General features: G+C 39.5%; 6 non-coding genes and 1 pseudogene across 6 annotated transcripts; 1 reads left to right on the top strand and 6 right to left on the bottom strand.

Moving 5' to 3' along the window:
* Positions 1-4,418: 4,418 nt before the first annotated feature.
* LOC134997051 (U1 spliceosomal RNA) lies at positions 4,419-4,582 on the bottom strand. Its single transcript, XR_010199606.1, has one exon. It is a non-coding gene; the product is annotated as a U1 spliceosomal RNA (small nuclear RNA).
* Positions 4,583-5,237: 655 nt separating this feature from the next.
* On the bottom strand, positions 5,238-5,400 carry LOC134997241 (U1 spliceosomal RNA). Its single transcript, XR_010199786.1, has one exon. It is a non-coding gene; the product is annotated as a U1 spliceosomal RNA (small nuclear RNA).
* A 152-nt stretch (positions 5,401-5,552) lies between these two features.
* Positions 5,553-5,716, bottom strand: LOC134997122 (U1 spliceosomal RNA). Its single transcript, XR_010199675.1, has one exon. It is a non-coding gene; the product is annotated as a U1 spliceosomal RNA (small nuclear RNA).
* A 37,659-nt stretch (positions 5,717-43,375) lies between these two features.
* Positions 43,376-43,538, top strand: LOC134997273 (U1 spliceosomal RNA). The gene has a single exon (XR_010199819.1). It is a non-coding gene; the product is annotated as a U1 spliceosomal RNA (small nuclear RNA).
* A 3,252-nt stretch (positions 43,539-46,790) lies between these two features.
* Positions 46,791-46,969, bottom strand: LOC134997457 (U1 spliceosomal RNA; annotated as a pseudogene).
* Positions 46,970-67,183: 20,214 nt separating this feature from the next.
* LOC134997345 (U1 spliceosomal RNA) lies at positions 67,184-67,346 on the bottom strand. Its single transcript, XR_010199877.1, has one exon. It is a non-coding gene; the product is annotated as a U1 spliceosomal RNA (small nuclear RNA).
* A 153-nt stretch (positions 67,347-67,499) lies between these two features.
* LOC134997020 (U1 spliceosomal RNA) lies at positions 67,500-67,663 on the bottom strand. Its single transcript, XR_010199575.1, has one exon. It is a non-coding gene; the product is annotated as a U1 spliceosomal RNA (small nuclear RNA).
* Between the last annotated feature and the right edge of the window lie 4,426 nt (positions 67,664-72,089).

Here is a 72,089-nt window from a genome sequence, read left to right as displayed (position 1 = left end):
TTTTACTACTTCCACCAAGCAATTGACTGTCCAACAGTCTTTTGCAAGGAAGATGAAATATCACAGCAGTCATCCTGCTGCAAAGCGGATAACTGAGGCCTTGGCATCCTGGGCAGTGAGAAACGTGGTTCCGGTATCCATCATTACTTCAGAGCCAACTATAGACTTGATTGAGGTACTGTGTCCCCGGTACCAAATACCATCTAGGTTCCATTTCTCTAGGCAGGCGATACCGAAAATGTACACAGACCTCAGAAAAAGACTCACCAGTGTCCTAAAAAATGCAGTTGTACCCAATGTCCACTTAACCACGGACATGTGGACAAGTGGAGCAGGGCAGACTCAGGACTATATGACTGTGACAGCCCACTGGGTAGATGTATTGACTCCCGCCGCAAGAACAGCAGCGGCGGCACCAGTAGCAGCATCTCGCAAACGCCAACTCTTTCCTAGGCAGGCTACGCTTTGTATCACCGCTTTCCAGAATACGCACACAGCTGAAAACCTCTTACGGCAACTAAGGAAGATCATCACAGAATGGCTTACCCCAATTGGACTCTCCTGTGGATTTGTGGCATCGGACAACGCCAGCAATATTGTGCGTGCATTATATCTGGGCAAATTCCAGCACGTCCCATGTTTTGCACATACCTTGAATTTGGTGGTGCAGAATTATTTAAAAAACGACAGGGGCGTGCAAGAGATGCTGTCGGTGGCCACAAGAATTGCGGGACACTTTCGGCGTACAGGCACCACGTACAGAAGACTGGAGCAACACCAAAAACGCCTGAACCTGCCCTGCCATCATCTGAAGCAAGAAGTGGTAACGAGGTGGAATTCAACCCTCTATATGCTTCAGAGGATGGAGGAGCAGCAAAAGGCCATTCAAGCCTATACATCTGACCACGATATAGGAGGTGGAATGCACCTGTCTAAAGCGCAGTGGAGAATGATTTCAACGTTGTGCAAGGTTCTGCAACCTTTTGAACTTGCCACACGTGAAGTCAGTTCAGACACTGCCAGCCTGAGTCAGGTCATTCCCGTCATCAGGCTTTTGCAGAAGAAGCTGGAGACATTGAAGGAGGAGCTAAGACAGAGCGATTCCGATAGGCATGTGGGACTTGTGGATGGAGCCCTTCATTCGCTTAACCAGGATTCACGGGTGGTCAATCTGTTGAAATCAGAGCACTACATTTTGGCCACCGTGCTCGATCCTAGATTTAAAACCTACGTTGTATCTCTCTTTCCGGCAGACACAAGTCTGCAGGGGTTCAAAGACCTGCTGGTGAGAAAATTATCAAGTCAAGCGGAACTTGATCGGTCAACAGCTCCTCCTTCACATTCTCCCGCAATTGGGGGTGCGAGGAAAAGGCTCAGAATTCCGAGCCCACCCGCTGGCGGTGATGCAGGGCAGTCTGGAGCGACTGCTGATGCTGACATCTGGTCCGGACTGAAGGACCTGCCAACGATTACGGACATGTCGTCTACTGTCACTGCATATGATTCTCTCACCATTGAAAGAATGGTGGAGGATTATATGAGTGACCGCATCCAAGTAGGCACGTCAGACAGTCCGTACGTATACTGGCAGGAAAAAGAGGCAATTTGGAGGCCCTTGCACAAACTGGCTTTATTCTACCTAAGTTGCCCTCCCACAAGTGTGTACTCCGAAAGAGTGTTTAGTGCCGCCGCTCACCTTGTCAGCAATCGGCGTACGAGGTTACTTCCAGAAAATGTGGAGAAGATGATGTTCATTAAAATGAATTATAATCAATTTCTCCGTGGAGACATTGACCAGCAGCAATTGCCTCCACAAAGTATACAGGGAGCTGAGATGGTGGATTCCAGTGGGGACGAATTGATAATCTGTGAGGAGGGGGATGTACACGGTGATGAATCGGAGGATGATGAGGTGGACATCTTGCCTCTATAGAGCCAGTTTGTGCAAGGAGAGATTAATTGCTTCTTTTTTGGTGGGGGTCCAAACCAACCCGTCATTTCAGTCACAGTCGTGTGGCAGACCCTGTCACTGAAATGATGGGTTGGTTAAAGTGTGCATGTCCTGTTTATACAACATAAGGGTGGGTGGGAGGGCCCAAGGCAATTCCACCTTGCACCTCTTTTTTCTTTTATTTTTCTTTGCGTCATGTGCTGTTTGGGGAGTGTTTTTTGGAAGGGCCATCCTGCGTGACACTGCAGTGCCACTCCTAGATGGGCCAGGTGTTTGTGTCGGCCACTTGGGTCGCTGAGCTTAGTCACACAGCTACCTCATTGCGCCTCTTTTTTTCTTTGCGTCATGTGCTGTTTGGGGAGTGTTTTTTGGAAGGGCCATCCTGCGTGACACTGCAGTGACACTCCTAGATGGGCCAGGTGTTTGTGTCGTCCACTTGGGTCGCTGAGCTTAGTCACACAGCTACCTCATTGCGCCTCTTTTTTTCTTTGCGTCATGTGCTGTTTGGGGAGTGTTTTTTGGAAGGGCCATCCTGCGTGACACTGCAGTGCCACTCCTAGATGGGCCAGGTGTTTGTGTCGGCCACTTGGGTCGCTGAGCTTAGTCACACAGCTACCTCATTGCGCCTCTTTTTTTCTTTGCGTCATGTGCTGTTTGGGGAGTGTTTTTTGGAAGGGCCATCATGCGTGACACTGCAGTGCCACTCCTAGATGGGCCAGGTGTTTGTGTCGGCCACTTGGGTCACTGAGCTTAGTCATCCAGCGACCTCGGTGCAAATTTTAGGACTAAAAATAATATTGTGAGGTGTGAGGTGTTAAGAATAGACTGAAAATGAGTGGAAATTATGGTTATTGAGGTTAATAATACTTTGGGATCAAAATGACTCCCAAATTCTATGATTTGAGCTGTTTTTTAGGGTTTTTTGAAAAAAACACCCGAATCCAAAACACACCCGAATCCGACAAAAAAAATTCGGTGAGGTTTAGCCAAAACGCGTTCGAACCCAAAACACGGCCGCGGAACCGAACCCAAAACCAAAACACAAAACCCGAAAAATTTCCGGTGCACATCTCTAGTGGCCATGCCATGTCACTGTGCAGGAGCCAGCACCGCTCACACACTAGTCCCCGGTGCAGCCCCCAACCCCCGGGACACCCGGAGCAACAAAATGTAGATTCAGGCCACCAGGCCACGCCCCTACCTATGAAACCATGCCTCCTTTTTACCATTGCGCTGCTTATCTGCGCGCACTGCATTACAATCTCCCTCGCCACCTCTCTGGGTGTCACCAGTGATAGTGACACCTCTGCCATGCTTGTAGCAGCTGGTCCTAAGATCTACGCCTCAAGCCCTGAGTGTTTGCCCTTGTGACTTGTTGATCATCATAGCAAAGCAGATGCTTACAGAAAACTGCAGGGGCTTAGATTGAAAATAAAAAAAATTGATGGGTATAAGGTAGAGAGGAGCGGGTTCGGTTCTCCGAGAACCGAATTCCCCACGAACTCCACGTGGTTTACACTGGTACGAGGCAGGCTCGGTTGTTCCCGCCTGACTCGGAAAACCTGAACAAGGGAAAATGTCATCATCCCGCTGTCGGATTCTCGCGAGATTCGGATTTCATATAAAGAGCTGCGCATTGCCGCCATTTTTACTCGTGCATTGAAGAGAGAGCGGAGAGGACGTGGCTATGTTCTCTCAGTGGAAATCTCAATATCAGTGCTCAGTATCAGTGGATACTTATTGCTGCTCAGTAATACTAGTAGTGTGTCTCTCCTGCTCAGTGTCAGTTCTCAGTAGTATCCTCATCAGTGCTCAGTATCACTGCTCATTGTCTTGTGCTGCATTGTTGTGCTCAGCATACTACAGTACATTACTAATAGTCCAGTGCTGCATCTTGCTGCTCAGTGTCAGTTCTAGTATCCTCATCAGTGCTCACTATCACTGCTCATTGCATTGTGGTGTTCTGTATACTACAGTAACATAGTAATATAGTAACATATAGTAACATAGTTTTTGAGGTTGAATAGAGGCAAATTGCCCATCGTGTTCAACCTGTTTTAAGTTGTGATGATTCTACATACTTGCTGAATAATGTTTTATGACTAGTTAGCTACTACAACTCATGTTACCCCCGGATTAACCATGTTGATATTTTAAGTATTATAACCTTGGATAGCTTTTTCATTCAGAAATGTATCCATTCCTTTTTTAAATCCAATTACAGAGTCCGCCATTACCACCTTCCCTGGCAGGGAATTCCACATCCTGATTGCCCTAACAGTGAAGATCATAGTATCTCTCCTGGCAGGTAAGTAGGAGTTGGGCCAGAGCTGTGGAGGATTGCTGCTCGGGCACCCCCTGTCAAGTGAAGGAGATCCAACTGAGGCAGCACAAGGGAACTCTCGAAAGAAGAACAAGGCTAGAGGAAGATCTGAGACAAAGAAATCTGACTTTTACCAGAGCTGACCAGAGGAAAGCACAAACACAGTCCCCCACTACCACAAATAATGCAGTCGAGTTTCCCACATTTGGGGAAATCACAGGGGTCAGCATACCCAGAATGCAATGAATGAACCTCACCCTGGGAGAACAATCTTCATGACCATGGTATCGCCTATGCAAAATAAGTATGATTTGGGATAGGGCTGGGGAGGGCCGCTGCTCAGGCACATCTCTGTCAAGTAAAGGAGATTCAACTGAGGCAGCACAAGGGAACTCTCATCTGGAGACAACAACTGCAGGGAGAACACATATTTTCAGATGAACATGGGAGGGCAGAAGGCTGCCTAATACTGAAGCACCCCCAAACAACAAACCAAATGCAACAACTAGTACAAGCATTCCTGGGGGAAGTTCTGCAGAAGATGGATTTGCATACGGTGATGTCATCCAAGCAGTGGGCCAAAGTTGGCTGGAACCCTCATCTGCATATGAAAAGAGAAAAGGGGTGTGCAGGGCATGGCGGCCTTTTGCGGCGCTTGGATGACCCTTAGTTCGCATTAAACACCCAAACCCTCCTTCGGTGTGGGGCTCATGTTGACAATGCCCCAGCCCCTGAAGCATTCAAGCTGATTTCTTACAGCAGCTTGGCACTGTAACAGCTCCAGAGCTGCTCTGTAAGGCAAGTAAAAGGGTGTGTAGTTTGCATTGTGCATTGGAAGGCACAAAGTAAGCAGACAGGAGGAGAAGTCAGGATAGTGCACAAGGGTATAAAAGGGAGGGGCTCAAGAAAAAAGAAGTGGAAACAGACAGCAAACTAGGCTGGAGAGAGACCTGAGACAAAGAGATCTGAATTATACGAGAGCCGACCAGGGGAAACACAAATTATGCAGTCAAGTTTCCCACATTTGGGGAAATCGCAGGGGCAGCACACCCAGAGTGCAATGGGTGAGCCTTGCCCTGGGAGAAGCACCTTCATGATCATAGTATCTCACCTGGCAGGTAAGTAGGAGTTGGGCTTGAGCTGGGGAGGGTCGCTGCTCGGGCACCCCCCTGTCAAGTGAAGGAGATCCAACTGAGGCAGCACAAGGGAACTCTTGAAAGAAGAACAAGGCTAGAGGAAGATCTGAAACAAAGAAATCTGACTTTTACCAGAGCTGACCAGAGGAAAACACAAACACAGTCCCCCACTACCACAAATAATGCAGTCGAGTTACCCACATTTGGGGAAATCACAGGGGTCAGCATACCCAGAATGCAATGAATGAACCTCACCCTGGGAGAATAATCTTCATGACCATGGTATCTCCTATGCAAAATAAGTATGATTTGGGATAGGGCTGGGGAGGGCCGCTGCTCAGGCACATCTCTGTCAAGTAAAGGAGATTCAACTGAGGCAGCACAAGGGAACTCCAGCATCCTCTACAGACTAAGAGAAAAGGATTTACCGGTAGGTATTAAAATCCTATTTTCTCATACGACCTAGAGGATGCTGGGGTCACATTAAGAACCATGGGGTTATACCAAAGCTCTTGAACGGGTGGAAGAGTGCGTACGACTCTGCAGCACCGAATGACCCAACTTGAGGTTATCATCGGCAAGGATGCAGTGGCGTTAATGTTTCCTGGTGTCAACCTGTATTATTTCAGTAGATATTGAAATGAGGATGCATCTTGCTGCCTTTCCAATGAAGCAAGTTTAATTTAGTAATAGGTGAAAAACCATCCCTACAAAGATGTTAATCAGATACTTGGCTTTGTGGACACTTTTCAGAGAACAAATTTGTTAGCATAAAAATAAAGCCAGAAAATGAAGAGCTGTTTAATCACTCAATTGGATTTTTTTGCCAGCATATTTCTTTTTCTCTGCAAACCACTGCTAAATTGTGCTTCCTAGCTATTTTTATAAAATCACTGAATCAAATCTAACTCTGATTACATCAGAGAAGGCCAGGTACCCTACACCATAACAGGGGTTTTTGAAATTTTGACTTGTCTACTTAAAGATCACCAAAATCTGATAACAAGGTCAATTACATCCCTGGGTGGGATTGAACCACCAACCCTTTGGTTAATAACCAATCACACTAACCAATTGCGCCACAGAGACACTTTGCAAAAGTCCATACTGACAAAGGCTAATAAGCATTCATCTAGAACGTTTCCTAGAAAAACTTTAAAAAGTCAATAATCTGGAGAGTTTTTGTAAGATGTTTCTTCCATCAACCAACGAAGAAACACATTGTTACTTTCCCATGATGAGTGAGTGCTTCAAGATCTCTTGCACTTACATGTGCAGCAGAGTACTGTAATGAAAGCATGCTGGGTTCATAACCCAGAGGTAGGCAGATTGAAACTATCCTCTGCTATATGCATTTTTTTTTTGTTAATTAAAGTAATCCAAAACTGGGATTGATTTTTTTTCTCTTTTATTTTTACTTAAAGTACAATAACTTTTACCATTTTAATATGTTTTAATAGTATATTGACAGTATTGTTTTCTTTCAAAAATCCACTTAATTTTCTTTACCCGATTATTAAAATGGTAATTGACAAAAACAAACTACATTGTCACCAGAAGAGCAATACAAAATGTACAAGTGATATATTAAAATCATCTTTCCAGCTTGAATTTCAATGATGCATTGGGGCAACGATTTTGTGAGAAACATCTTCACCCTTAAATAAAGATTTTCTTAATTCCTTACCTGTGTGCTAATTAGATATCACCTTGTTTTCACATTAAACAGACTTCCACATGAGAAAGCAGCAAGGATGCAGTGGCGTTAATGTTTCCTGGTGTCAACCTGTATTATTTCAGTAGATATTGAAATGAGGATGCATCTTGCTGCCTTTCCAATGAAGCAAGTTTAATTTAGTAATAGGTGAAAAACCATCCCTACAAAGATGTTAATCCGATACTTGGCTTTGTGGACACTTTTCAGAGAACAAATTTGTTAGCAAAAAAATAAAGCCAGAAAATGAAGAGCTGTTTAATCACTCAATTGGATTTTTCTGCCAGCATATTTCATTTTCTCTGCAACCCACTGCTAAATTGTGCTTCCTAGCTGTTTTTTGATAAAATCACTTAATCAAATCTAACTCTGATTACATCAGAGTAGGCCAGGTACCCTACACCATAAGAGGGGGTTTGAAATTTTGACTTGTCTACTTAAAGATCACCAAAATCTGATGACAAGGTCAATAACATCCCTGGGGGGATTGAACCACCAACCCTTTGGTTAATAACCAAACACACTAACCGATTGCACCACAGAGACACTTTGCAAAAGTACATACTGACAAAGGCTAATAAGCATTCATCTAGAACGTTTCCTAGAAAACTTTAAAAAGTCAATAATCTGGAGAGATTTTGTAAGATGTTTCTTCCATCAACCAATGAAGAAACGCATTGGTACTTTCCCATGATGAGTGAGTGCTTCAGGATCTCTTGCACTTACATGTGCAGCAGAGTACTGCAATGGAAGCATGCTGGGCCCATAACCCAGAGGTAGGCAGATTGAAACTATCCTCTGCTATATGCATTTTTTTTTGTTAATTAAAGTAATCCAAAACTGGGATTGATATTTTTGCTCTTTTATTTTTACTTAAAGTACAATAACTTTTACCATTTTAATTTGTTTTAATAGTATATTGACAGTATTGTTTTCTTTCAAAAATCCACTTAATTTTCTTTACCCTATTATTAAAATGGTAATTGACAAAAACAAACTACATTGTCACCAGAAGAGCAATACAAAATGTACAAGTGATATATTAAAATCATCTTTCCAGCTTGAATTTCAATGATGCATTGGGGCAACGATTTTGTGAGAAACATCTTCACCCTTAAATAAAGATTTTCTTAATTCCTTACCTGTGTGCTAATTAGATATCACCTTGTTTTCACATTAAACAGACTTCCACATGAGAAAGCAGCAAGGATGCAGTGGCGTTAATGTTTCCTGGTGTCAACCTGTATTATTTCAGTAGATATTGAAATGAGGATGCATCTTGCTGCCTTTCCAATGAAGCAAGTTTAATTTAGTAATAGGTGAAAAACCATCCCTACAAAGATGTTAATCCGATACTTGGCTTTGTGGACACTTTTCAGAGAACAAATTTGTTAGCATAAAAATAAAGCCAGAAAATGAAGAGCTGTTTAATCACTCAATTGGATTTTTCTGCCAGCATATTTCATTTTCTCTGCAACCCACTGCTAAATTGTGCTTCCTAGCTGTTTTTTGATAAAATCACTTAATCAAATCTAACTCTGATTACATCAGAGTAGGCCAGGTACCCTACACCATAAGAGGGGGTTTGAAATTTTGACTTGTCTACTTAAAGATCACCAAAATCTGATGACAAGGTCAATAACATCCCTGGGTGGGATTGAACCACCAACCCTTTGGTTAATAACCAAACACACTAAACGATTGCACCACAGAGACACTTTGCAAAAGTACATACTGACAAAGGCTAATAAGCATTCATCTAGAACGTTTCCTAGAAAACTTTAAAAAGTCAATAATCTGGAGAGATTTTGTAAGATGTTTCTTCCATCAACCAATGAAGAAACGCATTGGTACTTTCCCATGATGAGTGAGTGCTTCAGGATCTCTTGCACTTACATGTGCAGCAGAGTACTGCAATGGAAGCATGCTGGGCCCATAACCCAGAGGTAGGCAGATTGAAACTATCCTCTGCTATATGCATTTTTTTTTGTTAATTAAAGTAATCCAAAACTGGGATTGATATTTTTGCTCTTTTATTTTTACTTAAAGTACAATAACTTTTACCATTTTAATTTGTTTTAATAGTATATTGACAGTATTGTTTTCTTTCAAAAATCCACTTAATTTTCTTTACCCTATTATTAAAATGGTAATTGACAAAAACAAACTACATTGTCACCAGAAGAGCAATACAAAATGTACAAGTGATATATTAAAATCATCTTTCCAGCTTGAATTTCAATGATGCATTGGGGCAACGATTTTGTGAGAAACATCTTCACCCTTAAATAAAGATTTTCTTAATTCCTTACCTGTGTGCTAATTAGATATCACCTTGTTTTCACATTAAACAGACTTCCACATGAGAAAGCAGCAAGGATGCAGTGGCGTTAATGTTTCCTGGTGTCAACCTGTATTATTTCAGTAGATATTGAAATGAGGATGCATCTTGCTGCCTTTCCAATGAAGCAAGTTTAATTTAGTAATAGGTGAAAAACCATCCCTACAAAGATGTTAATCAGATACTTGGCTTTGTGGACACTTTTCAGAGAACAAATTTTTTAGCATAAAAATAAAGCCAGAAAATGAAGAGCTGTTTAATCACTCAATTGGATTTTTTTGCCAACATATTTCTTTTTCTCTGCAAACCACTGCTAAATTGTGCTTCCTAGCTGTTTTTATAAAATCACTGAATCAAATCTAACTCTGATTACATCAGAGAAGGCCAGGTACCCTACACCATAACAGGGGTTTTTGAAATTTTGACTTGTCTACTTAAAGATCACCAAAATCTGATAACAAGGTCAATTACGTCCCTGGGTGGGATTGAACCACCAACCTTTTGGTTAATAGCCGTACACACTAACTGATTGCGCCACAGCGACACTTTGCAAAAGTACATACTGACAAAGGCTAATAAGCATTCATCTAGAACGTTTCCTAGAAAAACATTAAATAGTCAATAATCTGGAGAGTTTTTGTAAGATGTTTCTTCCATCAACCAATGAAGAAACACATTGGTACTTTCCCATGATGAGTGAGTGCTTCAGGATCTCTTGCAATTACATGTGCAGCAGAGTACTGTAATGGAAGCTCGCTGGGTCCATAACCCAGAGGTAGGCAGATTGAAACTATCCTCTGCTATATGCATTTTTTTTTGTTAATTAAAGTAAACCAAAACTGGGATTGATATTTTTGCTCTTTTATTTTTACTTAAAGTACAATAACTTTTACCATTTTAATTTGTTTTAATAGTATATTGACAGTATTGTTTTCTTTCAAAAATCCACTTAATTTTCTTTACCCGATTATTAAAATGGTAATTGACAAAAACAAACTACATTGTCACCAGAAGAGCAATACAAAATGTACAAGTGATATATTAAAATCATCTTTCCAGCTTGGATTTCAATGATGCATTGGGGCAACGATTTTGTGAGAAACATCTTCACCCTTAAATAAAGATTTTCTTAATTCCTTACCTGTGTGCTAATTAGATATCACCTTGTTTTCACATTAAACAGACTTCCACATGAGAAAACAGCAAAGATGCAGTGGCGTTAATGTTTCATGGTGTCAACCTGTATTATTTCCGTAGATATTGAAATGAGGATGCATCTTGCTGCCTTTCCAATGAAGCAAGTTTAATTTAGTAATAGGTGAAAAACCATCCCTACAAAGATGTTAATCAGATACTTGGCTTTGTGGACACTTTTCAGAGAACAAATTTGTTATCATAAAAATAAAGCCAGAAAATGAAGAGCTGTTTAATCACTTAATTGTATTTTTCTGCCAGCATTTTTCTTTTTCTCTGCAACCCACTGCTAAATTGTGCTTCCTAGCTGTTTTTTTATAAAATCACTTAATCAAATCTAACTCTGATTACATCAGAGAAGGCCAGGTACCCTACACCATAAGAGGGGGTTTGCAATTTTGACTTGTCTACTTAAATATCACCAAAATCTGATCACAAGGTCAATTACGTCCCTGGGTGGGATTGAACCACCAACCTTTTGATTAATAGCTGAACACACTAACCGATTGCGCCACAGAGACACTTTGCAAAAAGAATATACTGACAAAGACTAATAAGCATTCATCTAGAACGTTTCCTAGAAAAACTTTAAAAAGTCAATAATCTGGAGAGTTTTTGTAAGATGTTTCTTCCAGCAACCAATGAAGAAACACATTGGTACTTTCGCATGATGAGTGAGTGCTTCAGGATCTCTTGCACTTACATGTGCAGCAGAGTACTGCAATGGAAGCATGCTGGGCCCATAACCCAGAGGTAGGCAGATTGAAACTATCCTTTGCTATATGCATTTTTTTTTTGTTCATTAAAGTAATCCAAAACTGGGATTGATATTTTAGCTTTTATTTTTACTTAAAGTACAATAACTTTTACCATTTTAATTTGTTTTAATAGTATATTGACAGTATTGTTTTCTTTCAAAAATCCACTTAATTTTCTTTACCCTATTATTAAAATGGTAATTGACAAAAACAAACTACATTGTCACCAGAAGAGCAATACAAAATGTACAAGTGATATATTAAAATCATCTTTCCAGCTTGAATTTCAATGATGCATTGGGGCAATGATTTTGTGAGAAACATCTTTACCCTTAAATAAAGATTTTCTTAATTCCTTACCTGTGTGCTAATTAGATATCACCTTGTTTTCACATTAAACAGACTTCCACATGAGAAAGCAGCAAGGATGCAGTGGCGTTAATGTTTCCTGGTGTCAACCTGTATTATTTCAGTAGATATTGAAATGAGGATGCATCTTGCTGCCTTTCCAATGAAGCAAGTTTAATTTAGTAATAGGTGAAAAACCATCCCTACAAATATGTTAATCAGATACTTGGCTTTGTGGACACTTTTCAGAGAACAAATTTGTTATCATAAAAATAAAGCCAGAAAATGAAGAGCTGTTTAATCACTCAATTGTATTTTTCTGCCAGCATTTTTCTTTTTCTCTGCAACCCACTGCTAAATTGTGCTTCCTAGCTGTTTTTTTATAAAATCACTTAATCAAATCTAACTCTGATTACATCAGAGAAGGCCAGGTACCCTACACCATAAGAGGGGGTTTGCAATTTTGACTTGTCTACTTAAATATCACCAAAATCTGATCACAAGGTCAATTACGTCCCTGGGTGGGATTGAACCACCAACCTTTTGATTAATAGCTGAACACACTAACCGATTGCGCCACAGAGACACTTTGCAAAAAGAATATACTGACAAAGACTAATAAGCATTCATCTAGAACGTTTCCTAGAAAAACTTTAAAAAGTCAATAATCTGGAGAGTTTTTGTAAGATGTTTCTTCCAGCAACCAATGAAGAAACACATTGGTACTTTCGCATGATGAGTGAGTGCTTCAGGATCTCTTGCACTTACATGTGCAGCAGAGTACTGCAATGGAAGCATGCTGGGCCCATAACCCAGAGGTAGGCAGATTGAAACTATCCTTTGCTATATGCATTTTTTTTTTGTTCATTAAAGTAATCCAAAACTGGGATTGATATTTTAGCTTTTATTTTTACTTAAAGTACAATAACTTTTACCATTTTAATTTGTTTTAATAGTATATTGACAGTATTGTTTTCTTTCAAAAATCCACTTAATTTTCTTTACCCTATTATTAAAATGGTAATTGACAAAAACAAACTACATTGTCACCAGAAGAGCAATACAAAATGTACAAGTGATATATTAAAATCATCTTTCCAGCTTGAATTTCAATGATGCATTGGGGCAATGATTTTGTGAGAAACATCTTTACCCTTAAATAAAGATTTTCTTAATTCCTTACCTGTGTGCTAATTAGATATCACCTTGTTTTCACATTAAACAGACTTCCACATGAGAAAGCAGCAAGGATGCAGTGGCGTTAATGTTTCCTGGTGTCAACCTGTATTATTTCAGTAGATATTGAAATGAGGATGCATCTTGCTGCCTTTCCAATGAAGCAAGTTTAATTTAGTAATAGGTGAAAAACCATCCCTACAAATATGTTAATCAGATACTTGGCTTTGTGGACACTTTTCAGAGAACAAATTAGTTAGCATAAAAATAAAGCCAGAAAATGAAGAGCTGTTTAATCACTCAATTGGATTTTTCTGCCAGCATATTTCTTTTTCTCTGCAACCCACTGCTAAATTGTGCTTCCTAGCTGTTTTTATAAAATCACTGAATCAAATCTAACTCTGATTACATCAGAGAAGGCCAGGTACCCTACACCATAACAGGGGGTTTGAAATTTTGACTTGTCTGCTTAAAGATCACCAAAATCTGATAACAAGGTCAATTAAGTCCCTGGGTGGGATTGAACCACCAACCTTTTGGTTAATAGCCTTACACACTAACTGATTGCGCCACAGCGACACTTTGCAAAAGTACTTACTGACAAAGGCTAATAAGCATTCATCTAGAACGATTCCTAGAAACATTTTAAAAAGTCAATAATGTGGAGAGTTTTTGTAAGATGTTTCTTCCATCAACCAATGAAGAAACACATTGGTACTTTCCCATGATGAGTGAGTGCTTCAGGATCTCTTGCACTTACATGTGCAGCAGAGTACTGTAATGGAAGCATGCTGGGTCCATAACCCAGAGGTAGGCAGATTGAAACTATCCTCTGCTATATGCATTTTTTTTTTGTTCATTAAAGTAATCCAAAACTGGTATTGATATTTTAGCTTTTATTTTTACTTAAAGTACAATAACTTTTACCATTTTAATTTGTTTTAATAGTATATTGACAGTATTGTTTTCTTTCAAAAATCCAATTAATTTTCTTTACCCGATTATTAAAATGGTAACTGACAAAAACAAACTACATTGTCACCAGAAGAGCAATACAAAATGTACAAGTGATATATTAAAATCATCTTTCCAGCTTGAATTTCAATGATGCATTGGGGCAACGATTTTGTGAGAAACATCTTCACCCTTAAATAAAGATTTTCTTAATTCCTTACCTGTGTGCTAATTAGATATCACCTTGTTTTCACATTAAACAGACTTCCACATGAGAAAGCAGCAAGGATGCAGTGGCGTTAATGTTTCCTGGTGTCAACCTATATTATTTCAGTAGATATTGAAATGAGGATGCATCTTGCGGCCTTTCCAATGAAGCAAGTTTAATTTAGTAATAGGTGAAAAACCATCCCTACAAAGGTGTTAATCAGAGACTTGGCTTTGTGGACACTTTTCAGAGAACAAATTTGTTATCATAAAAATAAAGCCAGAAAATGAAGAGCTGTTTAATCACTCAATTGTATTTTTCTGCCAGCATTTTTCTTTTTCTCTGCAACCCACTGCTAAATTGTGCTTCCTAGCTGTTTTTTTATAAAATCACTTAATCAAATCTAACTCTGATTACATCAGAGAAGGCCAGGTACCCTACACCATAAGAGGGGGTTTGCAATTTTGACTTGTCTACTTAAATATCACCAAAATCTGATCACAAGGTCAATTACGTCCCTGGGTGGGATTGAACCACCAACCTTTTGATTAATAGCTGAACACACTAACCGATTGCGCCACAGAGACACTATGCAAAAAGAATATACTGACAAAGACTAATAAGCATTCATCTAGAACGTTTCCTAGAAAAACTTTAAAAAGTCAATAATCTGGAGAGTTTTTGTAAGATGTTTCTTCCAGCAACCAATGAAGAAACACATTGGTACTTTCGCATGATGAGTGAGTGCTTCAGGATCTCTTGCACTTACATGTGCAGCAGAGTACTGCAATGGAAGCATGCTGGGCCCATAACCCAGAGGTAGGCTGATTGAAACTATCCTTTGCTATATGCATTTTTTTTTTGTTCATTAAAGTAATCCAAAACTGGGATTGATATTTTAGCTTTTATTTTTACTTAAAGTACAATAACTTTTACCATTTTAATTTGTTTTAATAGTATATTGACAGTATTGTTTTCTTTCAAAAATCCACTTAATTTTCTTTACCCTATTATTAAAATGGTAATTGACAAAAACAAACTACATTGTCACCAGAAGAGCAATACAAAATGTACAAGTGATATATTAAAATCATCTTTCCAGCTTGAATTTCAATGATGCATTGGGGCAATGATTTTGTGAGAAACATCTTTACCCTTAAATAAAGATTTTCTTAATTCCTTACCTGTGTGCTAATTAGATATCACCTTGTTTTCACATTAAACAGACTTCCACATGAGAAAGCAGCAAGGATGCAGTGGCGTTAATGTTTCCTGGTGTCAACCTGTATTATTTCAGTAGATATTGAAATGAGGATGCATCTTGCTGCCTTTCCAATGAAGCAAGTTTAATTTAGTAATAGGTGAAAAACCATCCCTACAAATATGTTAATCAGATACTTGGCTTTGTGGACACTTTTCAGAGAACAAATTAGTTAGCATAAAAATAAAGCCAGAAAATGAAGAGCTGTTTAATCACTCAATTGGATTTTTCTGCCAGCATATTTCTTTTTCTCTGCAACCCACTGCTAAATTGTGCTTCCTAGCTGTTTTTATAAAATCACTGAATCAAATCTAACTCTGATTACATCAGAGAAGGCCAGGTACCCTACACCATAACAGGGGGTTTGAAATTTTGACTTGTCTGCTTAAAGATCACCAAAATCTGATAACAAGGTCAATTATGTCCCTGGGTGGGATTGAACCACCAACCTTTTGGTTAATAGCTGTACACACTAACTGATTGCGCCACAGCGACACTTTGCAAAAGTACATACTGACAAAGGCTAATAAGCATTCATCTAGAACGTTTCCTATAAAAACTTTAAATAGTCAATAATCTGGAGAGTTTTTGTAAGATGTTTCTTCCATCAACCAATGAAGAAACACATTGGTACTTTCCCATGATGAGTGAGTGCTTCAGGATCTCTTGCACTTACATGTGCAGCAGAGTACTGTTATGAAAGCATGCTGGGTCCATAACCCAGAGGTAGGCAGATTGAAACTATCCTCTGCTATATGCATTTTTTTTTTGTTAATTAAAGTAATCCAAAACTGGGATTGATATTTTTGCTCTTTTATTTTTACTTAAAGTACAATAACTTTTACCATTTTAATTTGTTTTAATAGTATATTGACAGTATTGTTTTCTTTCAAAAATCCAATTAATTTTCTTTACCCGATTATTAAAATGGTAATTGACAAAAACAAACTACATTGTCACCAGAAGAGCAATACAAAATGTACAAGTGATATATTAAAATCATCTTTCCAGCTTGAATTTCAATGATGCATTGGGGCAACGATTTTGTGAGAAACATCTTCACCCTTAAATAAAGATTTTCTTAATTCCTTACCTGTGTGCTAATTAGATATCACTTTGTTTTCACATTAAACAGACTTCCACATGAGAAAACAGCAAAGATGCAGTGGCGTTAATGTTTCCTGGTGTCAACCTGTATTATTTCCGTAGATATTGAAATGAGGATGCATCTTGCTGCCTTTCCAATGAAGCAAGTTTAATTTAGTAATAGGTGAAAAACCATCCCTACAAAGATGTTAATCAGATACTTGGCTTTGTGGACACTTTTCAGAGAACAAATTTGTTATCATAAAAATAAAGCAAGAAAATGAAGAGCTGTTTAATCACTCAATTGGATTTTTCTGCCAGCATTTTTCTTTTTCTCTGCAACCCACTGCTAAATTGTGCTTCCTAGCTGTTTTTTTAATAAAATCACTTAATCAAATCTAACTCTGATTACATCAGAGAAGGCCAGGTACCCTACACCATAAGAGGGGTTTTGCAATTTTGACTTGTCTACTTAAATATTACCAAAATCTGATCACAATGTCAATTACGTCCCTGGGTGGGATTGAACCACCAACCTTCTGATTAATAGCTGAACACACTAACCGATTGCGCCACAGAGACACTTTGCAAAAAGTGCATACTGACAAAGACTAATAAGCATTCATCTAGAACGTTTCCTAGAAAAACTTTAAAAAGTCAATAATCTGGAGAGTTTTTGTAAGATGTTTCTTCCAGCAACCAATGAAGAAACACATTGGTACTTTCGCATGATGAGTGAGTGCTTCAGGATCTCTTGCACTTACATGTGCAGCAGAGTACTGCACTGGAAGCATGCTGGGCCCATAACCCAGAGGTAGGCAGATTGAAACTATCCTTTGCTATATGCATTTTTTTTTTGTTCATTAAAGTAATCCAAAACTGGGATTGATATTTTAGCTTTTATTTTTACTTAAAGTACAATAACTTTTACCATTTTAATTTGTTTTAATAGTATATTGACAGTATTGTTTTCTTTCAAAAATCCAATTAATTTTCTTTACCCGATTTTTAAAATGGTAATTGACAAAAACAAACTACATTGTCACCAGAAGAGCAATACAAAATGTACAAGTGATATATTAAAATCATCTTTCCAGCTTGAATTTCAATGATGCATTGGGGCAACGATTTTGTGAGAAACATCTTCACCCTTAAATAAAGATTTTCTTAATTCCTTACCTGTGTGCTAATTAGATATCACCTTGTTTTCACATTAAACAGACTTCCACATGAGAAAACAGCAAAGATGCAGTGGCGTTAATGTTTCCTGGTGTCAACCTGTATTATTTCCGTAGATATTGAAATGAGGATGCATCTTGCTGCCTTTCCAATGAAGCAAGTTTAATTTAGTAATAGGTGAAAAACCATCCCTACAAAAATGTTAATCAGATACTTGGCTTTGTGGACACTTTTCAGAGAACAAATTTGTTATCATAAAAATAAAGCCAGAAAATGAAGAGCTGTTTAATCACTCAATTGGATTTTTCTGCCAGCATTTTTCTTTTTCTCTGCAACCCACTGCTAAATTGTGCTTCCTAGCTGTTTTTTTATAAAATCACTTAATCAAATCTAACTCTGATTACATCAGAGAAGGCCAGGTACCCTACACCATAAGAGGGGGTTTGCAATTTTGACTTGTCTACTTAAATATCACCAAAATCTGATCACAAGGTCAATTATGTCCCTGGGTGGGATTGAACCACCAACTTTTTGATTAATAGCTGAACACACTAACCAATTGCGCCACAGAGACACTTTGCAAAAAGTACATACTGACAAAGACTAATAAGCATTCATCTAGAACGTTTCCTAAAAAAACTTTAAAAAGTCAATAATCTGGAGAGTTTTTGTAAGATGTTTCTTCCAGCAACCAACGAAGAAACACATTGGTACTTTCGCATGATGAGTGAGTGCTTCAGGATCTCTTGCACTTACATGTGCAGCAGAGTACTGCAATGGAAGCATGCTGGGCCCATAACCCAGAGGTAGGCAGATTGAAACTATCCTTTGCTATATGCATTTTTTTTGTTCATTAAAGTAATCCAAAACTGGGATTGATATTTTAGCTTTTATTTTTACTTAAAGTACAATAACTTTTACCATTTTAATTTGTTTTAATAGTATATTGACAGTATTGTTTTCTTTCAAAAATCCAATTAATTTTCTTTACCCGATTTTTAAAATGGTAATTGACAAAAACAAACTACATTGTCACCAGAAGAGCAATACAAAATGTACAAGTGATATATTAAAATCATCTTTCCAGCTTGAATTTCAATGATGCATTGGGGCAACGATTTTGTGAGAAACATCTTCACCCTTAAATAAAGATTTTCTTAATTCCTTACCTGTGTGCTAATTAGATATCACCTTGTTTTCACATTAAACAGACTTCCACATGAGAAAACAGCAAAGATGCAGTGGCGTTAATGTTTCCTGGTGTCAACCTGTATTATTTCCGTAGATATTGAAATGAGGATGCATCTTGCTGCCTTTCCAATGAAGCAAGTTTAATTTAGTAATAGGTGAAAAACCATCCCTACAAAAATGTTAATCAGATACTTGGCTTTGTGGACACTTTTCAGAGAACAAATTTGTTATCATAAAAATAAAGCCAGAAAATGAAGAGCTGTTTAATCACTCAATTGGATTTTTCTGCCAGCATTTTTCTTTTTCTCTGCAACCCACTGCTAAATTGTGCTTCCTAGCTGTTTTTTTATAAAATCACTTAATCAAATCTAACTCTGATTACATCAGAGAAGGCCAGGTACCCTACACCATAAGAGGGGGTTTGCAATTTTGACTTGTCTACTTAAATATCACCAAAATCTGATCACAAGGTCAATTATGTCCCTGGGTGGGATTGAACCACCAACTTTTTGAATAATAGCTGAACACACTAACCAATTGCGCCACAGAGACACTTTGCAAAAAGTACATACTGACAAAGACTAATAAGCATTCATCTAGAACGTTTCCTAAAAAAACTTTAAAAAGTCAATAATCTGGAGAGTTTTTGTAAGATGTTTCTTCCAGCAACCAACGAAGAAACACATTGGTACTTTCGCATGATGAGTGAGTGCTTCAGGATCTCTTGCACTTACATGTGCAGCAGAGTACTGCAATGGAAGCATGCTGGGCCCATAACCCAGAGGTAGGCAGATTGAAACTATCCTTTGCTATATGCATTTTTTTTTGTTCATTAAAGTAATCAAAAACTGGGATTGATATTTTAGCTTTTATTTTTACTTAAAGTACAATAACTTTTACCATTTTAATTTGTTTTAATAGTATATTGACAGTATTGTTTTCTTTCAAAAATCCAATTAATTTTCTTTACCCGATTATTAAAATGGTAATTGACAAAAACAAACTACATTGTCACCAGAAGAGCAATACAAAATGTACAAGTGATATATTAAAATCATCTTTCCAGCTTGAATTTCAATGATGCATTGGGGCAACGATTTTGTGAGAAACATCTTCACCCTTAAATAAAGATTTTCTTAATTCCTTACCTGTGTGCTAATTAGATATCACCTTGTTTTCACATTAAACAGACTTCCACATGAGAAAGCAGCAAGGATGCAGTGGCGTTAATGTTTCCTGGTGTCAACCTGTATTATTTCAGTAGATATTGAAATGAGGATGCATCTTGCTGCCTTTCCAATGAAGCAAGTTTAATTTAGTAATAGGTGAAAAACCATCCCTACAAAGATGTTAATCCGATACTTGGCTTTGTGGACACTTTTCAGAGAACAAATTTGTTAGCATAAAAATAAAGCCAGAAAATGAAGAGCTGTTTAATCACTCAATTGGATTTTTCTGCCAGCATATTTCATTTTCTCTGCAACCCACTGCTAAATTGTGCTTCCTAGCTGTTTTTTGATAAAATCACTTAATCAAATCTAACTCTGATTACATCAGAGTAGGCCAGGTACCCTACACCATAAGAGGGGGTTTGAAATTTTGACTTGTCTACTTAAAGATCACCAAAATCTGATGACAAGGTCAATAACATCCCTGGGTGGGATTGAACCACCAACCCTTTGGTTAATAACCAAACACACTAACCGATTGCACCACAGAGACACTTTGCAAAAGTACATACTGACAAAGGCTAATAAGCATTCATCTAGAACGTTTCCTAGAAAACTTTAAAAAGTCAATAATCTGGAGAGATTTTGTAAGATGTTTCTTCCATCAACCAATGAAGAAACGCATTGGTACTTTCCCATGATGAGTGAGTGCTTCAGGATCTCTTGCACTTACATGTGCAGCAGAGTACTGCAATGGAAGCATGCTGGGCCCATAACCCAGAGGTAGGCAGATTGAAACTATCCTCTGCTATATGCATTTTTTTTTGTTAATTAAAGTAATCCAAAACTGGGATTGATATTTTTGCTCTTTTATTTTTACTTAAAGTACAATAACTTTTACCATTTTAATTTGTTTTAATAGTATATTGACAGTATTGTTTTCTTTCAAAAATCCACTTAATTTTCTTTACCCTATTATTAAAATGGTAATTGACAAAAACAAACTACATTGTCACCAGAAGAGCAATACAAAATGTACAAGTGATATATTAAAATCATCTTTCCAGCTTGAATTTCAATGATGCATTGGGGCAACGATTTTGTGAGAAACATCTTCACCCTTAAATAAAGATTTTCTTAATTCCTTACCTGTGTGCTAATTAGATATCACCTTGTTTTCACATTAAACAGACTTCCACATGAGAAAGCAGCAAGGATGCAGTGGCGTTAATGTTTCCTGGTGTCAACCTGTATTATTTCAGTAGATATTGAAATGAGGATGCATCTTGCTGCCTTTCCAATGAAGCAAGTTTAATTTAGTAATAGGTGAAAAACCATCCCTACAAAGATGTTAATCAGATACTTGGCTTTGTGGACACTTTTCAGAGAACAAATTTGTTAGCATAAAAATAAAGCCAGAAAATGAAGAGCTGTTTAATCACTCAATTGGATTTTTTTGCCAGCATATTTCTTTTTCTCTGCAAACCACTGCTAAATTGTGCTTCCTAGCTGTTTTTATAAAATCACTGAATCAAATCTAACTCTGATTACATCAGAGAAGGCCAGGTACCCTACACCATAACAGGGGTTTTTGAAATTTTGACTTGTCTACTTAAAGATCACCAAAATCTGATAACAAGGTCAATTACGTCCCTGGGTGGGATTGAACCACCAACCTTTTGGTTAATAGCCGTACACACTAACTGATTGCGCCACAGCGACACTTTGCAAAAGTACATACTGACAAAGGCTAATAAGCATTCATCTAGAACGTTTCCTAGAAAAACTTTAAATAGTCAATAATCTGGAGAGTTTTTGTAAGATGTTTCTTCCATCAACCAATGAAGAAACACATTGGTACTTTCCCATGATGAGTGAGTGCTTCAGGATCTCTTGCAATTACATGTGCAGCAGAGTACTGTAATGGAAGCTCGCTGGGTCCATAACCCAGAGGTAGGCAGATTGAAACTATCCTCTGCTATATGCATTTTTTTTTGTTAATTAAAGTAAACCAAAACTGGGATTGATATTTTTGCTCTTTTATTTTTACTTAAAGTACAATAACTTTTACCATTTTAATTTGTTTTAATAGTATATTGACAGTATTGTTTTCTTTCAAAAATCCACTTAATTTTCTTTACCCGATTATTAAAATGGTAATTGACAAAAACAAACTACATTGTCACCAGAAGAGCAATACAAAATGTACAAGTGATATATTAAAATCATCTTTCCAGCTTGGATTTCAATGATGCATTGGGGCAACGATTTTGTGAGAAACATCTTCACCCTTAAATAAAGATTTTCTTAATTCCTTACCTGTGTGCTAATTAGATATCACCTTGTTTTCACATTAAACAGACTTCCACATGAGAAAACAGCAAAGATGCAGTGGCGTTAATGTTTCATGGTGTCAACCTGTATTATTTCCGTAGATATTGAAATGAGGATGCATCTTGCTGCCTTTCCAATGAAGCAAGTTTAATTTAGTAATAGGTGAAAAACCATCCCTACAAAGATGTTAATCAGATACTTGGCTTTGTGGACACTTTTCAGAGAACAAATTTGTTATCATAAAAATAAAGCCAGAAAATGAAGAGCTGTTTAATCACTTAATTGTATTTTTCTGCCAGCATTTTTCTTTTTCTCTGCAACCCACTGCTAAATTGTGCTTCCTAGCTGTTTTTTTATAAAATCACTTAATCAAATCTAACTCTGATTACATCAGAGAAGGCCAGGTACCCTACACCATAAGAGGGGGTTTGCAATTTTGACTTGTCTACTTAAATATCACCAAAATCTGATCACAAGGTCAATTACGTCCCTGGGTGGGATTGAACCACCAACCTTTTGATTAATAGCTGAACACACTAACCGATTGCGCCACAGAGACACTTTGCAAAAAGAATATACTGACAAAGACTAATAAGCATTCATCTAGAACGTTTCCTAGAAAAACTTTAAAAAGTCAATAATCTGGAGAGTTTTTGTAAGATGTTTCTTCCAGCAACCAATGAAGAAACACATTGGTACTTTCGCATGATGAGTGAGTGCTTCAGGATCTCTTGCACTTACATGTGCAGCAGAGTACTGCAATGGAAGCATGCTGGGCCCATAACCCAGAGGTAGGCAGATTGAAACTATCCTTTGCTATATGCATTTTTTTTTTGTTCATTAAAGTAATCCAAAACTGGGATTGATATTTTAGCTTTTATTTTTACTTAAAGTACAATAACTTTTACCATTTTAATTTGTTTTAATAGTATATTGACAGTATTGTTTTCTTTCAAAAATCCACTTAATTTTCTTTACCCTATTATTAAAATGGTAATTGACAAAAACAAACTACATTGTCACCAGAAGAGCAATACAAAATGTACAAGTGATATATTAAAATCATCTTTCCAGCTTGAATTTCAATGATGCATTGGGGCAATGATTTTGTGAGAAACATCTTTACCCTTAAATAAAGATTTTCTTAATTCCTTACCTGTGTGCTAATTAGATATCACCTTGTTTTCACATTAAACAGACTTCCACATGAGAAAGCAGCAAGGATGCAGTGGCGTTAATGTTTCCTGGTGTCAACCTGTATTATTTCAGTAGATATTGAAATGAGGATGCATCTTGCTGCCTTTCCAATGAAGCAAGTTTAATTTAGTAATAGGTGAAAAACCATCCCTACAAATATGTTAATCAGATACTTGGCTTTGTGGACACTTTTCAGAGAACAAATTTGTTATCATAAAAATAAAGCCAGAAAATGAAGAGCTGTTTAATCACTCAATTGTATTTTTCTGCCAGCAATTTTCTTTTTCTCTGCAACCCACTGCTAAATTGTGCTTCCTAGCTGTTTTTTTATAAAATCACTTAATCAAATCTAACTCTGATTACATCAGAGAAGGCCAGGTACCCTACACCATAAGAGGGGGTTTGCAATTTTGACTTGTCTACTTAAATATCACCAAAATCTGATCACAAGGTCAATTACGTCCCTGGGTGGGATTGAACCACCAACCTTTTGATTAATAGCTGAACACACTAACCGATTGCGCCACAGAGACACTTTGCAAAAAGAATATACTGACAAAGACTAATAAGCATTCATCTAGAACGTTTCCTAGAAAAACTTTAAAAAGTCAATAATCTGGAGAGTTTTTGTAAGATGTTTCTTCCAGCAACCAATGAAGAAACACATTGGTACTTTCGCATGATGAGTGAGTGCTTCAGGATCTCTTGCACTTACATGTGCAGCAGAGTACTGCAATGGAAGCATGCTGGGCCCATAACCCAGAGGTAGGCAGATTGAAACTATCCTTTGCTATATGCATTTTTTTTTTGTTCATTAAAGTAATCCAAAACTGGGATTGATATTTTAGCTTTTATTTTTACTTAAAGTACAATAACTTTTACCATTTTAATTTGTTTTAATAGTATATTGACAGTATTGTTTTCTTTCAAAAATCCACTTAATTTTCTTTACCCTATTATTAAAATGGTAATTGACAAAAACAAACTACATTGTCACCAGAAGAGCAATACAAAATGTACAAGTGATATATTAAAATCATCTTTCCAGCTTGAATTTCAATGATGCATTGGGGCAATGATTTTGTGAGAAACATCTTTACCCTTAAATAAAGATTTTCTTAATTCCTTACCTGTGTGCTAATTAGATATCACCTTGTTTTCACATTAAACAGACTTCCACATGAGAAAGCAGCAAGGATGCAGTGGCGTTAATGTTTCCTGGTGTCAACCTGTATTATTTCAGTAGATATTGAAATGAGGATGCATCTTGCTGCCTTTCCAATGAAGCAAGTTTAATTTAGTAATAGGTGAAAAACCATCCCTACAAATATGTTAATCAGATACTTGGCTTTGTGGACACTTTTCAGAGAACAAATTAGTTAGCATAAAAATAAAGCCAGAAAATGAAGAGCTGTTTAATCACTCAATTGGATTTTTCTGCCAGCATATTTCTTTTTCTCTGCAACCCACTGCTAAATTGTGCTTCCTAGCTGTTTTTATAAAATCACTGAATCAAATCTAACTCTGATTACATCAGAGAAGGCCAGGTACCCTACACCATAACAGGGGGTTTGAAATTTTGACTTGTCTGCTTAAAGATCACCAAAATCTGATAACAAGGTCAATTAAGTCCCTGGGTGGGATTGAACCACCAACCTTTTGGTTAATAGCCTTACACACTAACTGATTGCGCCACAGCGACACTTTGCAAAAGTACTTACTGACAAAGGCTAATAAGCATTCATCTAGAACGATTCCTAGAAACATTTTAAAAAGTCAATAATGTGGAGAGTTTTTGTAAGATGTTTCTTCCATCAACCAATGAAGAAACACATTGGTACTTTCCCATGATGAGTGAGTGCTTCAGGATCTCTTGCACTTACATGTGCAGCAGAGTACTGCAATGGAAGCATGCTGGGTCCATAACCCAGAGGTAGGCAGATTGAAACTATCCTCTGCTATATGCATTTTTTTTTTGTTCATTAAAGTAATCCAAAACTGGTATTGATATTTTAGCTTTTATTTTTACTTAAAGTACAATAACTTTTACCATTTTAATTTGTTTTAATAGTATATTGACAGTATTGTTTTCTTTCAAAAATCCAATTAATTTTCTTTACCCGATTATTAAAATGGTAACTGACAAAAACAAACTACATTGTCACCAGAAGAGCAATACAAAATGTACAAGTGATATATTAAAATCATCTTTCCAGCTTGAATTTCAATGATGCATTGGGGCAACGATTTTGTGAGAAACATCTTCACCCTTAAATAAAGATTTTCTTAATTCCTTACCTGTGTGCTAATTAGATATCACCTTGTTTTCACATTAAACAGACTTCCACATGAGAAAGCAGCAAGGATGCAGTGGCGTTAATGTTTCCTGGTGTCAACCTGTATTATTTCAGTAGATATTGAAATGAGGATGCATCTTGCTGCCTTTCCAATGAAGCAAGTTTAATTTAGTAATAGGTGAAAAACCATCCCTACAAAGGTGTTAATCAGAGACTTGGCTTTGTGGACACTTTTCAGAGAACAAATTTGTTATCATAAAAATAAAGCCAGAAAATGAAGAGCTGTTTAATCACTCAATTGTATTTTTCTGCCAGCATTTTTCTTTTTCTCTGCAACCCACTGCTAAATTGTGCTTCCTAGCTGTTTTTTTTATAAAATCACTTAATCAAATCTAACTCTGATTACATCAGAGAAGGCCAGGTACCCTACACCATAAGAGGGGGTTTGCAATTTTGACTTGTCTACTTAAATATCACCAAAATCTGATCACAAGGTCAATTACGTCCCTGGGTGGGATTGAACCACCAACCTTTTGATTAATAGCTGAACACACTAACCGATTGCGCCACAGAGACACTTTGCAAAAAGAATATACTGACAAAGACTAATAAGCATTCATCTAGAACGTTTCCTAGAAAAACTTTAAAAAGTCAATAATCTGGAGAGTTTTTGTAAGATGTTTCTTCCAGCAACCAATGAAGAAACACATTGGTACTTTCGCATGATGAGTGAGTGCTTCAGGATCTCTTGCACTTACATGTGCAGCAGAGTACTGCAATGGAAGCATGCTGGGCCCATAACCCAGAGGTAGGCAGATTGAAACTATCCTTTGCTATATGCATTTTTTTTTTGTTCATTAAAGTAATCCAAAACTGGGATTGATATTTTAGCTTTTATTTTTACTTAAAGTACAATAACTTTTACCATTTTAATTTGTTTTAATAGTATATTGACAGTATTGTTTTCTTTCAAAAATCCACTTAATTTTCTTTACCCTATTATTAAAATGGTAATTGACAAAAACAAACTACATTGTCACCAGAAGAGCAATACAAAATGTACAAGTGATATATTAAAATCATCTTTCCAGCTTGAATTTCAATGATGCATTGGGGCAATGATTTTGTGAGAAACATCTTTACCCTTAAATAAAGATTTTCTTAATTCCTTACCTGTGTGCTAATTAGATATCACCTTGTTTTCACATTAAACAGACTTCCACATGAGAAAGCAGCAAGGATGCAGTGGCGTTAATGTTTCCTGGTGTCAACCTGTATTATTTCAGTAGATATTGAAATGAGGATGCATCTTGCTGCCTTTCCAATGAAGCAAGTTTAATTTAGTAATAGGTGAAAAACCATCCCTACAAATATGTTAATCAGATACTTGGCTTTGTGGACACTTTTCAGAGAACAAATTAGTTAGCATAAAAATAAAGCCAGAAAATGAAGAGCTGTTTAATCACTCAATTGGATTTTTCTGCCAGCATATTTCTTTTTCTCTGCAACCCACTGCTAAATTGTGCTTCCTAGCTGTTTTTATAAAATCACTGAATCAAATCTAACTCTGATTACATCAGAGAAGGCCAGGTACCCTACACCATAACAGGGGGTTTGAAATTTTGACTTGTCTGCTTAAAGATCACCAAAATCTGATAACAAGGTCAATTAAGTCCCTGGGTGGGATTGAACCACCAACCTTTTGGTTAATAGCCTTACACACTAACTGATTGCGCCACAGCGACACTTTGCAAAAGTACTTACTGACAAAGGCTAATAAGCATTCATCTAGAACGATTCCTAGAAACATTTTAAAAAGTCAATAATGTGGAGAGTTTTTGTAAGATGTTTCTTCCATCAACCAATGAAGAAACACATTGGTACTTTCCCATGATGAGTGAGTGCTTCAGGATCTCTTGCACTTACATGTGCAGCAGAGTACTGTAATGGAAGCATGCTGGGTCCATAACCCAGAGGTAGGCAGATTGAAACTATCCTCTGCTATATGCATTTTTTTTTGTTCATTAAAGTAATCCAAAACTGGGATTGATATTTTAGCTTTTATTTTTACTTAAAGTACAATAACTTTTACCATTTTAATTTGTTTTAATAGTATATTGACAGTATTGTTTTCTTTCAAAAATCCAATTAATTTTCTTTACCCGATTATTAAAATGGTAACTGACAAAAACAAACTACATTGTCACCAGAAGAGCAATACAAAATGTACAAGTGATATATTAAAATCATCTTTCCAGCTTGAATTTCAATGATGCATTGGGGCAACGATTTTGTGAGAAACATCTTCACCCTTAAATAAAGATTTTCTTAATTCCTTACCTGTGTGCTAATTAGATATCACCTTGTTTTCACATTAAACAGACTTCCACATGAGAAAGCAGCAAGGATGCAGTGGCGTTAATGTTTCCTGGTGTCAACCTGTATTATTTCAGTAGATATTGAAATGAGGATGCATCTTGCTGCCTTTCCAATGAAGCAAGTTTAATTTAGTAATAGGTGAAAAACCATCCCTACAAAGGTGTTAATCAGAGACTTGGCTTTGTGGACACTTTTCAGAGAACAAATTTGTTAGCATAAAAATAAAGCCAGAAAATGAAGAGCTGTTTAATCACTCAATTGGATTTTTTTGATAGCATATTTCTTTTTCTCTGCAACCCACTGCTAAATTGTGCTTCCTAGCTGTTTTTATAAAATCACTGAATCAAATCTAACTCTGATTACATCAGAGAAGGCCAGGTACCCTACACCATAACAGGGGTTTTCGAAATTTTGACTTGTCTACTTAAAGATCAACAAAATCTGATAACAAGGTCAATTATGTCCCTGGGTGGGATTGAACCACCAACCTTTTGGTTAATAGCTGTACACACTAACTGATTGCGCCACAGCGACACTTTGCAAAAGTACATACTGACAAAGGCTAATAAGCATTCATCTAGAACGTTTCCTATAAAAACTTTAAATAGTCAATAATCTGGAGAGTTTTTGTAAGATGTTTCTTCCATCAACCAATGAAGAAACACATTGGTACTTTCCCATGATGAGTGAGTGCTTCAGGATCTCTTGCACTTACATGTGCAGCAGAGTACTGTTATGAAAGCATGCTGGGTCCATAACCCAGAGGTAGGCAGATTGAAACTATCCTCTGCTATATGCATTTTTTTTTGTTAATTAAAGTAATCCAAAACTGGGATTGATATTTTTGCTCTTTTATTTTTACTTAAAGTACAATAACTTTTACCATTTTAATTTGTTTTAATAGTATATTGACAGTATTGTTTTCTTTCAAAAATCCAATTAATTTTCTTTACCCGATTATTAAAATGGTAATTGACAAAAACAAACTACATTGTCACCAGAAGAGCAATACAAAATGTACAAGTGATATATTAAAATCATCTTTCCAGCTTGAATTTCAATGATGCATTGGGGCAACGATTTTGTGAGAAACATCTTCACCCTTAAATAAAGATTTTCTTAATTCCTTACCTGTGTGCTAATTAGATATCACTTTGTTTTCACATTAAACAGACTTCCACATGAGAAAACAGCAAAGATGCAGTGGCGTTAATGTTTCCTGGTGTCAACCTGTATTATTTCCGTAGATATTGAAATGAGGATGCATCTTGCTGCCTTTCCAATGAAGCAAGTTTAATTTAGTAATAGGTGAAAAACCATCCCTACAAAGATGTTAATCAGATACTTGGCTTTGTGGACACTTTTCAGAGAACAAATTTGTTATCATAAAAATAAAGCAAGAAAATGAAGAGCTGTTTAATCACTCAATTGGATTTTTCTGCCAGCATTTTTCTTTTTCTCTGCAACCCACTGCTAAATTGTGCTTCCTAGCTGTTTTTTTAATAAAATCACTTAATCAAATCTAACTCTGATTACATCAGAGAAGGCCAGGTACCCTACACCATAAGAGGGGTTTTGCAATTTTGACTTGTCTACTTAAATATTACCAAAATCTGATCACAATGTCAATTACGTCCCTGGGTGGGATTGAACCACCAACCTTCTGATTAATAGCTGAACACACTAACCGATTGCGCCACAGAGACACTTTGCAAAAAGTACATACTGACAAAGACTAATAAGCATTCATCTAGAACGTTTCCTAGAAAAACTTTAAAAAGTCAATAATCTGGAGAGTTTTTGTAAGATGTTTCTTCCAGCAACCAATGAAGAAACACATTGGTACTTTCGCATGATGAGTGAGTGCTTCAGGATCTCTTGCACTTACATGTGCAGCAGAGTACTGCACTGGAAGCATGCTGGGCCCATAACCCAGAGGTAGGCAGATTGAAACTATCCTTTGCTATATGCATTTTTTTTTTGTTCATTAAAGTAATCCAAAACTGGGATTGATATTTTAGCTTTTATTTTTACTTAAAGTACAATAACTTTTACCATTTTAATTTGTTTTAATAGTATATTGACAGTATTGTTTTCTTTCAAAAATCCAATTAATTTTCTTTACCCGATTTTTAAAATGGTAATTGACAAAAACAAACTACATTGTCACCAGAAGAGCAATACAAAATGTACAAGTGATATATTAAAATCATCTTTCCAGCTTGAATTTCAATGATGCATTGGGGCAACGATTTTGTGAGAAACATCTTCACCCTTAAATAAAGATTTTCTTAATTCCTTACCTGTGTGCTAATTAGATATCACCTTGTTTTCACATTAAACAGACTTCCACATGAGAAAACAGCAAAGATGCAGTGGCGTTAATGTTTCCTGGTGTCAACCTGTATTATTTCCGTAGATATTGAAATGAGGATGCATCTTGCTGCCTTTCCAATGAAGCAAGTTTAATTTAGTAATAGGTGAAAAACCATCCCTACAAAAATGTTAATCAGATACTTGGCTTTGTGGACACTTTTCAGAGAACAAATTTGTTATCATAAAAATAAAGCCAGAAAATGAAGAGCTGTTTAATCACTCAATTGGATTTTTCTGCCAGCATTTTTCTTTTTCTCTGCAACCCACTGCTAAATTGTGCTTCCTAGCTGTTTTTTTATAAAATCACTTAATCAAATCTAACTCTGATTACATCAGAGAAGGCCAGGTACCCTACACCATAAGAGGGGGTTTGCAATTTTGACTTGTCTACTTAAATATCACCAAAATCTGATCACAAGGTCAATTATGTCCCTGGGTGGGATTGAACCACCAACTTTTTGATTAATAGCTGAACACACTAACCAATTGCGCCACAGAGACACTTTGCAAAAAGTACATACTGACAAAGACTAATAAGCATTCATCTAGAACGTTTCCTAAAAAAACTTTAAAAAGTCAATAATCTGGAGAGTTTTTGTAAGATGTTTCTTCCAGCAACCAACGAAGAAACACATTGGTACTTTCGCATGATGAGTGAGTGCTTCATGATCTCTTGCACTTACATGTGCAGCAGAGTACTGCAATGGAAGCATGCTGGGCCCATAACCCAGAGGTAGTCAGATTGAAACTATCCTTTGCTATATGCATTTTTTTTTGTTCATTAAAGTAATCAAAAACTGGGATTGATATTTTAGCTTTTATTTTTACTTAAAGTACAATAACTTTTACCATTTTAATTTGTTTTAATAGTATATTGACAGTATTGTTTTCTTTCAAAAATCCAATTAATTTTCTTTACCCGATTATTAAAATGGTAATTGACAAAAACAAACTACATTGTCACCAGAAGAGCAATACAAAATGTACAAGTGATATATTAAAATCATCTTTCCAGCTTGAATTTCAATGATGCATTGGGGCAACGATTTTGTGAGAAACATCTTCACCCTTAAATAAAGATTTTCTTAATTCTTTACCTGTGTGCTAATTAGATATCACCTTGTTTTCACATTAAACAGACTTCCACATGAGAAAACAGCAAAGATGCAGTGGTGTTAATGTTTCCTGGTGTCAACCTGTATTATTTCTGTAGATATTGAAATGAGGATGCATCTTGCTGCCTTTTTAATGAAGCAAGTTTAATTTAGTAATAGGTGAAAAACCATCCCTACAAAGATGTTAATCAGATACTTGGCTTTGTGGACACTTTTCAGAGAACAAATTTGTTATCATAAAAATAAAGCCAGAAAATGAAGAGCTGTTTAATCACTCAATTGGATTTTTCTGCCAGCATTTTTCTTTTTCTCTGCAACCCACTGCTAAATTGTGCTTCCTAGCTGTTTTTTTATAAAATCACTTAATCAAATCTAACTCTGATTACATCAGAGAAGGCCAGGTACCCTACACCATAAGAGAGGGTTTGCAATTTTGACTTGTCTACTTAAATATCACCAAAATCTGATCACAAGGTCAATTACGTCCCTGGGTGGGATTGAACCACCAACCTTTTGATTAATAGCTGAACACACTAACAGATTGCGCCACAGAGACACTTTGCAAAAAGTCCATACTGACAAAGACTAATAAGCATTCATCTAGAACGTTTCCTAGAAAAACTTTAAAAAGTCAATAATCTGGAGAGTTTTTGTAAGATGTTTCTTCCAGCAACCAATGAAGAAACACATTGGTACTTTCGCATGATGAGTGAGTGCTTCAGGATCTCTTGCACTTAAATGTGCAGCAGAGTACTGCAATGGAAGCATGCTGGGCCCATAACCCAGAGGTAGGCAGATTGAAACTATCCTTTGCTATATGCATTTTTTTTTGTTCATTAAAGTAATCCAAAACTGGGATTGATATTTTAGCTTTTATTTTTACTTAAAGTACAATAACTTTTACCATTTTAATTTGTTTTAATAGTATATTGACAGTATTGTTTTCTTTCAAAAATCCACTTAATTTTCTTTACCCTATTATTAAAATGGTAATTGACAAAAACAAACTACATTGTCACCAGAAGAGCAATACAAAATGTACAAGTGATACATTAAAATCATCTTTCCAGCTTGAATTTCAATGATGCATTGGGGCAACGATTATGTGAGAAACATCTTCACCCTTAAATAAAGATTTTCTTAATTCCTTACCTGTGTGCTAATTAGATATCACCTTGTTTTCACATTAAACAGACTTCCACATGAGAAAGCAGCAAGGATGCAGTGGCGTTAATGTTTCCTGGTGTCAACCTGTATTATTTCAGTAGATATTGAAATGAGGATGCATCTTGCTGCCTTTCCAATGAAGCAAGTTTAATTTAGTAATAGATGAAAAACCATCCCTACAAATATGTTAATCAGATACTTGGCTTTGTGGACACTTTTCAGAGAACAAATTAGTTAGCATAAAAATAAAGCCAGAAAATGAAGAGCTGTTTAATCACTCAATTGGATTTTTCTGCCAGCATATTTCTTTTTCTCTGCAACCCACTGCTAAATTGTGCTTCCTAGCTGTTTTTATAAAATCACTGAATCAAATCTAACTACATCAGAGAAGGCCAGGTACCCTACACCATAACAGGGGGTTTGAAATTTTGACTTGTCTACTTAAAGATCACCAAAATCTGATAACAAGGTCAATTAAGTCCCTGGGTGGGATTGAACCACCAACCTTTTGGTTAATAGCCTTACACACTAACTGATTGCGCCACAGCGACACTTTGCAAAAGTGCATACTGACAAAGGCTAATAAGCATTCATCTAGAACGGTTCCTAGAAACATTTTAAAAAGTCAATAATGTGGAGAGTTTTTGTAAGATGTTTCTTCCATCAACCAATGAAGAAACACATTGGTACTTTCCCATGATGAGTGAGTGCTTCAGGATCTTTTGCACTTACATGTGCAGCAGAGTACTGTAATGGAAGCATGCTGGGTCCATAACCCAGAGGTAGGCAGATTGAAACTATCCTCTGCTATATGCATTTTTTTTTTGTTAAATAACGTAATCCAAAACTGGGATTGATATTTTTGCTCTTTTATTTTTACTTAAAGTACAATAACTTTTACCATTTTAATTTGTTTTAATAGTATATTGACAGTATTGTTTTCTTTCAAAAATCCACTTAATTTTCTTTACCCGATTATTAAAATGGTAATTGACAAAAACAAACTACATTGTCACCAGAAGAGCAATACAAAATGTACAAGTGATATATTAAAATCATCTTTCCAGCTTGGATTTCAATGATGCATTGGGGCAACGATTTTGTGAGAAACATCTTCACCCTTAAATAAAGATTTTCTTAATTCCTTACCTGTGTGCTAATTAGATATCACCTTGTTTTCACATTAAACAGACTTCCACATGAGAAAACAGTAAAGATGCAGTGGCGTTAATGTTTCCTGGTGTCAACCTGTATTATTTCCGTAGATATTGAAATGAGGATGCATCTTGCTGCCTTTCCAATGAAGCAAGTTTAATTTAGTAATAGGTGAAAAACCATCCCTACAAAGATGTTAATCAGATATTTGGCTTTGTGGACACTTTTCAGAGAACAAATTTGTTATCATAAAAATAAAGCCAGAAAATGAAGAGCTGTTTAATCACTCAATTGGATTTTTCTGCCAGCATTATTCTTTTTCTCTGCAACCCACTGCTAAATTGTGCTTCCTAGCTGTTTTTTTATAAAATCACTTAATCAAATCTAACTCTGATTACATCAGAGAAGGCCAGGTACCCTACACCATAACAGGGGGTTTGCAATTTTGACTTGTCTACTTAAATATCACCAAAATCTGATCACAAGGTCAATTATGTCCCTGGGAGGGATTGAACCACCAACCTTTTGATTAATAGCTGAACACACTAACCGATTGCGCCACAGAGACACTTTGCAAAAAGTACATACTGACAAAGACTAATAAGCATTCATCTAGAATGTTTCCTAGAAAAACTTTAAAAAATCAATAATCTGGAGAGTTTTTGTAAGATGTTTCTTCCAGCAACCAATGAAGAAACACATTGGTACTTTCGCATGATGAGTGAGTGCTTCAGGATCTCTTGCACTTACATGTGCAGCAGAGTACTGCAATGAAAGCATGCTGGGCCCATAACCCAGAGGTAGGCAGATTGAAACTATCCTCTGCTATATGCATTTTTTATTGTTAATTAAAGTAATCCAAAACTGGGATTGATATTTTTGCTCTTTTATTTTTACTTAAAGTACAATAACTTTTACCATTTTAATTTGTTTTAATAGTATATTGACAGTATTGTTTTCTTTCAAAAATCCACTTAATTTTCTTTACCCGATTATTAAAATGGTAATTGACAAAAACAAACTACATTGTCACCAGAAGAGCAATACAAAATGTACAAGTGATATATTAAAATCATCTTTCCAGCTTGAATTTCAATGATGCATTGGGGCAACGATTTTGTGAGAAACATCTTCACCCTTAAATAAAGATTTTCTTAATTCCTTACCTGTGTGCTAATTAGATATCACCTTGTTTTCACATTAAACAGACTTCCACATGAGAAAACAGTAAAGATGCAGTGGCGTTAATGTTTCCTGGTGTCAACCTGTATTATTTCCGTAGATATTGAAATGAGGATGCATCTTGCTGCCTTTCCAATGAAGCAAGTTTAATTTAGTAATAGGTGAAAAACCATCCCTACAAAGATGTTAATCAGATATTTGGCTTTGTGGACACTTTTCAGAGAACAAATTTGTTATCATAAAAATAAAGCCAGAAAATGAAGAGCTGTTTAATCACTCAATTGGATTTTTCTGCCAGCATTATTCTTTTTCTCTGCAACCCACTGCTAAATTGTGCTTCCTAGCTGTTTTTTTATAAAATCACTTAATCAAATCTAACTCTGATTACATCAGAGAAGGCCAGGTACCCTACACCATAACAGGGGGTTTGCAATTTTGACTTGTCTACTTAAATATCACCAAAATCTGATCACAAGGTCAATTATGTCCCTGGGAGGGATTGAACCACCAACCTTTTGATTAATAGCTGAACACACTAACCGATTGCGCCACAGAGACACTTTGCAAAAAGTACATACTGACAAAGACTAATAAGCATTCATCTAGAACGTTTCCTAGAAAAACTTTAAAAAATCAATAATCTGGAGAGTTTTTGTAAGATGTTTCTTCCAGCAACCAATGAAGAAACACATTGGTACTTTCGCATGATGAGTGAGTGCTTCAGGATCTCTTGCACTTACATGTGCAGCAGAGTACTGCAATGAAAGCATGCTGGGCCCATAACCCAGAGGTAGGCAGATTGAAACTATCCTCTGCTATATGCATTTTTTATTGTTAATTAAAGTAATCCAAAACTGGGATTGATATTTTTGCTCTTTTATTTTTACTTAAAGTACAATAACTTTTACCATTTTAATTTGTTTTAATAGTATATTGACAGTATTGTTTTCTTTCAAAAATCCACTTAATTTTCTTTACCATATTATTATAATGGTAATTGACAAAAACAAACTACATTGTCACCAGAAGAGCAATACAAAATGTACAAGTGATATATTAAAATCATCTTTCCAGCTTGAATTTCAATGATGCATTGGGGCAACGATTTTGTGAGAAACACCTTCACCCTTAAATAAAGATTTTCTTAATTCCTTACCTGTGTGCTAATTAGATATCACCTTGTTTTCACATTAAACAGACTTCCACATGCGAAAGCAGCAAGGATGCAGTGGCGTTAATGTTTCCTGGTGTCAACCTGTATTATTTCAGTAGACATTGAAATGAGGATGCATCTTGCTGCCTTTCCAATGAAGCAAGTTTAATTTAGTAATAGGTGAAAAACCATCCCTACAAAGATGTTAATCAGAGACTTGGCTTTGTGGACACTTTTCAGAGAACAAATTTGTTAGCATAAAAATAAAGCCAGAAAATGAAGAGCTGTTTAATCACTCAATTGGATTTTTTTGCCAGCATATTTCTTTTTCTCTGCAACTCACTGCTAAATTGTGCTTCCTAGCTGTTTTTATAAAATCACTAAATCAAATCTAACTCTGATTACATCAGAGAAGGCCAGGTACCCTACACCATAACAGGGGGTTTGAAATTTTGACTTGTCTACTTAAAGATCACCAAAATCTGATAACAAGGTCAATTAAGTCCCTGGGTGGGATTGAACCACCAACCTTTTGGTTAATAGCCTCACACACTAACTGATTGCGCCACAGCGACACTTTGCAAAAGTACTTACTGACAAAGACTAATAAGCATTCATCTAGAACGATTCCTAGAAACATTTTAAAAAGTCAATAATGTGGAGAGTTTTTGTAAGATGTTTCTTCCATCAACCAATGAAGAAACACATTGGTACTTTCCCATGATGAGTGAGTGCTTCAGGATCTCTTGCACTTACATGTGCAGCAGAGTACTGTAATGGAAGCATGCTGGGTCCATAACCCAGAGGTAGGCAGATTGAAACTATCCTCTGCTATATGCATTTTTTTTGTTAATTAAAGTAATCCAAAACTGGGATTGATATTTTTGCTCTTTTATTTTTACTTAAAGTACAATAACTTTTACCATTTTAATTTGTTTTAATAGTATATTGACAGTATTGTTTTCTTTCAAAAATCCAATTAATTTTCTTTACCCGATTATTAAAATGGTAATTGACAAAAGCAAACTACATTGTCACCAGAAGAGCAATACAAAATGTACAAGTGATATATTAAAATCATCTTTCCAGCTTGAATTTCAATGATGCATTGGGGCAACGATTTTGTGAGAAAAATCTTCACCCTTAAATAAAGATTTTCTTAATTCCTTACCTGTGTGCTAATTAGATATCACCTTGTTTTCACATTAAACAGACTTCCACATGAGAAAGCAGCAAGGATGCAGTGGCGTTAATGTTTCCTGGTGTCAACCTGTATTATTTCAGTAGATATTGAAATGAGGATGCATCTTGCTGCCTTTCCAATGAAGCAAGTTTAATTTAGTAATAGGTGAAAAACCATCCCTACAAAGATGTTAATCAGATACTTGGCTTTGTGGACACTTTTCAGAGAACAAATTTGTTAGCATAAAAATAAAGCCAGAAAATGAAGAGCTGTTTAATCACTCAATTGGATTTTTTTGCCAGCATATTTCTTTTTCTCTGCAACCCACTGCTAAATTGTGCTTCCTAGCTGTTTTTATAAAATCACCGAATCAAATCTAACTCTGATTACATCAGAGAAGGCCAGGTACCCTACACCATAACAGGGGTTTTCGAAATTTTGACTTGTCTACTTAAAGATCAACAAAATCTGATAACAAGGTCAATTACGTCCCTGGGTGGGGTTGAACCACCAACCTTTTGGTTAATAGCCATACACACTAACTGATTGCGCCACAGCGACACTTTGCAAAAGTATTTACTGACAAAGGCTAATAAGCATTCATCTAGAACGTTTCCTATAAAAACTTTAAATAGTCAATAATCTGGAGAGTTTTTGTAAGATGTTTCTTCCATCAACCAATGAAGAAACACATTGGTACTTTCCCATGATGAGTGAGTGCTTCAGGATCTCTTGCACTTACATGTGCAGCAGAGTACTGTAATGGAAGCATGCTGGGTCCATAACCCAGAGGTAGGCAGATTGAAACTATCCTCTGCTATATGCATTTTTTTTGTTAATTAAAGTAATCCAAAACTGGGATTGATATTTGTGCTCTTTTATTTTTACTTAAAGTACAATAACTTTTACCATTTTAATTTGTTTTAATAGTATATTGACAGTATTGTTTTCTTTCAAAAATCCAATTAATTTTCTTTACCCGATTATTAAAATGGTAATTGACAAAAACAAACTACATTGTCACCAGAAGAGCAATACAAAATGTACAAGTGATATATTAAAATCATCTTTCCAGCTTGAATTTCAATGATGCATTGGGGCAACGATTTTGTGAGAAACATCTTCACCCTTAAATAAAGATTTTCTTAATTCCTTACCTGTGTGCTAATTAGATATCACCTTGTTTTCACATTAAACAGACTTCCACATGAGAAAACAGCAAAGATGCAGTGGCGTTAATGTTTCCTGGTGTCAACCTGTATTATTTCCGTAGATATTGAAATGAGGATGCATCTTGCTGCCTTTCCAATGAAGCAAGTTTAATTTAGTAATAGGTGAAAAACCATCCCTACAAAGATGTTAATCAGATACTTGGCTTTGTGGACACTTTTCAGAGAACAAATTTGTTAGCATAAAAATAAAGCCAGAAAATGAAGAGCTGTTTAATCACTCAATTGGATTTTTTTGCCAGCATATTTCTTTTTCTCTGCAACCCACTGCTAAATTGTGCTTCCTAGCTGTTTTTATAAAATCACTAAATCAAATCTAACTCTGATTACATCAGAGAAGGCCAGGTACCCTACACCATAACAGGGGGTTTGAAATTTTGACTTGTCTACTTAAAGATCACCAAAATCTGATAACAAGGTCAATTAAGTCCCTGGGTGGGATTGAACCACCAACCTTTTGGTTAATAGCCTCACACACTAACTGATTGCGCCACAGCGACACTTTGCAAAAGTACTTACTGACAAAGACTAATAAGCATTCATCTAGAACGATTCCTAGAAACATTTTAAAAAGTCAATAATGTGGAGAGTTTTTGTAAGATGTTTCTTCCATCAACCAATGAAGAAACACATTGGTACTTTCCCATGATGAGTGAGTGCTTCAGGATCTCTTGCACTTACATGTGCAGCAGAGTACTGTAATGGAAGCATGCTGGGTCCATAACCCAGAGGTAGGCAGATTGAAACTATCCTCTGCTATATGCATTTTTTTTGTTAATTAAAGTAATCCAAAACTGGGATTGATATTTTTGCTCTTTTATTTTTACTTAAAGTACAATAACTTTTACCATTTTAATTTGTTTTAATAGTATATTGACAGTATTGTTTTCTTTCAAAAATCCAATTAATTTTCTTTACCCGATTATTAAAATGGTAATTGACAAAAGCAAACTACATTGTCACCAGAAGAGCAATACAAAATGTACAAGTGATATATTAAAATCATCTTTCCAGCTTGAATTTCAATGATGCATTGGGGCAACGATTTTGTGAGAAAAATCTTCACCCTTAAATAAAGATTTTCTTAATTCCTTACCTGTGTGCTAATTAGATATCACCTTGTTTTCACATTAAACAGACTTCCACATGAGAAAACAGCAAAGATGCAGTGGCGTTAATGTTTCCTGGTGTCAACCTGTATTATTTCCGTAGATATTGAAATGAGGATGCATCTTGCTGCCTTTCCAATGAAGCAAGTTTAATTTAGTAATAGGTGAAAAACCATCCCTACAAAGATGTTAATCAGACACTTGGCTTTGTGGACACTTTTCAGAGAACAAATTAGTTAGCATAAAAATAAAGCCAGAAAATGAAGAGCAGTTTAATCACTCAATTGGATTTTTCTGCCAGCATATTTCTTTTTCTCTGCAACCCACTGCTAAATTGTGCTTCCTAGCTGTTTTTTTATAAAATCACTTAATCAAATCTAACTCTGATTACATCAGAGAAGGCCAGGTACCCTACACCATAAGAGGGGGTTTGAAATTTTGACTAGTCTACTTAAAGATCACCAAAATCTGATAATAAGGTCAATTACATCCCTGGGTGGGATTGAACCACCAACCCTTTGATTAATAACCAAACACACTAACCGATTGCGCCACAGAGACACTTTGCAAACTTACATACTGACAAAGGCTAATAAGCATTCATCTAGAACGTTTCCTAGAAAAACTTTAAAAAGTCAATAATCTGGAGAGTTTTTGTAAGATGTTTCTTCCATCAACCAACGAAGAAACACATTGGTACTTTCCCATGATGAGTGAGTGCTTCAGGATCTCTTGCACTTACATGTGCAGCAGAGTACTGCATTGGAAACATGCTGGGCCCATAACCCAGAGGTAGGCAGATTGAAACTATCCTCTGCTATATGCATTTTTTATTGTTAATTAAAGTAATCCAAAACTGGGATTGATATTTTTGCTCTTTTATTTTTACTTTAAAGTACAATAACTTTTACCATTTTAATTTGTTTTAATAGTATATTGACAGTATTGTTTTCTTTCAAAAATCCACTTAATTTTCTTTACCCTATTTTTATAATGGTAATTGACAAAAACAAACTACATTGTCACCAGAAGAGCAATACAAAATGTACAAGTGATATATTAAAATCATCTTTCCAGCTTGAATTTCAATGATGCATTGGGGCAACGATTTTGTGAGAAACATCTTCACCCTTAAATAAAGATTTTCTTAATTCCTTACCTGTGTGCTAATTAGATATCACCTTGTTTTCACATTAAACAGACTTCCACATGCGAAAGCAGCAAGGATGCAGTGGCGTTAATGTTTCCTGGTGTCAACCTGTATTATTTCAGTAGACATTGAAATGAGGATGCATCTTGCTGCCTTTCCAATGAAGCAAGTTTAATTTAGTAATAGGTGAAAAACCATCCCTACAAAGGTGTTAATCAGAGACTTGGCTTTGTGGACACTTTTCAGAGAACAAATTTGTTAGCATAAAAATAAAGCCAGAAAATGAAGAGCTGTTTAATCACTCAATTGGATTTTTTTGCCAGCATATTTCTTTTTCTCTGCAACTCACTGCTAAATTGTGCTTCCTAGCTGTTTTTATAAAATCACTGAATCAAATCTAACTCTGATTACATCAGAGAAGGCCAGGTACCCTACACCATAACAGGGGGTTTGAAATTTTGACTTGTCTACTTAAAGATCACCAAAATCTGATAACAAGGTCAATTACGTCCCTGGGTGGGATTGAACCACCAACCTTTTAGTTAATAACCATACACACAGACTGATTGCGCCACAGCGACACTTTGCAAAAGTACATACTGACAAATGCTAATAAGCATTCATCTAGAACGTTTCCTAGAAACATTTTAAAAAGTCAATAATGTGGAGAGTTTTTGTAAGATGTTTCTTCCATCAACCAATAAAGAAACACATTGGAACTTTCCCATGATAAGTGAGTGCTTCAGGACCTCTTGCACTTACATGTGCAGCAGAGTACTGTAATGGAAGCATGCCGGGTCCATAACCCAGAGGTAGGCAGATTGAAACTATCCTCTGCTATATGCATTTTTTTTTGTTAATTAAAGTAATCCAAAACTGGGATTGATATTTTTGCTCTTTTATTTTTACTTAAAGTACAATAACTTTTACCATTTTAATTTGTTTTAATAGTATATTGACAGTATTGTTTTCTTTCAAAAATCCAATTAATTTTCTTTACCCGATTATTAAAATGGTAATTGACAAAAACAAACTACATTGTCACCAGAAGAGCAATACAAAATGTACAAGTGATATATTAAAATCATCTTTCCAGCTTGAATTTCAATGATGCATTGGGGCAACGATTTTGTGAGAAACATCTTCACCCTTTAATAAAGATTTTCTTAATTCCTTACCTGTGTGCTAATAAGATATCACCTTGTTTTCACATTAAACAGACTTCCACATGAGAAAGCAGCAAGGATGCAGTGGCGTTAATGTTTCCTGGTGTCAACCTGTATTATTTCAGTAGATATTGAAATGAGGATGCATCTTGCTGCCTTTCCAATGAAGCAAGTTTAATTTAGTAATAGGTGAAAAACCATCCAAGAGCTGTTTAATCACTCAATTGGATTTTTTTGCCAGCATATTTCTTTTTCTCTGCAACCCACTGCTAAATTGTGCTTCCTAGCTGTTTTTATAAAATCACTGAATCAAATCTAACTCTGATTACATCAGAGAAGTCTAAATACCTACCACCATAACAGGGGGTTTGAAATTTTGACTTGTCTACTTAAAGATCACCAAAATCTGATAACAAAGTCAATTACATCCCTGGGTGGGATTGAACCACCAACCTTTTGGTTAATAGCCATACACACTAACTGATTGCGCCACAGCGACACTTTGCAAAATTACATACTGACAAAGGCTAATAAACAATCATCTAGAACGTTTCCTAGAAAAACTTTAAAAAGTCAATAATCTGGAGTGTTTTTGTAAGATGTTTCTGCCATCAACCAATGAAGAAACACATTGGTACTTTCCCATGATGAGTGAGTGCTTCAGGATCTCTTGCACTTACATGTGCAGCAGAGTACTGCAATGGAAGCATGCTGGGCCCATAACCCAGAGGTAGAAAGATTGAAACTATCCTCTGCTATATGCATTTTTTTTGTTAATTAAAGTAATCCAAAACTGGGATTGATATTTTTGCTCTTTTATTTTTACTTAAAGTACAATAACTTTTACCAATTTAATTTGTTTTAATAGTATATTGACAGTATTGTTTTCTTTCAAAAATTCACTTAATTTTCTTTTCTGTGTGCTAATTAGATATCACCTTGTTTTCACATTAAATAGACTTCCACATGAGAAAGCAGCAAGGATGCAGTGGCGTTAATGTTTCCTGGTGGTAGTGGGGTACTGTGTTTGTGCTTTCCTCTGGTCAGCTCTGGTAAAAGTCAGATTTCTTTGTCTCAGATCTTCCTCTAGCCTTGTTCTTCTTTCGAGAGTTCCCTTGTGCTGCCTCAGTTGGATCTCCTTCACTTGACAGGGGGGTACCCGAGCAGCGACCCTCCCCAGCACTAGCCCAACTCCTACTTACCTGCCAGGTGAGATACTATGATCAGGAAGGTGCTTCTCCCAGGGAAAGGCTCACCCATTGCACTCTGGGTGTGCTGCTCCTGCGATTTCCCCAAATGTGGGAAACTTGACTGCATAATTTGTGTTTCCCCTGGTCGGCTCTCGTATAATTCAGATCTCTTTGTCTCAGGTCTCTCTCCAGCCTAGTTTGCTGTCTGTTTCCACTTCTCTTTTCTTAAACCGCTCCCTTCTATGCCCTTGTGCACCTTAATTAAATCTAACTCTGATTACGTCAGAGAAGGCCAGGTACCCTACACCATAAGAGGGGGTTTGAAATTTTGACTTGTCTACTTAAAGATCACCAAAATCTGATCACAAGGTCAATTACATCACTGGGTGGGAACCTTTTGGTTAATAGCCCATGTAAGTGCAAGAGATCCTGAAGCACTCACTCATCATGGGAATGTACCAATGTGTTTCTTACAAAAATTCTCCAGATTATTGACTTTTTAAAGTTTTTCTAGGAAACGTTCTAGATGAATGCTTATTAGCCTTTGTCAGTATGTACTTTTGCAAAGTGTCGCTGTGGCGCAATCAGTTAGTGTGTATGGCTATTAACCTAAAGGTTGGTGATTCAATCCCACCCAGGGACGTAATAGACCTTGTTATCAGATTTTGGTGATCTTTAAGTAGACAAGTCAAAATTTCAAACCCCCTCTTATGGTGTAGGGTACCCGGCCTTCTCTGATGTAATCAGAATTAGATTTGATTAAGTGATTTTATAAAAAACAGCTAGGAAGCACAATTTAGCAGTGGGTTGCAGAGAAAAAAAATTATGCTGGCAGAAAAGTCCAATTGAGTGATTAAACAGCTCTTCATTTTCTGATTTTATGTTTATGCTAACAAATTTGCTCTCTGAAAAGTGTCCACAAAGCCAAGTCTCTGATTAACACCTTTGTAGGAATGGTTTTTCACCTATTACTGAATTAAACTTGCTTCATTGGAAAGGCAGCAAGATGCATCCTCATTTCAATGTCTACTGAAATAATACAGGTTGACACCAGGAAACATAAACGTCACTGCATCCTTGCTGCTTCCTCATGGGGAAGTCTGTTTAATGTGAAAACAAGGTGATATCTAATCAGCACACAGGTAAGGAATTAAGAAAATCTTTCTTTATGGGTGAAGATGTTTCTCACAAAATTGTTGCACCAAGGCATCATTGAAATTCAAGCTGGAAAGATGATTTTAATATATCACTTGTACATTTTGTACTGCTCTTCTGGTGACAATGTAGATTGTTTTTGTCAATTACCATTTTAATAATCGGGTAAAGAAAATTAATTGGATTTTTGAAAGAAAACAATACTGTCAATATACTATTAAAACAAATTAAAATGGTAAAAGTTATTGTACTTTAAGTAAAAATAAAAGAGTAAAAATATCAATCCCAGTTTTGGATTACTTTAATTAATAAAAACAATGCATATAGCAGAGGATAGTTTCAATCTGCCTACCTCTGGGTTATGGACCCAGCATGCTTCCATTACAGTACTCTGCTGCACATGTAAGTGCAAGAGATCCTGAAGCACTCACTCATCATAGGAAAGTACCAATGTGTTTCTTCATTGGTTGATGGAAGAAACATCTTACAAAAACTCTCCACATTATTGACTTTTTAAAATGTTTCTAGGAAACGTTCTAGATGAATGCTTATTAGCCTTTGTCAGTATGTACTTTTGAAAAGTGTCGCTGTGGCGCAATCAGTTAGTGTATAAGGCTATTAACCAAAAGGTTGGTGGTTCAATCCCACCCAGGGACGTAATTGACCTTGTTATCAGATTTCGGTGATCTTTAAGTAGACAAGTCAAAATTTCAAACCCCCTCTTATGGTGTAGGGTACCTGGCCTTCTCTGATGTAATCAGAGTTAGATTTGATTAAGTGATTTTATAAAAAAAACAGCTAGGAAGCACAATTTAGCAGTGGGTTGCAGAGAAAAAGAAAAATGCTGGCAGAAAAATCCAATTGAGTGATTAAACAGCTCTTCATTTTCTGGCTTTATTTTTATGCTAACAAATTTGTTCTCTGAAAAGTGTCCACAAAGCCAAGTCTCTGATTAACACCTTTGTAGGGATGGTTTTTAACCTATTACTAAATTAAACTTGCTTCATTGGAAAGGCAGCAAGATGCATCCTCATTTCAATGTCTACTGAAATAATACAGGTTGACACCAGGAAACATTAACGCCACTGCATCCTTGCTGCTTTCTCATGTGAAAGTCTGTTTAATGTGAAAACAAGGTGATATCTAATTAGCACACAGGTAGGGAATTAAGAAAATCTTTATTTAAGGGTGAAGATGTTTCTCACAAAATCGTTACCTCAATGCATCATTGAAATTCAAGCTGAAAAGATGATTTTAATATATCACTTGTACATTTTGTATTGCTCTTCTGGTGACAATGTAGTTTGTTTTTGTCAATTACCATTTTAATAATAGGGTAAAGAAAATTAAGTGGATTTTTGAAAGAAAACAATACTGTCAATATATTATTAAAACAAATTAAAACAGTAAAAGTTATTGTACTTTAAGTAAAAATAAAAGAGCCAAAATATCAATCCCAGTTTTGGATTACTTTAATTAACAAAAAAAATGCATATAGCAGAGGACAGTTGCAATCTGCCTACCTCTGGGTTATAGGCCCAGCATGCTTCCATTGTAGTCCTTTGCTGCACATGTAAGTGCAAGAGATCCTGAAGCACTCACTCATCATGGGAAAGTACCAATGTGTTTCTTCATTGGTTGATGGAAGGAACATCTTACAAAAACTCTCCAGATTATTGACTTTTTAAAGTTTTTCTAGGAAACGTTCTAGATGAATGCTTATTAACCTTTGTCAGTATGTACTTTTGCAAAGTGTCTCTGAGGCGCAAACAGTTAGCGTGTTCAGTTGTTAACCAAAAGGTTGGTGGTTCAATCCCACCTAGGGACGTAATTGACCTCGTTATCAGATTTTGGTGATCTTTAAGTAGACAAGTAAAAATTTCAAACCACCTCTTATGGTGTAGGGTACCTGGCCTTCTCTGATGTAATCAGAGTTAGATTTGATTAAGTGATTTTATAAAAAAAACAGCCACGAAGCACAATTTAGCAGTGGGTTGCAGAGAAAAAGAAATATGCTGGCAGAAAAATCCTATTGAGTGATTAAACAGCTCTTCATTTTCTGGCTTTATTTTTATGCTAACAAATTTGTGCTCTGAAAAGTGTCCACAAAGCCAAGTATCTGATTAACACCTTTGTAGGGATGGTTTTTCACCTATTATTAAATTAAACTTGCTTCATTGGAAAGGCAGCAAGTGATGTCATCCAAGCAGTGGGTCAAAGTTGGCTTCAAACCTCGTCTGCTTATGAAAAGAGAAAAGGGGTATGCAGGGCATGGCGGCCTTTTGCGGTGCTTGGATGACCCCTAGTTCGCATTAAATAATGCAGTCGAGTTTCCCACATTTGGGGAAATCACAGGGGTCAGCATACCCAGAATGCAATGAATGAACCGCACCCTGGGAGTACAGTCTTCATGACCATGGTATCTCCTATGCAAAATAAGTATGATTTGGGATAGGGCTGGGGAGGGCCGCTGCTCAGGCACATCTCTGTCAAGTAAAGGAGATTCAACTGAGGCAGCACAAGGGAACTCTCATCTGGGGACAACAACTGCAGGGAGAACACATATTTTCAGATGAACATGGGAGGGCAGAAGGCTGCCTAATACTGAAGCACCCCCAAACAACAAACCAAATGCAACAACTAGTGCAAGCATTCCTGGGGGAAGGCCTGCAGCAGATGGATTTGCATATGGCGATGTCATCCAAGCAGTGGGTCAAAGTTGGCTTCAACCCTCGTCTGCATATGAAAAGAGAAAAGGGGCGTGCAGGGCATGGCGGCCTTTTGCGGCACTTGGATGACCCCTAGTTTGCATTAAACACCTCCACCCTCCGTCGGTGTGGGGCTCATGTTGGCTATGCCCCAGCCCCTGAAGCATTCAAGCTGATTTCTTGCAGCAGCTGGGCACTGTAACAGCTCCAGAGCTGCTCTGTAAGGCAAGTAAAAGGGTGTGGGCCCTGCAGCACTACCTGTAGTTCGCATTGTGCGAGACCCCTAGTTCGCATTAAACACCCCCACCCTCCTTCGGTGTGGGGCTCATGTTGGCCATGCCCCAGCCCCTGAAGCATTCACGCTGATTTCTTGCAGCAGCTGGGCACTGTAACAGCTCAAGAGCTGCTCTGTAAGGCAAGTAAAAGGGTGTGGGCCCTGCAGCACTACCTGTAGTTTGCATTGTGCATTGGAAGGCACAAAGTAAGCAGACGGGAGGAGAAGTCAGGATAGTGCACAAGGGTATAGACGGGAGGGGCTCAAGAAAAAAGAAGTGGAAACAGACAGCAAACTAGGCTTCCAATGCACAATGCAAACTACAGGTAGTGCTGCAGGGCCCACACCCTTTTACTTGCCTTACAGAGCAGCTCTGGAGCTGTTTAATCACTCAATTGGATTTTTCTGCCAGCATAATTTTTCTCTTACGTCCTAGAGGATGCTGGGGACTCCGTAAGGACCATGGGGGATAGACGGGCTCCGCAGGAGACATGGGCACTTAAAGAAAGACTTTAGATCTGGGTGTGCACTGGCTCCTCCCTCTATGCCCCTCCTCCAGACCTCAGTTTACTACTGTGCCCAGAGGAGACTGGGTGCTTTTCAGGGAGCTCTCCTGAGTTTCCTGACAGAAAGTATATTTGTTAGATTTTTTTATTTTCAGGGAGCCTGCTGGCAACAGACTCCCTGCATCGAGGGGCGGAGGGGAGAGATGCACACCTACTTCTGTGAGTTGATAGGCTCTGCTTCTTAGGCTACTGTACAGCATTAGCTCCAGAGGGATCGGTACGCAGGTCTCACCCTCGCCGTCCGTCCCAGAGCCGCGCCGCCGTCCCCCTCGCAGAGCCAGAAGATAGAAGCCGGGTGAGTATGAGAAGAAAAGAAGACTTCAGAGGCGGCGGAAGACTTCATGATCTTCACTGAGGTAACGCACAGCAGTAAAGCTGTGCTCCATTGCTCCCATACACCTCACACACGGCAGTCAGTGTAAGGGTGAAGGGCTCAGGGGGGACGCCCTGGGCAGCAATATAGACCTCTCTTTGGCAAAATAAATATATATGCAGCTAGGCACTGTATATATATATATAAGAGCCCCCGCCATTTTTTTACTATATTTGAGCGGGACAGAAGCCCGTCGCTGAGGGGGTGGGGCTTCTCCCTCAGCACTCACCAGCACCATTTTCTCCACAGCACCGCTGAGGGGAAGCTCCACGGACTCTCCCCTGCTTATACCACGGTAGAAAGAGGGTCTTAAAGAAGAGGGGGGCACATAATTAGGCGCATATATATATGGAAATACAGCGCTACTGGGTAAACATAAAATTATTGTGTTTTTTTCCTGGGTCATATAGCGCTGGGGTGTGTGCTGGCATACTCTCTCTCTCTGTCTCTCCAAAGGGCCTTGTTGGGGAACTGTCCTCAGATAAGAGGATTCCCTGAGTGTATGGTGTGTCGGTACACGTGTGTCGACATGTCTGAGGTAGAAGGCTCTCCTAGAGAGGAGCAGGAGCAAATTAATGTGGTGTCTCCATCGACAACGCCGACACCTGACTGAATGGATATGTGAAATGTTTTAAGTGCTAATGTAAACTTATTACACAAGAGATTAGACAAAGCTGAAGCTAGGGAACAGTCAGGGAGTCAACCCATGCCTGTCCCTATGTCGCAGGGACCTTCGGGGTCTCAAAAGCGCCCACTATCCCAAATAGTTGACACAGATACCGACACGGATTCTGACTCCAGTGTCGACTACGATGATGCAAAGTTACAGCCAAAATTGGCTAAATGTATTCGATATATGATTATTGCAATAAAAGATGTTTTGCACATCACAGAGTCCCCTGTCCCTGACACGAGGGTACACATCTATAAGGGAAAGAAACCTGAGATAACCTTTCCCCCCTCACATGAGTTGAACGAATTATGTGAAAAAGCTTGGGAATCTCCAGACAAAAAGCTGCAGATTCCCAAAAGGATTCTTATGGCGTATCCTTTCCCGCCAATGGACAGGATACGGTGGGAATCCTCCCCTAGGGTGGATAAAGCATTGACACGCTTATCCAAAAAGGTAGCGCTGCCATCCCAGGATACGGCTACCATCAGGGACCATGCTGACCGCAAGCAGGAGGTTACCCTAAAGTCCATTTACACACATTCTGGTACCTTACTCAGACCGGCAATTGCGTCGGCCGGGGTTGTAGTGCGGTGGCAGCATGGACAGATACCTTATCAGCAGAGATTGAGACCCTAGATAAGGATGCTATGTTATTGACCATAGGGCATATAAAAGATGCTGTCCTATATATAAGAGATGCTCAAAGTGACATTAGTCTACTGGGTTCTAGAATAAACGCTATGTCAATTTCTGCTAGACGAGTCCTATGGACCCGGCAATGGACAGGTGATGCCGACTCAAAAAGGTATATGGAGGTTTTACCTTACAGGGGTGAGGAATTGTTTGGGGAAGGTCTCTCGGACCTAGTCTCCACAGCTACAGCTGGTAAATCAAAATTTTTGCCTTATATTCCCTCACAGCCTAAGAAAGCACCACATTATCAAATGCAGTCCTTTCGATCACAGAGAAACAAGAAAGTACGAGGTGTGTCCTTTCTTGCCAGAGGTAAGGGCAGAGGGAAGAAGCTGCACAACACAGCTAGTTCCCAGGAACAGAAGTCCTCCCCGGCCTCTACAAAATCCACCGCATGACGCTGGGGCTCCGCTAAAGGAGTCCGCCCAGTTGGGGGCACGTCTTCGAGTTTTCAGCCACATCTGGGTTCATTCGCAGGTGGATCCCTAGGCAATAGAAATTGTTTCTCAGGGTTACAAGCTGAAATTCGAAGAGGTGCCTCCTCGCCGGTTTTTCAAATCGGCCCTACCATCTTCTCCCCAGGAAAGGGAGATAGTGTTAAATGCAATTCACAAATTGTATCTTCAACAGGTGGTGGTCAAGGTTCCCCTGCTTCAACAAGGAAATGGAAATTATTCGACCCTGTTTGTAGTCCCAAAACCGGACGGTTTGGTCAGACCCATATTAAATTTAAAATCCCTGAACCTATACTTGAAAAGGTTCAAGTTCAAGATGGAATCGCTAAGAGCGGTCATCGCCAGCCTAGAAGGGGGGGATTTTATGATATCTCTGGACATAAAGGATGCATACCTTCATGTACTCATTTATCCACCTCATCAGGCGTACCTAAGATTTGCGGTACAGTATTGTCATTACCAATTTCAGACGTTGCCGTTTGGTCTCTCCAGAATTTTCTCCGAGAATTTTCACCAAGGTAATGACGGAAATTATGGTGCTCCTGCGAAAGCAAGGTGTCACAATTATCCCGTACTTGAACGATCTCCTCATAAAAGCGAGATCAAGAGAGCAGTTGCTGAACAGCGTATAACTTTCACTGAAGGTGTTACAGCAACACGGCTGGATTCTCAATATCCCGAAGTCGCAGTTGGTTCCTACGACTCGTCTGACTTTGCTTGGGCATTATTCTGGATACGGACCAGAAAAGGGTTTATCTTCCGATAGAAAAGGCCCAGGAACTCATGACTCTGGTCAGGAACCTATTGAAACCAAAACAGGTGTCAGTGCATCACTGCACTCGAGTCCTGGGAATGATGGTGGCATCATACGAGGCCATTCCCTTCGGCAGGTTCCATGCGAGGATCTTGCAATGGGACCTACTGGACAAGTGGTCCGGGTCACATCTACAGATTCATCAGTTGATCACCCTGTCCCCCAGGGCCAGGGTATCTCTCCTGTGGTGGCTGCAGAGTGCTCACCTTCTAGAGGGCCGCAGGTTCGGCATTCAGGACTGGATCCTGGTGACCACGAACGCGAGCCTCCGAGGTTGGGGAGCAGCCACACAGGGAAGAAATTTCCAAGGTCTTTGGTCAAGTCAGGAGACTTGTCTTCACATCAACATCCTGGAGCTAAGGGCCATATACAACGCCCTATGTCAAGCGGAGACCTTACTTCGCGACCAACCAGTTCTGATCCAGTCAGACAACGTCACCGCACTAGTTCATGTAAACCGCCAAGGCGGCACAAGGAGCAGAGTGGCGATGGCGGAAGCCACCAGAATTCTTCGCTGGGCGGAGAATCATGTAAGCTGTCAAAGTCAGAAAAATATCACGATGCACACTGCCATATTTGCACCTCATATGTGTCCCTGCTGCGCATGCGTGCGCTCTCCCGTGCGTGCGCATACTCGCTGTTGCGGGTACCCGCAGGCGCACGGTATGCGCATTTACGGTAGAGATTGTGTGCGTCTAGCGGGCGACTCTTTCGTTACATATTTTCACCATATAATGCATTTTGTAGATTATGGTCCCTTTAATAGATTCTGAAAGTTTAGTTAATGTAGTATGATCCTGGACAGAGAGATCCCTCATTGTTTGATACGAAGGGTCAGACAGGAGTAATACAGTGGTGTTTAGTATCCATCGGAAGAGTATTTAATTAGCAATATTCCGGTGTTGGTTTGAAGCGGATCAATCGCTCGTGCGAATAGTTATGGACATAAGAAGTTTATGAACATTTACTGTATTTGCACTTACTTATCCATGCGGCGGGAAACCCAGTTTCCCTCCCACCTGAGCTGTTGGAAATAGTCACAGCCCACCTGTATGAATCAACCTATGACCTTTTGTTATAATGCGAAGACGAATTCCTGTGTCCAATGAACAATGAGATTGTAGGGACCATTGAATTGTATTGTGTGTGGGGCATAAATAGACAGGCCGATCACATCCAGCACTCACTCTTCATCGGTTATCATTGCTGAAAATCGGGAGCTGGATGTCCAGAGGCGCATGCGATCGTTTCCTTTGTGCGTAAGTTTTCTCCGTAATCATATTGTCTTTTCTTGTTATTATGGGCCATATCTTTCTCTCTCTCTCTTCTCTTTCTCTCATTTTCTCTTAAACGTACTTGTATTGTATTTACTGTGTAGTTACCTGGTTAGTTAGTCTATGTTATATTGTAGTGTATGACTTGTATTGTATTAATTCTTTTGCAAGTATAACATTCATAATATATATATTAGGCGTTGGACCCTAAGCACGGTATTTGTGTATTTCTTATAGTGTTAAGTATTCTCAGAGCGTCGGTGACGCTCGAACAGCTTTTGAGTTAATAAGGTTATACAGTGTTGCATTTACACCCTATCTCTACACTAAGGTTTTACAGCAAATTACATTGTTTGTGGTTTAGACATAAAGGTTTAACATTGTGAGCGTCGGCGCCGCTCGTGATCTCCTCGTGGTCTCGAGCGTCCGCTACGCTGATAGCGTAGCATTACGGTAGTCGCTCACCTATAAGTGTGCCCGATACCAACAGCGTATTCTCGTGAGCGTCTGTATCGCTTGAGCAGCCCGCTCCCGATACAGCGTCCGTTACGCTATAGCGAACCATTACGTTAGTCAGCAGCCAATAGCGTGCCTGCCTGTGATCTCTTGGCCGTGAGCGAACGTGACGCTTGAGCGTCTCGACCACGGCTAAGCGATTGTTACGCAACGAGCGTACCCTTACGGTACTCCATACGCAAATAGCGTACAGTGTTCTTAGACCTCACAAAGGGTTTTAAATAAGATAAATATTTAGCTTTATCAATTGGCGGCTCGTCCTGTCCTTCACATATCTCTGCTAGGTAATTTCAGCAGACATTATCCATCAGCAAAGGGCGGGAGATCATATTCTTCGCAGTGCTGACGGGATAAGCGTCTGTTTCGCTTAGTAAAGGGTGCTGAAGGAATCCGGGAACCGGAGGTAAGAACAACACACTAGTGTCTTTTAAAACTGTTTATTTCTATCTTGCGTACGCACACACGCATATCTGCATTTCTTTTTCATTCGTGTATTTTCATATATCACTCTCCTGTTTGCCATTTTATAATTGATAAAACGTGCTAAGAGAGATTTGTCGCTATTTCATAGTTAAAGTGTAAAAGTAATGCGTTAAGGGATAAAGTGTAAAGCACACACGCAGCTCTACCTAAAGGTAAAAGGAGAGATTGGTGTGTTGCACGGTAGACGACTGAGGATCATCTACATTGATAAAACGTGTTAGTTGTGTTACGGTGGACATTGGTTTTGTATACACGTGTCTCTAACAAAAGGCTGAGACTCGCGTACGCAAAGGCCGACGCACGCAGCGTAAATTATGCAACGGAGCGTCTGGGTACGCCCACGTAACTCAAATCACACGATAGTGTTGATTTTTAAATAGCACAATAAGCGATAAATAGCGCAATAAGCGATAAATATCGCAACAGGCGATAAATAGCGCAACAAGCGATAAATAGCGCAACAGGCGATAAATAGCGCAAATCTATTTTAAATCCGAAATTTAAATTAACAGATCCTTCTCCAAATTTACAACACATCTGGTCTAAAGAAAAATTTCTGTGCAGAAATAGAAATAGAAACAAAAGTGTGTATGTGGTGAGTGAGTGTTTGTTTTTACAATTTTGGGGATTGAACCACAGAAATCATCGAGTTCTCGTGAAGTACATACGTGTAAGTGACATACGTGGTGGCTAGGGAGGCATCTCTGGTTAAACATAAAATTTGAGCATTAGAGTGTAGCAGACCAGGAGGTCATACTGTAACAGACCAGGAGGTCAGACCAGGAGGTCGCATAACAGACCAGGAGGTCCAAGTACAGCAGACAAGGAAGTCCGCTATAGAGACAAGGCACAACACCAAGAAGGGTTGGTGCGACACCCATATAGGCCATAAAAAGCTCAGGCTGAAGGAATTCGCAGCTGCTGAATGTCGATTCCACTGGTCGCTCCGTACATAAGATTAGTTGCTTATGTGCTGAACGATTGTACCGCACGTAATTGTGTGCATTAAGTTAGTCTGACCAGTACCATTTGTGTACAAACCCGGTCATAAAACTATTTGTACATTCTGACGTTATTTGTGTAATTTTTTATTTTCTGAAGGGAAGTTCGCTGGTCACTCAGGAATTGTCCAACAACCAATAGTTACTGGAAAGAGTAAGTGTTCTTCGGATATCTCTCGCATGTTCCAGTAAATAGAGGTTCATAGGGGCCCTGGGTCGAGTACGCCAGCGCTATATCAGTGTGTGGGCGTATTGGTCGGCGTGGGCGAGTGAGTGAGGTGCTCGGTAAACTTCACCGTCAACCTATCTTTTAATATTTTGGTTTTTTGTAAGGGTTCGCAGAAGACCCTGAGATAAAGGTCAGAGGTAGAGCAAGCAACACCTGCAAATTATGGGGGCCAGTTGTTCAGGAAGGGGGCGATCAACCTCGGTTCGGGTTGATTCAGTAAACCGACCAGTCGGGTCGGCAAGGTATGTAATGTGTGAAAAATATGGTTTACATACAGAAATTTTATGTGATGAATGGGAGAGAATGACAGTACATGACGGGGAGAAATTTCCAAGAGTAGGTAGCTTCAGCCCAGAAGTGTTAATGAATTTAAGGAGGAGGATATGTCTCATTAAATCAACAAAGAGACGAATCCAACATTATGATTATTTGCAGCTATGGCAACAGGAGGGTGAAATACAGAGAGGATTGGCTCTGGCGGCGGGATCTGGCCCTATCAGGAAACTGATAGCCACGGCCCCGCCGCCACCATACATATCAGGAGAGAAATTGGTTGCGGAGAATGACGCATCAGGGGGTAACAAACAGGCACTTAGCAACTGTATAAATGTTAAGGATAATGTTAATAAGTTAACCAATGCAAGCATTAACCCGTGCAAGTTGTACCCTGTTTTGAACTTTCCCCAGGAGTGTGATCAAGAGGACGAATCGGCAACAATATCGGCGCTCTCTCTAGCAGCCACTATATCAGAAACGACAGTAGGCACGGCCCAACCCATAAGATTAGTAACAAAGCCCCCTAGCGGAGGGACAGGTGAGGTCGTATCAACGGGTAAGTACGGCACCTTACACTATGCTGAAACCATTTCACCACAGGCTGTAGAATCTACACAGAATGATGTTAGTAGACTTAATCCTGTTAGGGTAATAGCTGTTCCAAATGGGAAAACTGACACATCAGGAGTCACTCCTATCAGGAACATTGCCATGTATATCCCATTTTCCAGAATGGAATTAAGGACCATAGTGTCTGAATTCCCTGACCCCAGAAAATACTTAGTTGCTAGCCAAAAATACATCAGAGACCTAGGAAACACTTTAGAGCCCAATAACAAAGACTGGCAGATATTGCTGAGGGCATGTTTACCCTCCAATGTCGACTCAGCTCAATTTTTAGCTGACTGTGGATTGGATCTGGATGTACCTCTTACAGATGTGTACAACAAAGATAACGTAAAAAGAATAAATTTACAGTTAAAGGAGTATTTCCCAGCTGTAGCCAAATGGAATAGAATTTTTTCCATTAAACAAAAAGAGACAGAAACAGCTGCTGATTATTTTCACCGGGCATTATTAGAAATGGCAAAGTACACTGGCATAGAGGACATTAGGACCAATGCAAACCATCAAGAAGTAGCAGTATCTGTGCTAATGGATGGTTTAAAAGAAGCATTAAAGACAAGGGTACAGACCACGCAACCATGTTGGCGAGGTCTGTCAGTGGCTACTTTGAGAGAGGCTGCTATTGATCACGACCGGAATATCACCAGACACAGGGAGTCGCAAGGTGATAAGTTAATGTCAGTAAGTATACAGGCCCTGACCACAAAACAGCCTGTGTTTATATCACCAAACCCTGTGGGTAAGTCAAATGTGGTAACATGTTATTTTTGTCATAAACAGGGACACATAGCACGAGACTGTAGAGCGAAAAATTCGCAAAGATCTTACCAACCCCCTAGACAACGACACGACACACGACATTGGGAGCAAGGTCCGCAGAGACGGAGTTATGAGCCACATGCAGGAGAAACAAAAAGATACCCCCCGAACAGAGACTGGCAAACTCCTGGCAGTTCCCATTTAACCCCTTCACAAGTAGTTGCTGCCAGCGGGATTCAGGGAGGTCACCATACCCAATAGGGGTGTAGCCATACCTGTAATCTGCAGCCAGTAAAATTGATTGCAAGCCTTGGGAGTGAACCTGAAATTGCAATCAATGTAGCTGGTAAATCATTAAACTTTCTTGTAGACACAGGGGCGGCCAAATCAGTGATAAATTCGACAGTGGGCATGAGAACCACTGGTAAGACAATTCCAGCCATAGGGGTAACGGGAGTAGTCCAGCACTACCCTGTTAGCAAACCAGCCGAGATTACAGTAGGGCCTTTACATACCAAGCATTCCTTTTTGCTGGCTGCATCGGCACCGACTAATCTCCTGGGAAGAGACTTATTGTGTAAAATGGGGTGCGTCATTTATTGTACTCCTGAAGGTGTATTCTTGGACATACCTGAGAATCACGCTCAGGAAGTGCGAGACATGTTAGACTCCCCATCAAAATTAATGTCACATACCATTATGACAAATAGGACTCCATCCAAAGTAGAAGAAATGACATCCCAGATACCAGAGTCACTTTGGACTAAAGATGGACAGGACACTGGATTAATGGCAAACGTAGCTCCTGTAGTTGTACAAGTAAAAGATGGTAGGATAGCTCCAAAAATCCCACAGTACCCTCTGAAGCCAGAGGTGGAGTTAGGAGTGTATCCCGTAATAGAGCGCTTGCTACAACAGGGTATTCTGGTAAGAACGTCCAGCACTGCCAATAGTCCCATCTTCCCTGTGAAAAAGAGTGGGGGGAGGGGTTACCGGCTAGTGCAGGATCTAAGGGGGATCAACAAAATAGTTGAGAGTCAGTTCCCCATAGTGCCAAATCCAGCTGTCATCCTTATGCAAATCCCTCCCACTGCGAAATTTTTCACTGTTATTGACCTCTGCTCCGCTTTCTTTTCGGTACCTCTGCACCCTGACAGCCAATATTTGTTTGCATTCACATACAGAGGAGTCCAATACACATGGACTCGATTACCACAAGGTTTCATAGACAGTCCAAGTATATTTTCCCAGGCTTTGCATGATTGTTTACAGTCTTTCCAACCAGAGAGTGGATCAGTATTAATACAGTACGTGGATGATCTACTACTGTGTTCTGATTCATTGGAAGCATCCCTGAAGGATACGAAACAGCTCCTGTTTCATCTTTCAGACACAGGACACAAGGTTTCCAAAGACAAGTTGCAATTATGCCAAACTAAGGTAAAATATTTGGGACACTGTCTAACACAAGGACTGAGACACCTGACCACTGATAGAATTCAAGCAATTAGAGACATGACTCTGCCAAAAACCCAGCAACAGATCAGAACATTTTTAGGAATGTGTGGGTATTGCCGTAACTGGATCCCAGGGTTTTCCATTCTAGCGTTACCTCTGCAGGAGATGGTCTCCTCAAACAAACCTGATCGGATTTCGCATACAGACGAGTCCGAGATGGCATTTGAGAGACTTAAACAGTGCCTAACGCAGGCACCAGCATTAGGTATGCCAGACTATGGGAAACCCTTTGAGCTGTACGGAACAGAAAGTGCTGGTTGCGCGGCAGGCGTCTTAACCCAAAAGCACGGTGATGCCAGCAGGCCAGTAGCATACTACAGCGCTCAGCTAGACACGGTAGCGCGATCCCTCCCCACATGCTTGCGAAGCGTCGCTGCGATAGCATTGCTAGTAACGAAAAGCGAAGATGTAGTGCTAGGTCACAACCTCACAATTCATACACCACATGCAGTGTCAGCCTTGCTAAATTCTGCCCAAACCAGGCACGTCTCATCAGCGCGGTTTACAAGATGGGAATTGGCACTAATGGCCCCCGTAAACATCACCATAAGGAGATGCAGTGCATTAAATCCTGCAACATATCTCCCAGGTGTGCCTGGACAGGCACAAAGGGTGGAGGATGAGAGTGGTGGGGAAGGAGAATTTAACACACAGGAGGACACACATGATTGTATGGAATATTTGACCCAAAATTTTACCGCAAGGCCTGACATCAGTGACAACCCGCTGGAAAATGTAGATCTAACTTTCTACACGGACGGTAGTTGTCACAGACAGTCAGACTCGGGAGACTTGTGTACTGGATACGCAGTCGTAGATGACCAAGGCACCATAGAAGCGGAACCGCTAGGCCCACCTCACTCAGCCCAGGTTGCTGAACTGGTCGCCCTAACCAGAGCATGTGAATTGGCTAAGGGCAAATCAGCCAATATCTACACCGACTCTAGATACGCATTCGGGGTAGTCCATGATTTCGGAGCCCTATGGCGCCTCAGAAATTTCATGACGGCAGCTGGTACACCGGTAGCGCATGCAGCTCACATCAAAAGGCTTCTAACAGCGATACAGGAACCCGACAGAGTGGCTGTTATCAAGTGTAAAGCACACACATATAGCCAGGACCCAGTATCACTTGGTAACAGCCGAGCAGACGAAGCAGCTAAGTTAGCAGCTGGTACCCCCAGACAGACAGACACCACACAACTGATGGTATTTAATACCATCAACACACAGAAGTTGTGTGAAATGCAAAATTTGTGTTCCACACAGGAAAAGGCAGTCTGGAAGGCGAAGGGATATGGCCAGGAGTCCTCAGGACTCTGGACGGATGGACAAGGTAAACCGGTGGCCCCCAGAGCATATCTTCCATGTTTAGCTGAGGCAGCTCACGGGCTGACTCATCTGGGCAAGGAAGGAATGTGCAAGTTGGTAAGAGCATATTGGTGCGCCCCAGGATTTTCATCTCATGCAAGTAAGAGAGCAATGTCATGCCTTACCTGTTTGAGAAAGAATATCGGAAAGGCAATACCAACAGAACCATCTCATATCCCACCTGCAGGCGGTCCTTTCCAGGCAATACAGATTGACTTCATTCAATTACCCCCTTGTCGAAATTTGAAATATGTACTTGTTTGTATAGATGTGTTCTCAAATTGGGTTGAAGCATTCCCGGCGGCCACAAATACCGCTATGTTTACTGCTAAGAAAATTGTGCAGGAATTTGTATGTAGATATGGTATCCCTAGAATTATCGAAAGTGATAGGGGTACCCATTTTACAGGTGATGTCTTTCAAGGAATGTGTAAGTTGATGGGAATTGATAGCAAGCTGCACACTCCATACCGTCCACAGGCGAGTGCGAAGGTGGAAAGAGTGAATAGCACTATTAAAAATAATTTGAGCAAAGTTATGGCAGAAACAGGATTGACATGGCCAGAAGCTTTACCCATTGTACTGTACAGCATCAGAACCACTCCCAGGTCCCCTCTTAATCTGTCCCCTTTTGAAATCTTGTTTGGTCGACAACCGCATGTTATGATTAACCCTCAGGATGATTTGAAGTGTAACAATGAAGTGACTGTAAAGTACCTGGTTAATATGAGTAAACAGCTAAGGAATCAAAATAATAATTTGAAGTTGGTGATTCCTGATTTACCAGATAGTAATTGTCATGACATTGAACCTGGGGAGTATGTAATGATACGAAATTTTCTACGCTCAGGTTGCCTTATTGACAGATGGGAAGGACCATACCAAGTCTTATTGACTAGCACTACAGCATTGAAAGTTGCCGAGAGAGAGACTTGGGTTCATTCGTCCCATTGTAAGAAGGTTGCTGATCCAGAGAGGTCCCGTGATAAGGAACAGACGGTAGAGGACGTTGTATCACTGGAGTGTCTGTTCCAGGAGGACTGAGGCGGCACCTGAGCATTGAAAATCACAAGATCAAAAGCAGTTGTCGATTCCCTGTTCCCTTTTATTGTTTTTCTCCAACTTCCCATCCCCTCTCCCTCAAATTATTTTCCCCCCCTTCTCATTCTTCTTCGTTTCCTCCTATAAGATGGACTTGCCCCAAGAGACTGTGATCCGGATTTTCCTGTTGACCATGATGTTGACCAGAGCAGTCTGTTCCGGCGAGAGTACCATGGAGGTCGAGAGAGGTTCTGGAATGGGTTCTGATGACAGAGATGGAGGCGTAGTTTTCCGAGAACAACATAATCAACAAGCAAAGGCGAGTATCAGAAAACGATCCGATAGCATTGACAATAGAAGGAATTGTGAAGGATTGTTAGCTGAAGAAAACTGTATCTGTAGGCTCTGTGACAACGTAGTCGAGGATGGGTGCATTAAGAAATGCTAATCCAGTTTTAATATCCACATGGACCGGCATCCCTTGAGTGACTATCACTCCTTAGTGGGTAGCGTGTTAAATCAAACAGATTGTTGGGTATGCTCTCAAGTACCTCAAGGTCATAGCAAATCAGGACTAGTACCATTTCCTTTAACGATAGGGGAGGTACTTGAGCTAAGTGGTGGGAGACCGGTGGACAGGAGGTTTAATATCTCCAGTCCTCCTAGTTTGAAGCTCCACCAATATCATGTGGATAGATCCCTCATATGTTTTAACATTTCCAATCCCCGAAAGCCGGGAAATTGGGAAGTGTCATGGAGTAACCAAACCATGACCTTTTCATATAGAGCAGATAGAATGCCGACAGATACAGAGCTTATACGCCACATAGCCAGTAGAGGAAAATCTTTCCGGTATAGGTATACCCTAGGAAGTAGGATTACGAGAGTTGGAGAGGTATCACCAGGATACTGTGCACATATCGTACAAGCTGATACGTGTACTAGACAGATGGGAGAATTAGGGTTAGGAGATTTCACATGGAAAATGTGTAATATGGTTATGTCCTACTCCGTCCCATATGTTCTCCCCGATGATGCATATTTCATATGCGGGAGGAAGGCGTATAAGTGGCTTGCCCCAAACTCTGAAGGATTGTGTTATATTGGAAAAGTATTGCCTGAGGTAATGACTGTATCACATGCCAAAATGAAAGACATACACCGTGTTGCCCAAACTCCTTATACTCACACCCATTACGAGCACGTAGTTAAACGGCACCTGATAGAAAGAACAGAGCACCCGGCCTCTGACATGATCCATGAATCCACCGGGATTCAGTTTCTACTTGCGTTAGACCTCACTCGCACCGCCAGAGGAGTGTTGAATTATAAATACATATCTGCGCTCGCAAATTTGTTAGACAATATCACAGAAATGTATGATGACACGTTTAGGTATACTGGAAGAGAACTTCAAGCTTATAAAACAGAACTAGTTCAGCATAGAATGATTCTCAATTATCTCACAGCAGTAACAGGTGGATATTGTGTCACACTGGCAACGCAGTACGGCGTGAAATGCTGCACATATATAACGAATAGTACCGAGGACCCGGTCGAGGTCATAGACCAAAAGATGGACGATATTCTCCAATTGAAGTGGGAATTTCGCAGGAGACACAATCTCACCCTTGCTGCTGTGAGTAATGAGCTGACTAGTTGGGTGTCATGGTTGAACCCGCGAAATTGGTTCTCCGGTTTAGGAGAATGGGCTCAAGGAGTTATAATGGATGTAGGGAAGTTTCTCCTATGTATCTTAGGTGTTATCATAACGATTGGCTTGATATTTAGATGCGGTCAGGCTTTAACGAAGTGCAAACGAAGTACCAGGGTGATGAATTTAAGGAGTGAGGAAATTGTAATGCGATTTCTACGGTCCGTTTCTTTCACCTGTTTTTCCGTTTTCCTCTGAGGTAAAAAGACCCACTTGGACGAGGAATTTGATGAGCCGATATACAGACAACAGATGGATTAAAGAAGAAGTTTTGACAACCTTATACACAGATTTTTGATGAACTATGCCATAGATCCCCAGTTTCCCTAGAAATTTTAAAATTACTCTAGCCCAACACTTTTGTAAATCTATGGACATTGACAAAGCTTTTTGCTCGCACCTTATGGGCAAAAGCACAAAGAAGACTGCATTCAACAGACACCAAACAAGACCTCAATCGACGAATGTTCATTAACCTGACATAGAATACCACTGCATTTACCGTAACTATGTATTTTCTTCATCTCTACAACCTTCAGGTAATTACACACATAGTATAGGGAATACAGGCACAGATATCAGCAATCACATATTCCCCCATTCATGTATCATCAACTAAAATGTGCTCCCCATTTTTGTTACAACCAAAATCCGAAAAAAGCTCGGTAAAGTTTGACAGCCCATCCACAGACCCGTACCACGGGATAAGAAGGAATTCAAATGTATACTTCGCAATACCTCAAAGCTTGATTTAAAACACGTACGGCACGATGATACATGACCCCCCAAACATGGATTCATACACACATGCTTCTGCTATCTCACTAGGTCATACCCTTTTCCTACCTTCTCCTCTCCTCCCCTACCCAACCATGTAAATGTATTAACCCCTGACATATATTTTTCTCTTTTTGAAATGTTTTAGGAAGTGGCAGTTATTGTTGACTGCCAAAGGGTGGACTGTCAAAGTCAGAAAAATATCACGATGCACACTGCCATATTTGCACCTCATATGTGTCCCTGCTGCGCATGCGTGCGCTCTACCGTGCGTGCGCATACTCGCTGTTGCGGGCACCCGCAGGCGCACGGTATGCACATTTACGGTAGAGATTGTGTGCGTCTAGCGGGCGACTCTTTCGTTACATATTTTCACCATATAATGCATTTTGTAGATTATGGTCCCTTTGATAGATTCTGAAAGTTTAGTTAATGTAGTATGTTCCTGGACAGAGAGATCCCTCATTGTTTGATACGAAGGGTCAGACAGGAGTAATACAGTGGTGTTTAGTATCCATCGGAAGAGTATTTAATTAGCAATATTCCGGTGTTGGTTTGAAGCGGATCAATCGCTCGTGCGAATAGTTATGGACATAAGAAGTTTATGAACATTTACTGTATTTGCACTTACTTATCCATGCGGCGGGAAACCCAGTTTCCCTCCCACCTGAGCTGTTGGAAATAGTCACAGCCCACCTGTATGAATCAACCTATGACCTTTTGTTATAATGCGAAGACGAATTCCTGTGTCCAATGAACAATGAGATTGTAGGGACCATTGAATTGTATTGTGTGTGGGGCATAAATAGACAGGCCGATCACATCCAGCACTCACTCTTCATCGGTTATCATTGCTGAAAATCGGGAGCTGGATGTCCAGAGGCGCATGCGATCGTTTCCTTTGTGCGTAAGTTTTCTCCGTAATCATATTGTCTTTTCTTGTTATTATGGGCCATATCTTTCTCTCTCTCTCTTCTCTTTCTCTCATTTTCTCTTAAACGTACTTGTATTGTATTTACTGTGTAGTTACCTGGTTAGTTAGTCTATGTTATATTGTAGTGTATGACTTGTATTGTATTAATTCTTTTGCAAGTATAACATTCATAATATATATATTAGGCGTTGGACCCTAAGCACGGTATTTGTGTATTTCTTATAGTGTTAAGTATTCTCAGAGCGTCGGTGACGCTCGAACAGCTTTTGAGTTAATAAGGTTATACAGTGTTGCATTTACACCCTATCTCTACACTAAGGTTTTACAGCAAATTACATTGTTTGTGGTTTAGACATAAAGGTTTAACATTGTGAGCGTCGGCGCCGCTCGTGATCTCCTCGTGGTCTCGAGCGTCCGCTACGCTGATAGCGTAGCATTACGGTAGTCGCTCACCTATAAGTGTGCCCGATACCAACAGCGTATTCTCGTGAGCGTCTGTATCGCTCGAGCAGCCCGCTCCCGATACAGCGTCCGTTACGCTATAGCGAACCATTACGTTAGTCAGCAGCCAATAGCGTGCCTGCCTGTGATCTCTTGGCCGTGAGCGAACGTGACGCTTGAGCGTCTCGACCACGGCTAAGCGATTGTTACGCAACGAGCGTACCCTTACGGTACTCCATACGCAAATAGCGTACAGTGTTCTTAGACCTCACAAAGGGTTTTAACTAAGATAAATATTTAGCTTTATCAAAGCGCACTGTCAGCAGTGTTCATTCCGGGAGTGGACAACTGGGATGCAGACTTCCTCAGCAGACACGACCTACATCCAGGAGAGTGGGGACTCCATCAGGAAGTCTTCGCACAGATTGCAAGTCGGTGGGGACTGTTCCAGATAGACATGATGGCGTCCCGCCTCAACAAAAAGCTACAGAGGTATTGCAACAGGTCAAGAGACCCTCGGGCAGTAGCTGTAGACGCCCTAGTGACACCGTGGGTGTTCCGGTCGGTCTATGTATTTCCTCCTTTACCTCTCATACCCAAGGTGTTGATAATAGTAAGAAAAAGAGGAGTAAGAACAATTCTCATTGTTCCAGATTGGCCGCGAAGGACCTGGTATCCAGATCTGCAGGAAATGCTCACAGAAGATCCGTGGCCACTTCCTCTAAGACAGGACCTGTTGCAACAGGGGCCCTGTCTGTTCCAAGACTTACCGCGGCTGCGTTTGACGGCATGGCGGTTGAACGCCGGATCCTAGCGGAAAAGGGTATTCCAGATGAGGTCATTCCTACGCTAATAAAGGCTAGGAAGGACGTGACATCTAAACATTATCACTGTATATGGCGAAAATATGTTTCTTTGTGTGAGGCCAGGAATGCTCATACGTAAGAATTCCACCTGGGCCACTTCCTTCACTTCCTACAAACTGGAGTGAATTTGGGCCTAAAATTAGGCTCTATTAAGGTTCAGATTTTGGCCTTATCCATTTTCTTTCAAAAGGAATTGGCCTCTCTTCCTGAAGTAAGTACAAACTTTTGTGAAGGGAGTACTGCATATTCAGCCTCCTTTTGTACCTCTGGTGGTCCCTTGGGACCTTAACGTGGTGTTAAGGTTATGGTTTGAACCACTTAAAATGGTGGAGTTTAAATATCTCACTTGGAAGGTGGTCATGTTATTAGCCTTGGCTTCCGCTAGGCGAGTGTCGGAATTAGCAGCTTTATCACATAAAATCCCCTATCTGGTTTTCCATATGGATAGAGCGGAATTGCAGACCCGTCCTCAATTCCTGCTAAAAGTGGACTCATCCTTTCATATGAACCAACCTATTGTGGTGCCTGTGGCTACGCGTGACTTGGAGGATTCCGAGTCCCTTGATGTGGTCAGGGCTTTGAAAATTTACGTGGCCAGAACGGCTAAAGTCAGAAAAACAGAAGCACTGTTTGTCCTGTATGCAGCCAACAAGATTGGCACCCCTGCTTCAAATCAGACTATTGCTCTCTGGATCTGTAACACGATTCAGCAGGCGCATTCTATGGCGGGATTGCCGTTGCCTAATTCAGTCAAGGCCCATTCCACTAGGAAGGTGGGCTCTTCTTGGGCAGCTGCCCGGGGGTCTCGGCACTACAGCTGTGCCGAGCTGCTACTTTGTCGGGTTTAAACACCTTTGCAAAGTTCTATAAGTTTGATACCCTGGCTGAGGAGGACCTCCTGTTTGCTCAATCGGTGCTGCAGAGTCATCCGCAGGAGCCCGTTTGGGAGCTTTGGTATAATCCCCATGGTCCTTACGGAGTCCCCAGCATCTTTTAGGACGTAAGAGAAAATAAGATTTTAAACCTACCGGTAAATCTTTTTCTCGTAGTCCGTAGAGGATGCTGGGTGCCCGTCCCAAGTGCGGACTACTTCTGCAAGACTTGTATATAGTTATTGCTTACATAAGGGTTATATGTTAGTTTTCATCGGTCTTGGACTGATGCTATGTTGTTTTCATACTGTTAACTGGGTAGTATATCACAAGTTATACGGTGTGATTGGTGTGGCTGGTATGAATCTTGACCTTGGATTAACAAAAATCCTTTCCTCGTACTGTCCGTCTCCTCTGGGCACAGTTTCTCTAACTGAGGTATGGAGGAGGGGCATAGAGGGAGGAGCCAGTGCACACCCAGATCTAAAGTCTTTCTTAAAGTGCCCATGTCTGCTGCGGAGCCCGTCTATCCCCCATGGTCCTTACGGAGTCCCCATCATCCTCTACGGACTACGAGAAAAAAAATTTACCGGTAGGTTTAAAATGTTATTTTTTTCTCTGCAACCCACTGCTAAATTGTGCTTCCTAGCTGTTTTTTATAAAATCACTTAATTAAATCTGGGAGAACAATCTTCATGACAATAGTATCTCCTATGCAAAATAAGTATGATTTGGGATAGGGCTGGGGAGGGCCGTTGCTCAGGCACATCTCTGTCAAGTAAAGGAGATTCAACTGAGGCAGCACAAGGGAACTCTCATCTGGGGACAACAACTGCAGGGAGAACACATATTTTCAGATGAACATGGGGTGGCAGAAGGCTGCCTAATACTGAAGCACCCCCAAACAACAAACCAAATGCAACAACTAGTGCAAGCATTCCTGGGGGATGGCCTGCAGCAGATGGATTTGAATATGGTGATGTCATCCAAGCAGTGGGTCAAAGTTGGCTTCAACCCTCGTCTGCATATGAAAAGAGAAAAGGAGCGTGCAGGGCATGGAGGCCTTTTGTGGTGCTTGGATGACCCCTAGTTCGCATTAAGCACCCCCACCCTCCTTCGGTGTGGGGCTCATGTTGGCCATTCCCCAGCCCCTGAAGCATTCAAGCTGATTTCTTGCAGCAGCTGGGCACTGTAACAGCTCCAGAGCTGCTCTGTAAAGCAAGTAAAAGGGTGTGGGCCCTGCAGCACTACCCGTAGTTTGCATTGTGCATTGGGAGGCACAAAGTAAGCAGACGGGAGGAGAAGTCAGGATAGTGCACAAGGGTATAGAAGGGAGGGGCTCAAGAAAAAAGAAGTGGAACCAGACAGCAAACTAGGCTGGAGAGAGACCTGAGACAAAGAGATCTGAATTACATGAGAGCCGACCAGGGAAAACTCAAATTATGCAGTCAAGTTTCCCACATTTGGGGAAATCGCAGGGGCAGCACACCCAGAGTGCAATGGGTGAGCCTTGCCCTGGGAGAAGCAACTTCATGATCATAGTATCTCACCTGGCAGGTAAGTAGGAGTTGGGCTAGAGCTGGGGAGGGTCGCTGCTCGGGCACCCCCCCTGTCAAGTGAAGGAGATCCAACTGAGGCAGCACAAGGGAACTCTCGAAAGAAGAACAAGGCTAGAGGAAGATCTGAGACAAAGAAATCTGACTTTTACCAGAGCTGACCAGAGGAAAGCACAAACACAGTCCCCCACTACCACAAATAATGCAGTCGAGTTTCCCACATTTGGGGAAATCACAGGGGTCAGCATACCCAGAATGCAATGAATGAACCTAACCCTGGGAGAACAATCTTCATGACCATGGTATCTCCTATGCAAAATAAGTATGATTTGGGATAGGGCTGGGGAGGGCCGTTGCTCAGGCACATCTCTGTCAAGTAAGTTGCATTTGATTTGTTGTTTGGGGGTGCTTCAGTATTAGGCAGCCTTCTGCCCTACCATGTTCATCTGAAAATATGTGTTCTCCCTGCAGTTGTTGTCCCCAGATGAGAGTTCCCTTGTGCTGCCTCAGTTGAATCTCCTTTTGGAGAAGACCTCAATAAGATTGTAGCTGATCTGGCTACTGCTAAAACAGCTTGCCTACCTAGTATGACTCCTACCACGCAGAAGGCTAAAAGTACTTTTCTTGGCCCTTTCATCCTCCAGGTAAAGCGTACCCAAGGTCAGGCATACCCAAAGCAAGCTCATGTTTCCAGACCTGCCAAGCCCAGACTGAAGCAATCCTGGGCTGCCCATCAGCCTGCTTCCAAAACGGACAAGCCTGCCGCATGACGGTGCAGGCCTCCCTCTGGGGGATCCCAGGGTGGGGGGCCCGACTTCTAGGTTTGGCAAAGAAAGGTATAATTCTAAGCTAGAGAATTCTGTTTGGAGCTCACCTTGTACTTTGTGAAGAAATAATCAGCATTGTGGCTGAGCAGATACATGTAGTGTGTGGCTGCAAACTGCATGGATCTGCTGCGTTGTAATGCTGATTCTTTTTTTTTGCAAAGTACCAATAGCTTCATATAATGTTCACAATTTTTATGCAGGATCAAATAGCTCAATAGGTAGGGTGTTTGATTAGAATTCAACAGGTTATAGGTTTGAATCCTGGGTATGGTAGTTTGAGATGTGTTATTTAATAAAGTATGTTGTTCTGACTGCCGGCATCCTATCACCTGGGATATCATACTAAATAAATGGAGTTGATAAAAAATTTTTTTTTTTTTTTAACTAGGGACAATTTCCAGATACTTCTCTTTATAACTGAGATTGCCCCCTGGAACTTCACATCAGTTGACAACTATGCATGAGTGGGCAGTGCTTGCCCTGGATCTGTCCACCCATTTATGTGCCGCCATAAAATAAAGCATGACTAACAGTTATCCTGGGCGTACACTACACAATTATCTGTCAGGCTATCTATCCAGTCTGGATGGATGGAATGAAAATCTGGTAATGTATAGGAGCAAATGTCAATTAACCATTTGCTCCCAAACACTAGAAAAGTGGTCAAAAATGGTCATTACACAAATTGGTTAAACCCAAAATTTAACCAATTTGTTTAGGGGACCATTTTTGTCAATTTTTTAGTGTTTGAGAGTAAATCGTTGATGGTCATTTGCTCACATAGATAACCGGATTTCTATTCCAACCAGCCAGTGTTGGAGAGATGGTCTGCCAGATTACATAATGCATACCAGAGCCATAACTAGACTTTTTGGTGCCCTGTGACAGAGAATTATATGCCCTCCCCCCATTTTTGCAATATGGACAAAAGGCGCATGCCTTGTGGGGAAGGGGCATAACAAGATTGGTCTCAGAGAAAGCACATGAGATATGAAGATATATCTAGTATACTTGACACTCAATGGTTTGTGGTATTGCAGGGGTGCCCTCCTTAAATGCATATACAGTCACACATGGCATGTTTGTGTAAATGGCATATCAGCAGTCAGCACTAACTGGTGACATGCCATTTGTACAAGTAAGCCATGTGTGACTAATATATAAACATACTTTATTAAATAACACCTCAAACTATCATACCCAGGATTCAAACCTATAACCTGTTAAATTCTAATCAAACACCCTACCCATTGAGCTACTTGATCCTGCATCTATTCTAACCTCCAAAAACAGATTCAGTTGCATTTTCCAGCGTGTTTTGTTTGCGCCTTTGCAAATGTCTTACATCGACAAACTTATTTAGTACTATTTTGCAAATAGGGTTACATTGTCGCAACATTGTGTTCCCTAATTGCTTGATTTTTTAAATGCAAAAATTGATAAAGACACCTGATAATTGCTCTGTGGAGTCTTCTTTTGTGTCTACTTCTTATCTACATTTAATTCCCTACCTATAATCAAGGCATTTTTAAATGCTGGGTGCTGCCAGGACGTGAGGCCTACCTAGTCTTTAGATCTGAATTTGAATGTACTTGTGAACTAACTTAATTTCCTACTTCTAAACTCATTCCTAAATTCACTACTTACATTAATCCTGTAGTTGGGCATTTTGAGCCTTCAATTGTGGGCATTGTTTTGTGTCCAGACCAGCAGCTGGTGGTGTGCATTTGCTGGAAAGGCATCGAAGACCTCCGATATGCTGCATCTCCTGATGTGTGTCTGCCTCAAGTGGCTGTCAGCAAATGCATGCTAGACACCCCATTCCAAGCTGATTGTGACATCACGGAACATGCATCATAGAACAGGCATGCTAGAACATGGGTCTTCAACCTGCGACCCTCCAGCTGCTGTGGAACTACATATCCCAGCATGCCCTGCCTCAGTTTTAGCATACCTTAATAGCAAAACTGTGGCAGGGCATGCTGGGATGTGTAGTTTCACAGCAGCTGGAGGGCCACAGGATGAAGACCCATGTGCTAGAACCAAACCGCAGGTACATTGAATGCTAGCAAGCTGAATGTTTAAATCCTTTTTGTTCCGCAGCATTCCAATGCGGAAGATTCCATGGAACCAGAGATTATTCCATTGAGAAGGACATGCTGCCTGGATGACTGCACTGTGCAAATTAAATCACGGAGCCAGTTGGCTTGTGGGTGGCTCTGGTGACTGGGTGGTTGGGTGGGCGGTGTGTCGGAGGTGGAGCACATGCAAATGAATGTGTATCATCCAGCTAGTGAGAGAGAAAACTCATGCAGGAGTGTGCCTGCTTGTCAGTGAGTTATGCACCTTGCCAGACGTCAAATCTACATGGAGCAACTGGAGGGGACAAGAGCAGGTTTGGAAAATATACACAGAAGAGCATATATGCTGGCGCATTCTCCATGATTGTGTCAGCTTATGTTTTGGTGCACTGCACTTTCCTCCACTAAGTTTTAGCCATTTTGTTTAAACGCAAGTGTAGTTGCTTCTCGCTCTTTTGGCTGTGATATTGTATTGTGGTTGAAGAGTCTGCTGGAGGGATTGTTTTCTTCATTGGCGAGAGACTGAAGATATTCCAGGATGGAAGGCTTGGGAACACTATCCGTTTTTCAGTTGTGGAAGAGTTGAAAGACCGGATTGGACTACATTCTATAGTAAAGGGTATCTTTGTATTTATTAATCCTCCCTTTATATGTGTCTGTCTTTCAATAAAGCTTTGGGCTTGTGATTCCGTCACCCTCTTACACTCCACACCCATAGCCTTATTAACTATTGTATTGTTTAAATGTATAGTGCAGTTCATGATTTATAGTGTAGGCTGACCTGTACTGTAGTTCTTGAACTGTACTATACCGACAGCATTTGTATTGTGTTTTGGCTGTGCTGCAACACAGTACTTATGTGTGTAATGTTTATGTATGTTTTTTTGCTTCTTTATGTCAATAAAGACTGCTTTTTCAATCCAATATCTGAAAACAATCAATGTTTATCTTTGATGGCAATAGAAGTGGTATGATATTTGCTGCTTTTGAAAGGCAATATCTGATATGTCCCCTATCTGGGAACCATATATTAAATGGCTTTTCAGAAAAGGGAGATGGGAGAAGAGCTTTCAGTACTTGTAGGACCGATGCACATTTCCTATTCTAGCCTCCAAAAACAGATTCAGTTGCATTTTCCAGCGTGTTTTGGATGCGCCTTTGCAAATGTCTTACATCGACAAACTTATTTAGTACTATTTTGCAAATAGGGTTACATTGTTGCAACATTGTGTTCCCTAATTGCTTGATTTTTTAAATGCAACAATTGATAAAAACACCTGATAACTGCTCTGCGGAGTCTTATTTTGTGTCTACTTCTTATCTACATTTAATTCCGTACCTCTAATCAAGGCATTTTTAAATGCTGGCGGCTGCCAGGACGTGAGGCCTACCTAGACTTTAGATCTGAATTTGAATGTACTTGTGAACTAACTTAATTTCCTACTTCTAAATTCATTCCTAAATTCACTACTTACATGAATCCTGTAGTTGGGCATTTTGGGACTTCGATTGTGGGCATTGTTTTGTGTCCAGACCAGCAGCAGGTGGTGTGCATTTGCTGGAAAGGCATCGAAGACCTCCGATATGCTGCATCTCCTGATGTGTGTCTCCCTCAAGTGGCTGTCAGCAAATGCCTGCTAGACACCCCATTCCAAGCTGATTGTGACATCACGGAACATGCATCATAGAACAGGCATGCTAAAACATGGGTCTTCAACCTGCGACCCTCCAGCTGCTGTGGAACTACACATCCCAGCATGCCCTGCCTCAGTTTTAGCATACCTTATAGCAAAACTGTGGCAGGGCGTGCTGGGATGTGTAGTTTCACAGCAGCTGGAGGGCCA

Source organism: Pseudophryne corroboree, unplaced genomic scaffold (assembly GCF_028390025.1).
Source record: "Pseudophryne corroboree isolate aPseCor3 unplaced genomic scaffold, aPseCor3.hap2 scaffold_144, whole genome shotgun sequence".
In the NCBI taxonomy this organism is placed as follows: domain Eukaryota; kingdom Metazoa; phylum Chordata; class Amphibia; order Anura; family Myobatrachidae; genus Pseudophryne; species Pseudophryne corroboree.
The sequence above is the reverse complement of the archived record's forward strand: the minus strand, read 5'-3'. Positions and strand labels throughout refer to the sequence as shown.